Source organism: Arachis ipaensis, chromosome B2, assembly GCF_059453495.1.
Source record: "Arachis ipaensis isolate K30076 ecotype BB chromosome B2, ASM5945349v1, whole genome shotgun sequence".
NCBI lineage: Eukaryota > Viridiplantae > Streptophyta > Magnoliopsida > Fabales > Fabaceae > Arachis > Arachis ipaensis.
In genome coordinates, this window is record NC_142437.1 from 94,320,850 (window position 1) to 94,392,938 (window position 72,089).

Below are 72,089 nucleotides of genomic sequence, written 5' to 3' on the forward strand. Positions count from 1 at the left end.
TTGCACTCCGAACTTTCAATGAGCATAACTTTTTCGTTTTAAAATATTTTTCACTCGTTCTTCAAACAGCATAAACTTCACGGATCTAATTTTCATATGAAAGAAGTTTAAAATAATTTGGGGATCCAGAAGCCAAGTTTTAGCTCGCCAAATTTCAGCTAAAAATTAATTTTTCACAAAATCTTCCAAACCTCTATTTTCACAAAAGCATAACTCATTAACCACTTTTACACAGCCATATCCTGCACCAAAACCTACTATATCACAACCAATACAACTCCCCACTCTACCCCCCACCAATCGTACCTCATTTTAAATAGTCTCAAATCCAAAATTCTCAAATCATAACAACACAAACATCAACAACACAGTCCCACAGACAATGTTCTTGTCCATTATCATTAATATCATTATTCATCAAACTTTCTTACCAAACCGAAAATCCACCCAAAACATGATATTATTCATCAATGGAACATCAACAATAATTTATATTCCTAATATTCACTACATCATCAACTAACAATCATAAGAAACAATCATCAACCCGTTATCATACTAATTCAACATCCTTCATAAAATTCACTAAGCATTTAACACAATCATACAATTCCAACCTATCCTATGGTCACCTAGCCTAAGTTTTCACAAGACATTATATATTAAATATGAGAAACCAAAACCATACCTTGGGCGATCCCTCATAAAACCCGGAACATCACCATTTGTCACTGTTCCACAAAACTCAAGCTTCTAAGGTCACACCAAACGGGTCTTTGGTTCCCCAAAATCCAATATCAAGTCTCCAACTCCACCAATTTGTTTCTAAAATACACAATCCAAAATAATTTTACAAAATAACACTAAAATTACCTTAGGGTTCATGATGAGCGGATAATTTATACGCTTTTTGGCATTGTTTTTAGTATGTTTTTAGTAGGATCTAGTTACTTTTAGGGATGTTTTCATTAGTTTTTATGTTAAATTCACATTTCTGGACTTTACTATGAGTTTGTGTGTTTTTCTGTGATTTCAGGTATTTTCTGGCTGAAATTGAGGGACTTGAGCAGAAATCAGATTCAGAGGTTGAAAAAGGACTGCTGATGCTGTTGGATTCTGACCTCCCTGCACTCAAAGTGGATTTTCTAGAGCTACAGAACTCGAAATGGCGCGCTTCCAATTGCGTTGGAAAGTAGACATCCAGGGCTTTCCAGCAATATATAATAGTCCATACTTTTGCCAAGAATTGACGACGTAAACTGGCGTTCAACGCCAGCCTTCTGCCCAAATCTGGCGTCCAGCGCCAGAAAAGGATCCAAAACCAGAGTTGAACGCCCAAACTGGCACAGAAACTGGCGTTCAACTCCACAAATGGCCTCTGCACGTGCAACACTCAGGCTCAGCCCAAACACACACCAAGTGGGCCCCGGAAGTGGATTTATGCATCAATTACTTACTCATGTAAACCCTAGTAGCTAGTTTATTATAAATAGGACCTTTTACTATTGTATTAGGCATCTTTTGATCAGCTTTTGATCTTTTGATCATCTTTGGATCTTTGGATTACCTTAGGGTCCTTTGATCATGTTTTAGGGGGCTGGCCATCTCGGCCATGCCTGGACCTTCACTTATGTATTTTCAACGGTAGAGTTTCTACACTCCATAGATTAAGGTGTGGAGCTCTGCTGTTCCTCAAAGATTAATGCAAAGTACTACTGTTTTCGATTCAATTCTTCTTATTTCTCTTCTAAGATATCCATTCGTACCCAAGAACGTGATGAAGGTGATGATTATGTGTGACGCTCATCATCCTTCTCCCCTATGAACGCGTGCCTGACAAACACTTCTGTTCTACATGAATTAAGCTAGAATGAATATCTCTTAGATCTCCTAACCAGAATCTTCGTGGCGTAAGCTAGAATGATGGTGGCATTCAAGAGAATCCGGAAGGTCTAAACCTTGTCTGTGGTATTCCGAGTAGGATTCAATGATTGAATGACTGTGACGAGCTCCTAACTCGCGATTGCAGGGCGTTAGTGACAGACGCAAAAGGATAGTAAATCCTATTCCGGCATGACCGAGAACTGACAGATGAATAGCCGTGCCGTGACAGGGTGCGTGAGCATATTATTCACTGAGAGGATAAGATGAAGCCATTGACAAGGGTGATGCCTTCAGACGATTAGCTGTGCCGTGACAAGGCATTGGATCATTTTCCCGTGAGATGACCGAAAGTAGCCATTGACAGTGGTGATGTATCACATAAAGCCAGCCATGGAAAGGAGTAAGACTGATTGGATGAAGATAGCAGGAAAGCAGAGGTTCAGAGGAACGAAAAGCATCTCCATTCGCTTATCTGAAATTCCTGCCAATGAATCTACATAAGTATCTCTATCCCTTTTTTTGTTTATTTTAATCTAATAAAGTATCATGTTTAAATCCGCCTGACTGAGATTTGCAAGGTGACCATAGCTTGCTCCATACCAACAATCTCCGTGGGATTCGACCCTTACTCACGTAAGGTATTACTTGGGCGACCCAGTGCACTTGCTGGTTAGTTGTATCGAAGTTGTGACAATTATGTATTGAGATCAGAGCACCAAGTTGCTCACGTTGCCGGGGATTGTTTGAGCCTGGACATCACAATTTCGTGCACCAAGTTTTTGGCGCCGTTGCCGGGGACTTAATTGTTCCTGTTTGGCGCCAAGAATCGTCTGAGATCCCAATCCCGGCAACAACACCAAGTTTTTGGCGCCGTTGCCGGGGATTGTTCGAGTTTGGACAACTGACGGTTCATCTTGTTGCTCAGATTAGGTAATTTTCTTTTTATTTTATTTTCAAAAATTTTTCAAAAAAATTTCTAAAATTTTCTCATCTGTTTTCGAAAAAAATAAAAATGTTTTCAAAAATAAATTATTCTATGGCTTCAAAATTTTTAAGAATGAATTCTAGTATTTCATGAAATATGTTGAATCATATCTGGCTGTAAAGCCATACCCAAACTACTTTGGGATTGGTATTCAACTAATCACTCCAGCCCATGTAATTATATGTTGCAGCCTGGCTGGCTGTAAAGCCATGTCTAAATTCATTTGGACTGAGGCAGCAATTTGTTATCAAGAGCAAGCTAGTTGGAGTTAATCCACCTGCTACTGTTTCTGATCACCTGCTGAAGCTTGGCTGGCCATTGGCCATGTCTAGTGTTTTGGACTGGAGCTTTCTTTGAAAGCTTGGCTGGCTAGTGAGCCATGTCTAATTCCTGGACTGAAGCTTTAGACTAACATGGCGAGATTCCTGGAATTCATATTAAAAATTTTGGAATCCTTATTTTTTCTTTTTTTCATATAATTTTCGAAAAAAAAATTTAGAAAATCATAAAAATCAAAAATATTTTTTGTTTCTTGTTTGAGTCTTGAGTCACATTATAAGTTTGGTGTCACTTGCATAAGCATCTTGCATTTTTTTCGAAAATATCATGCATTCATAGTGTTCTTCATGATCTTCAAGTTGTTCTTGGTAAGTCTTCTTGTTTGATCTTGATGATTTTTTGTTGTGTCTTTTCATGTTTATCATATGCATTTTTGAATTCTTAGTGCCTAAGCATTAAAGAATTCTAAGTTTGGTGTCTTACATGTTTTCTTTGCATTAAACATTTTTCAAAAATATGTTCTTGATGTTCATCATGTTCTTCATAGTGTTCTTGGTGTTCATCTTGACATTCATATCATTCACGCATGCATTCATTGTTTTGATCTAAAAATTTCATGCATTGCATAATTTTCATGTTTTTCATAAAAATTTCAAAAATAAAAAAAAATATCTTTCCTTTTTTCTCTCATCAAATTCGAAAATTTGGATTGACTTTTTCAAAAATTTTTAAAATCAAATTGTTTTTCATGAGTCAAATCAAATTTTCAATTTGAAAATCTTATCTTTTTCAAAATCTTTTTCAAAAATCAAATCTTTTTCAAAATTCTTAATTATTTTCGAAAATTCCAAAAATATTTTTCAAAAATATTTTTCTTATTTTTATAACAAATTTTCGAAAATAAAATAATCAATTAATGTTTTGAGTAAAAAATTTGAAGTTTGTTACTTGCTTGTTAAGAAAGATTCAAACTTTAAGTTCTAGAATCATCTCTTGTGATTTCTTATGAATCAAGTCATTAATTGAGATTTTAAAAATCAAATCTTTTTCAAAACTAATTTCTATCATATCTTTTCAAAATATCTTCTTATCTTATCTTTTTCAAAAATATCTTTTCAAAATATCTTTCCTAACCTCCTAACTACTTATCTTTTCAAAATTGGTTTTCAAAATTTGTTTCAACTAACTAACAAACTTTTTGTTTGTTTCTTAACTTTTTCAAAACCACCTAACTAACTCTCTCTCTCTCATTTTCGAAAATATCTCTCCCCTTTTTCAAAATTTCTTTTTAATTTATTAATTATTTTAATTTTTAAAACTTAATTTTCGAAAATTACTAACAAATTTTCAAAAAAAAAAAAACCATTTTCAAAAATCACTAACTCTTTTTCAAAATAATTTTCGAAAATTATCCCTCTCTCATCCTATTCTATTTATTCATTCATTAACTAACACCTCTTCCTCACATCATCACCAAATTCGAACCCCCCTCTTCTATCTGTGTTCGAATTTCTTCCTCTTTTCTTCTACTAACAATAAGGATCCTCTTTACTGTGACATAGAGGATTCCTCTTCTTTTCTTTTTCTCTCCTCTTTCTTATGAGCAGGGACAGAGAAAAAGGCATTCTTGTTGAAACTGATCCAGAACCTGAAAGGACTCTGAAGAGAAAATTAAGAGAAGCTAAATTACAACAATCCAGAGACAATTTAATTGAAAATTTTGAACAAGTAAAGGAGATGGCAGCCGAACCCAACAACAATGCAAGGAGAATGCTTGGTGACTTTACTGCACCTAATTCCAATTTACATGGAAAAAGCATCTCCATTCCTGCCATTGGAGCAAACAATTTTGAGCTGAAACCTCAATTAGTTTCTCTGATGCAGCAGAACTGCAAGTTTCATGGACTTCCATCTGAAGATCCTTTTCAGTTCTTAACTGAATTCTTGCAGATATGTGATACTGTTAAGACTAATGGAGTAGATCCTGAAGTCTACAGGCTCATGCTTTTCCCTTTTGCTGTAAGAGACAGAGCTAGATTATGGTTGGATTCTCAACCTAAAGACAGCCTGAACTCTTGGGATAAGCTGGTCACGGCTTTCTTAGCTAAGTACTTTCCTCCTCAAAAGCTGAGCAAGCTTAGAGCTGATGTTCAAACCTTCAGACAGAAAGAAGGTGAATCCCTCTATGAAGCTTGGGAAAGATACAAACAGTTGACCAAAAAGTGTCCTTCTGACATGCTTTCAGAATGGACCATCCTGGATATATTCTATGATGGTTTATCTGAGCTATCAAAGATGTCACTGGACACTTCTGCAGGTGGATCCATTCACCTAAAGAAAACGCCTGCAGAAGCTCAAGAACTCATTGACATGGTTGCTAATAACCAGTTCATGTACACTTCTGAAAGGAATCCTGTGAGTAATGGGACGCCTATGAAGAAGGGAGTTCTTGAAGTTGATACTCTGAATGCCATATTGGCTCAGAATAAAATATTGACTCAGCAAGTCAATATGATCTCTCAGAGTCTGCATGGAATGCAAGCTGCATCCAACAGTACTCAAGAGGCATCTTCTGAAGAAGAAGCCTATGATCCTGAGAACCCTGCAATAGCAGAGGTGAATTACTTAGGTGAACCTTATGGAAACACCTATAACTCAACATGGAGAAATCATCCAAATTTCTCATGGAAGGATCAAAAGCCCCAACAAGGCTTTAATAATGGTGGAAGAAACAGGTTTAGCAATAGCAAACCTTTTCCATCATCAACTCAGCAACAGACAGAGAACTCTGAACAAAATGCTTCTAATTTAGCAAATCTAGTCTCTGATCTATCTAAGGCCACTGTAAGTTTCATGAATGAAACAAGGTCTTCCATTAGAAATCTGGAAGCACAAGTGGGCCAGCTGAGTAAAAGGATCACTGAAATCCCTCCTAGTACTCTCCCAAGCAATACAGAAGAGAACCCAAAAGGAGAGTGCAAGGCCATTGACATAAGTGCCATGGCCGAACCTGTGAGGAAAGGAGAGGACGTGAATCCCAAGGAGGAAGACCTCCTGGGACGTCCAGTGATCAATAAGGAGCTTCCCTCTGGGGAATCAAAGGACTTTGAGGCTCATCTAGAGACTATAGAGATCCCATTGAACCTCCTTATGCCCTTCATGAGCTCTGATGAGTATTCCTCTTCTGAAGAGAATGAGGATGTCACTGAAGAGCAAACTGCCAAGTTTCTTAGTGCAATCATGAAGCTGAATGCCAAATTATTTGGCATTGATGCTTGGGAAGTTGAACCTCCCTTGTTCATCAATGAACTAAGTGATCTGGATCAACTGACATTGCCTCAGAAGAGACAGGATCCTGGAAAGTTCATAATATCCTGTACCATAGGCACCATGATCTTTAAGGCTCTGTGTGACCTTGGTTCAGGAATAAACCTCATGCCCCTCTCTGTAATAGAGAAACTGGGAATCTATGGGGTGCAAGCTGCTAAAATCTCACTAGAGATGGCAGACAGCTCAAGAAAACAGGCTTATGGACAAGTAGAAGATGTATTAGTAAAGGTTGAGGGCCTTTACATACCTACTGATTTCATAGTCCTGGATACTGGAAAGGAAGAGGATGAATCCATCATCCTAGGAAGACCTTTCCTGGCCACAGCAAGAGCTGTGATTGATGTTGACAGAGGTGAAATAGTCCTTCAATGGAATGAGAACTCCCTTGTATTCAAAACTCAAGGATCTCCCTCTGCAACCATGGGGAGGAAGCAGGAAAAGCTTCTCTCCAAGCAGAGTCAACCAGAGCCCCCACAGTCAAACTCTAAGTTTGGTGTTGGGCGGCCACAACCAAACTCTAAGTTTGGTGTTGGAGAGTCTCAACAAAGCTCTGTACATCTGTGAGGCTCCATGAGAGCCCACTGTCAAGCTATTGACATTAAAGAAGCGCTTGTTGGGAGGCAACCCAATGTTTATCTAATTCTTATTTTTCATGTTTTCTTAGGTTCATGATCATGTGGAGTCACAAAATAAATAGAAAAATTGAAAACGGAATCAAAAACAGCAGAAGAAAAATCACACCCTAGAGGAGCATCTGTCTGGCGTTCAGCGCCAGAACAGAGCATGGTTCTGGCGCTGAACGCCCAAAATGGGCAGATTCTGGGCGCTGAACGCCAGAACAGGCATGGTTCTGGCGTTCAACGCCAGAAATGGCACACAGATGGGCGTTGAACGCCCAAAAAGGCCACCAACCTGGCGCTGAACGCCCAGAGTTGGATACAAAGGCATTTTTACATGCCTAATGGGTGCAGGGATGTAAATCCTTGAACACCTCAGGATCTGTGGACCCCACAGGATCCCCACCTACCTCCACTCACTTCTTCTCACCACTCTCTTTCACACAACCCCACAAACATTCTTCCCTAAAAACCCCTCACCAATCACCTCAATCTCTCTTCCCCCACTAAACCTTCACCACTCACATCCACCCACTCTTCCCCATAAACCTACCTCATAAACTCCACCTACCTTCAAAATTCAAAACCAATTTCCCACCCAAACCCACCCATATGGCCGAACCAATACCCCCTTCCCTTCCCTATATAAAGCCCCCCATTCTTCTTAAAATTCACACAACACAACCCCTCTATACCCTTCTTGGCCGAACCACATCACCCTCTCCCTCTCCTCCATTTCTTCTTCTTCTTCATCTATCCTTTTGTTTATTGCTCGAGGGCGAGCAATATTCTAAGTTTGGTGTGGTAAAAGCATAGCTTTTTTGTTTTTCCATTACCATTGATGGCATCTAAGACCGGAGAATCCTCTAGAAGAGGGAAAGGGAAGACAAAAGCTTCCACATCCGAGTCATGGGAGATGGAAAGGTTCATCTCCAAAGCCCATCAAGACCACTTCTATGATGTTGTGGCCAAGAAAAAGGTAATCCCTGAGGTCCCTTTTGAACTCAAAAGAAATGAGTATCCGGAGATCCGACATGAAATTCAAAGAAGAGGTTGGGAAGTTCTAACAAATCCCATCCAACAAGTCGGCATCTTAATAGTTCAAGAGTTCTATGCCAATGCATGGATCACCAAGAACCATGATCAAAGTAAGAACCCGGATCCAAAGAACTATGTTACAATGGTTCGGGGGAAATACTTAGATTTTAGTCCGGAAAATGTGAGGTTGCCGTTCAACTTGCCATACATGGAAGAGAACGCACGCCCCTACACAAGGAGAGTCAACTTTGATCAAAGGTTGGACCAAGTCCTTATGGACATATGTGTAGAAGGAGCTCAATGGAAGATTGACTCCAAAGGCAAGCCGGTTCAACTAAGAAGATTGGACCTCAAGCCTATAGCTAGAGGATGGTTGGAGTTTATTCAATGCTCAATCATTCCCACTAGCAACCGGTCTGAAGTTACTATAGACCAGGCCATCATGATCCATAGCATCATGATTGGAGAAGAGGTGGAAGTTCATGAGATCATACCTCAAGAACTCTACAAGGTGGCTGACAAGTCCTCCACCATGGCAAGGTTAGCCTTTCCTCACCTCATTTGCCACCTATGCAATTCAGCTGGGATTGACATAGAGGGAGATATCCTCATTAAAGAGGACAAGCCCATCACTAAGAAAAAGATGGAGCAAGCAAGAGAGCCCAGTCATGGAGCTCAAGAGGCACAAGAAGCTCATCACCATGAGATTCCGGAAATGCCTCAAATGCACTTTCCTCCACAAAACTATTGGGAGCACATCAACACCTCCCTAGAAGAATTGAGTTCCAATATGGGACAACTAAGGGTGGAACATCAAGAGCACTCCATCATGCTTCATGAAATAAGAGAAGATCAAAAAGCAATGAGGGAGGAGCAACAAAGACAAGGAAGAGACATAGAAGAGCTCAAGGACATCATTGGTTCCTCAAGAAGGAAACGCCACCATCACTAAGGTGGATTCATTCCTTGTTCTTCTTTCTTCTGTTTTTCGTTTTCTATGTTATGTGCTTATCTATGTTTGTGCCTTCATTACATGATCATTAGTAGTTGGTAACTTTGTCTTAAAGATATGAATGTCCTATGAATCCATCACCTCTCTTAAATGAAAAATGTTTTAATTCAAAAGAACAAGAAGTACATGAGTTTCGAATTTATCCTTGAACTTAGTTTAATTATATTGATGTGGTGATAATGCTTCTTGTTTTCTGAATGTATGCTTGAACAGTGCATATGTCTTTTGAAGTTGTTGTTTAAGAATGTTAAATATGTTGGCTCTTGAAAGAATGATGACTAGGAGACATGTTATTTGATAATCTGAAAAATCATAAAAATGATTCTTGAAGCAAGAAAAAGCAGCAAAGAACAAAGCTTGCAGAAGAAAAAAAGAGAAGAAAAAAGAAAAAAATAGGCGAAAAAAAAAAAGAGAAATAGAAAGAAAAAGAAAAAGCAAGCAGAAAAAGCCAATAACCCTTAAAACCAAAAGGCAAGGGCAAATAAAAAGGATCCCAAGGCTTTGAGCATCAGTGGATAGGAGGGCCTAAAGGAATAAAATCCTGGTCTAAGCGGCTAAACCAAGCTGTCCCTAACCATGTGCTTGTGGCGTGTAGGTGTCAAGTGAAAACTTGAGACTGAGCGGTTAAAGTCAAGGTCCAAAGCAAAAACAAAGAGTGTGCTTAAGAACCCTGGACACCTCTAATTGGGGACTTTAGCAAAGCTGAGTCACAATCTGAAAAGGTTCACCCAGTTTATGTGTCTGTGGCATTTATGTATCCGGTGGTAATACTGGAAAACAAAGTGCTTAGGGCCACGGCCAAGACTCATAAAGAAGCTGTGTTCAAGAATCATCATACTGAACTAGGAGAGTCAATAACACTATTCGAAATCTGGAAGTTCCTATAGATGCCAATCATTCTAAACCTCAATGGATAAAGTGAGATGCCAAAACTATTCAAGAGGCAAAAAGCTATAAGTCCCGCTCATATGATTGAAGCTCTGCTTCATTGATAGTTTGGAATTTATAGTATATTCTCTTCTTTTTATCCTATTTGATTTTCAGCTGCTTGGGGACAAGCAACAATTTAAGTTTGGTGTTGTGATGAGCGGATAATTTATACGCTTTTTGGCATTGTTTTTAGTATGTTTTTAGTAGGATCTAGTTACTTTTAGGGATGTTTTCATTAGTTTTTATGTTAAATTCACATTTCTGGACTTTACTATGAGTTTGTGTGTTTTTCTGTGATTTCAGGTATTTTCTGGCTAAAATTGAGGGACTTGAGCAGAAATCAGATTCAGAGGTTGAAAAAGGACTGCTGATGCTGTTGGATTCTGACCTCCCTGCACTCAAAGTGGATTTTCTAGAGCTACAGAACTCGAAATGGCGCGCTTCCAATTGCGTTGGAAAGTAGACATCCAGGGCTTTCCAGAAATATATAATAGTCCATACTTTTGCCAAGAATTGACGACGTAAACTGGCGTTCAACGCCAGCCTTCTGCCCAAATATGGCGTCCAGCGCCAGAAAAGGATCCAAAACCAGAGTTGAACGCCCAAACTGGCACAGAAACTGGCGTTCAACTCCACAAATGGCCTCTGCACGTGCAACACTCAGGCTCAGCCCAAACACACACCAAGTGGGCCCCGGAAGTGGATTTATGCATCAATTACTTACTCATGTAAACCCTAGTAGCTAGTTTATTATAAATAGGACCTTTTACTATTGTATTAGGCATCTTTTGATCAGCTTTTGATCTTTTGATCATCTTTGGATCTTTGGATTACCTTAGGGTCCTTTGATCACGTTTTAGGGGGCTGGCCATCTCGGCCATGCCTGGACCTTCACTTGTGTATTTTCAACGGTAGAGTTTCTACACTCCATAGATTAAGGTGTGGAGCTCTGCTGTTCCTCAAAGATTAATGCAAAGTACTACTGTTTTCGATTCAATTCTTCTTATTTCTCTTCTAAGATATCCATTCGTACCCAAGAACGTGATGAAGGTGATGATTATGTGTGACGCTCATCATCCTTCTCCCCTATGAACGCGTGCCTGACAAACACTTCTGTTCTACATGAATTAAGCTAGAATGAATATCTCTTAGATCTCCTAACCAGAATCTTCGTGGCGTAAGCTAGAATGATGGCGGCATTCAAGAGAATCCGGAAAGTCTAAACCTTGTCTGTGGTATTCCGAGTAGGATTCAATGATTGAATGACTGTGACGAGCTCCTAACTCGCGATTGCAGGGCGTTAGTGACAGACGCAAAAGGATAGTAAATCCTATTCCGGCATGATCGAGAACCGACAGATGAATAGCCGTGCCGTGACAGGGTGCGTGAGCATATTATTCACTGAGAGGATAAGATGAAGCCATTGACAAGGGTGATGCCTCCAGACGATTAGCCGTGCCGTGACAGGGCATTGGATCATTTTCCCGTGAGATGACCGAAAGTAGCCATTGACAGTGGTGATGTATCACATAAAGCCAGCCATGGAAAGGAGTAAGACTGATTGGATGAAGATAGCAGGAAAGCAGAGGTTCAGAGGAACGAAAAGCATCTCCATTCGCTTATCTGAAATTCCTGCCAATGAATCTACATAAGTATCTCTATCCCTTTTATTGTTTATTTTAATCTAATAAAGTATCATGTTTAAATCCGCCTGACTGAGATTTGCAAGGTGACCATAGCTTGCTCCATACCAACAATCTCCGTGGGATTCGACCCTTACTCACGTAAGGTATTACTTGGACGACCCAGTGCACTTGCTGGTTAGTTGTATCGAAGTTGTGACAATTATGTATTGAGATCAGAGCACCAAGTTGCTCACGTTGCCAGGGATTGTTTGAGCCTGGACATCACAATTTCGTGCACCAGTTCACTAATTAGATAAATCGAAGCAAGACTTAGCACATTCACAAGGTCAATATGATCCTAAACATCAAGATTTAACCAAATCTCAACACATGCACTCATTAATTTTTAAAATTGAGGGATGAGAAGCTAGGAATGAGAATAAAGCTTACCTATGAAATTAGTGGAATGGTCTTGTAGAGCTTGTCACGGTGAACGCGTGGCCACAAACGTGCGGTGATCGGAGCTCCGGATTAAAAGTTATTGAGAATTGAAATTTGAGTGAGGGTTTTAGGTTTCCTCCTTGTTCTTCCCCCTTCCCCAGCGTGATTTCTTGTGTTTGGAAAGCAAATGAGCTGAAGCTCATGAGTATTAATGAAATGGGTTGGGCCTTGGGCTCAATACGGGTCCAGTTTGTTCGGTTTGGTCCGTTTGGCCCAATCTTAGGCCAAACTCTTTAAAATTAGTGTCAAAATTCTTATTTTAATTAGCTCTACCCCAATAAACTATAAAATTTCATTTTATAATTACTTAGATTAATAATTAATTTATTAGCTAATTATTTACTAATTTTTCGGGTTTTGCACTGCATCGCAGAGCTCCATGCCGCCGTGCTGGCCGCCAGAAACCGCAGCTAAAACCTCTGTCTTCTTGGTAAGCTCTAGCTTTGTTTCAGATTTCCCTCTTTGTCCATTGAGATCCTTGTTATTGTGAGAGTATGTTGTTTGTGCCAGGATTTTGATTATTGCGAGTTACTTGGTCATACGCCGTTATTGGGGCCACCACTAGAGCTACTACTGTTCAGTTTAGCTGTTCTTCCTTGTTACAATAGGTATCTCTGTTCTGAAACCCTCGATGTTAATATTCTGTTATGTGTTATTAAGAATTTCATGATGTTGATATTTTAGGATTGAGTTATCGAGGCTGCATGTTGAAATAGAAGTTGTTTCTGTTATTGCGGAAGTAAGCGGAGCTGTGGATGCAGCTGCCGCCATTGCGGGCTGAGAGAAAAGGGTTTCTTTAATGCGTTTGGTTTATGGGTTTCGATTATTCGAGGAAGGGACTTTTCTTAAAACTTATTTTATATCGTAGAATTGTTGTAAATAGATATTGATGTGAAAAATATATTCTATTTTATAATTTTGTGAGTCTTATGGATTGAATTGAGTTGCTATGGATGATGGTAAATGTTTTTCTGGTGGAATTATTGACTGTTGAGAAGGTTGAATATTTTGAGTTATTGATTTTGTTAAATTGGAGGTTGCCGAATTGGTTTTCTTGAGATTTGGAAATGTTTTGTTATTGAAAATGAGTTGACCTTTGGAAAGATTTAATATTAGAATTTTGTTTGATTTTGGAAATGAGTTAATTTTTGAAAAGATTTAACATTGGAATTGGTTTAGTTTGGAAGAGATTTAATATCGTAATTTGGTTTAAAACAAATTTGGAAAGGATTTAATATTTAAAAACAGTTTGATTATTGGAAATGATTTGCTATTTGAAAATGGTTGAGAAAGGTTTGAGGAATGTTTAGATGGAACTCGAGAAAGGAGGCAGAGTTCGAGTTTTAGAGGAGATGCTGCTGAAATTTTTATAAAAATTTGGGGGCTTCGTTTGAAATGGTTATTTAGAAAGATTTGGATTTTAAGGATTTTATGATTTGATTTTGAGTTATTAAGAAAATGACTTCGTTTTGAGTTTGACTTATTTAGAAAAGAATGAATTATGTTTGAGTATGAATTATTGATGAATGAAATGAGAAGTGTGGTGAGGTTGAGTGTGATAATAAGGAATGATGATGATTGAATTTGAATGAAGTGATGATAGTGATGATGAGGATAATAATGAATTTGAGATTCAATGAGATATGAATTGATAAATGATGAATTAAAATTCTATTTGGCTTGTACAATTGAGACATTGTTGATCCTCTGTCGCAAGATGTGACCAGACACTTTAACTTTTCGGGTTCCTATATATATATATATATATATATATATATATATATATGAATTTGAGCTTGGGTTATCTCACCCATGGATAAATTGAGCTTGGAATTTTTTCTATGGATATTTGAGCTTGGGATGCGCACACAGAGGGATTGTTCAATGGTTAGCTACTAGGACATGTTGGGTTGGCTATATAACTGATAGATGAGCTCATCAGCCATAGAATAGATATTCATAATATACATTCATATGCTTTGTTTGAGTTGGAATTTATTTTGGTTTGCCTAATTAATTAACTGTTATTAACTGCTATCTGAGCTATTTGCTGTAACTGCTATCTATACCTGTGCGTTTCTTATCTGTTTTACCAGTATTTACTTTTGAGAGATCCCTCTGATGGGTAGAGAAGGCGCTGAGGATTGTTTCTGATGTGGTGCTTTTGAGATTGAGTGTTGGTGATGAGTTAATGATAATGTTGATTGATTATATAATGGGATGGAGACCATGATTGGTTTTTTATTAAGGTTTAGTTAAGTATGAAAAATTAAGCTAGTTTAGCATAGACATAATGAACCTATGCTTGGAACAGGTTAGTCATTCATACCGTTTAGGAAGCATTTAAGATTTTCTTATAAGAAAAGAAAGGTTTTGAATTTTGGATAATTAACTGATTTTTTTAAAAAAGGTTTTGGATTTTTAGATGTTATACCGTTGTTTTCAAAAGATTCATAAGACAACGATGATCACTGTACTTGAAAACAGTTTATTTTTTAAATATCTTCTTATGACAGTCTTGGAAATCCGTAGTGAGACCATGTGGTTAGGTTCTCACCCTTTACAACTTTATCTTTTTCAAGAATCACATGAAGAAGCTTACGAAGAGTTTAATTGTGTTTCGCTTATACGATATTGTATTATATTAGTTTAGTTATTATTTACTTTTTTCCCACCCTTGATTTTCTATCTTGTAAAGAGGGTTAGGAGTTGTGATGGTTATGTTTGTAAGTTATTGTATAAAGAACTTAGTTATTGTGTGTATATATATAAATACTTAAATGGTTGTGATTGATTTATATGTATGAATGTGCATTTTCAATTAAAAAGTATTTTTGATTTTTAAAAAAGTTTTTTATACGGTTTCGAGTTTTACAAAGGCTCCTATTTTAATATTAAGTAATAAAAGTTAATAAACCACAATTATATGGTTTATCCTGTGTCGAATTTAGTAGATTTTATCAACTTATCATACGTTTATTCATTAAAATGGCATAATTTTGTGAATTCTTCCTAAATTGTACTTAAGAGTAAAAACATGCTTTTTAGACCCTTAATTTGATAATTTTAATTCACTTTAATCTCATTCGATGCTTTGATGTGTTTGTTGAGTGATTTCAGGTTTATAAGGCAAGTATGGATTGAAGAAGTGAGGAAAAAGCATGCAAAAGTGAATAATCCATGAAGAAATAAAGTTTGGAGTGTTTCAGCAACCATGCGTACGCATGATCATGCACGCGTATGCGCGACTGCAATCACGTGACTTCAATTAATGCAATACGTGGGGGTGATTTCTGAAGCATTTTAGGCCCAATCGAACTTATTTCTGAAGTATTTGAAGCCAAATTCAAGAGGGATCAAGGGGAGAGTAATTAGGATAGCTTAGGAACCATGTTTTAGGTCATTTTCTAGAGAGAAAAGCTCCCTCTTCTCTCTAGAATTAGGGTATTGTTAGTTTAATTTCCTCTTAGATTTAGGTTTTGATACTTGTTTTGATTGAGTTTCCTTTACTTTTCCTTGTTCAATTGCCTTAATTCTCTTAGTTCTTCTTGTTAATTTTCCATTTGTGCTAGTTTTTAGTTTTATGAATTCTTGTTAATTTTGATTTCTTTTAATGCAATTTGATGTTTTATGTTTATTGATATTTATTTGAGTTGTTGTTATTGGTTTCCTGCATTTGATAGTAGTAGATTTTATTAATTCATTCAATTTACTATGCCTTTCCTTTTTATGCATACCAATTGTTTGATAAAATGCTTGACTTAGTTTTAGAGTAGATTTTGAGCATTTTTTACTTGGAAAGGAAAATTAGGTAATCTTGAGTCATTAATATCCAATTTAGATTGGTAATCTAGAGTTAATAGTTAATATTGCTTCCGTTGATGCTACTTATGGATTGGAATTAACTAGACCTATTTGATTTTCTCCCGATGTTGGAGATAGCGAAATAGAATTAACTCTTGGTAATTGTTATGTTATAAGTAATGACTAAGATAGATGAAGATTTGGTTGTTAGAATTTATTTTTAGATTAGATTTGAATTATAGTTTTGATTTAAATTTGAAGTAGGAAGTTAGCTATCTTATCTTTTCAAAAGATAAGATTAAGGATAGTTTTGAATTTAAAATTCTAGAACTTAGGATATAAATAAGTGAACCTTGTTCACAGAGTGGGCATCAATCAATCATCCATTGGATCACAAATCTTTCTCATTATTAGGGTTAGTTTCTTTTCATGAGTCACTAAACCTTCTCCGTTAAAGGTTAGGAGCTCTGTTTGGTTTTAGAATTAATATAAGTGTTTTCTTTATTTTAATTCATGCTTCTTTACTTTTTTAAGATTGAGTTTTGTTTTTCATCAATAAGGGTTAGAACTATTGAAAAATATACTATATCTGTTTTGGATTTTGATTTTATATTTGGAAAAATTAATTTCAAAATTAGCTTAAAACTGATCTCATAATCTTCATTTATCTAGATTTATTTCGAATACGTGACATATAATTTGGCCAGTAATAGTTCTTGAAGGTTGTGCAGCTTAAAATCAAAATCGTTCTTCACCTCTTCTCTTAATTAATTGACCAAGGAATTGGTAATTAGTTGGGTTTAGAGAAATTAAATCACCAAAAAATTGTGGTTTAATTATAAATAATTTGCTGTGAAAAGATTTTTTTAGATGAATTAAATAAGAAAGCATAAGCATTGTTCTTCCAAGAATCAAACATCTCCAAAACCTTCAACATTCATATCTATTGATTTTCTCTCAACTTCAAGCATTATCCCGATTCTATTCTTCTGTTTCTTCTTTTCTGCAATATCCACAATTCAAAATCTAAGGTTTGATCGATCTAATTAGATATTTAATTAGACGTTGCTTGCCTCAATCCATTAATCCTCGTGGGAATAATATCCACTTACCGTGGTATTACTTGAACGATCCAGTGCACTTGCCAATATCCGTGAGCTTTAATTTTCGCTCATCAATTAGATTCTTATGTATGTATTTATAATGGAAAAAGAGTTTTTGCTTAAAAAATATAATAATAATAATAATAATAATAATAATAATAATAATAATAATAATAATAATGATGATGATGATGATGGTGATGATGATGATGATGTTGTTCAATAAAGTTATTAGAGATTATTCTACAAGAAATTCAAGATTGAAACCATTTGATATTTTTATATTTAATATAACTTAACTTAGTGTGATAACTAGAAATTAGGTATAATCAAAGTTATTCTTCTACTTTCACTTGAATCTCAACTTAATCACCAAATTATCAATTAACTCAAAAAGCTAACTGAATTCCTACTTCATAATGAATACTATATTAGAAATCAAATAGTTTTAACTTAACCTTAAAAGTTAATTTGATTATAATATCTATTGATATCCTTTTTTAATAAATATTTGAAAAATTTAGTGAGTCATGCCAGAAAATAGATGAGGAACTGTTATATTTGACGAAAAAAATGTTGGGGATTAATCTATGTACGTTGGTTGAATATTTCGACCAATTACATTGATAAAGAGGTCAAGTCGAGAAGAAGGAAATCGACACCAAGGGTTTTGATTCATTCAAAATTGTTGAAGGCTGAAGTCAATAGATCGGCATACCGAGATCGAAGATAAGCTGTGTGAAGGTAGCAGTTCCTTGGGTCTGTCTTTGGCAAGAACAGTTACTTTGCAATTGTTTAGAAATGATATTTGGCAGCACAAGATTAGTCGAATTGGTCTATAAATAGGCAAGGCTTAGCTTAGAAGGAGCAAGGGTTGGAATTCGATTTCAGAAAACACTCTCGCACACTCATATCCCTAGCAATTTTCTGAGTCTGTCAAGAGATTTTTCTTCTGTAGAATTTCTTCCATTGTCTTTACATTTCTTTTAAAATTCCTTGTAACTTTCCTTTTCCGCAATTTACTTCTTCTATGCAAATTTTTTCTTTCTTCTTTTTAGCATTTCACATTGTTTTTGAAGTCAAAGTCCTTCAACTTCGTTGGAAGCATTTTAGTGCTTTATTTTAATTCAAAGTCCTTTACTTTGTTTCCTTTACTTTGGGTCATCTTCAAATAATAATGTCCCTATAATAATTGTACAAACTTCTTCAAAATTAATATATCACATAAAAGGAGTATTCAAAATTCAGGCAACAGTTTTAGAGACAATGCTATAGTTAATAATCCTTCTACAGGAATATTAGGTGAAATTCACGTCCATGAATTAATCCAACACAAACGCAACCACCAATAACTGTAGGGTGGCCTCCTTTCAGCCTACCTCCAGGTTATATTCTACCTATGAGTATTTACGTGCTTCTAATTAGATTTGGTAGTGCACTAGGAGTAGTTAATAATCAACCACATCCATATGATCTTGAGTTTGCTCGAGATTATCAGGTGGGATCAATATCAAATAATTCTAGTTCGATGGCTGCATTTCGACAACATGTCAATGAGAGTCGTCATGACTTATTCAATCTATTGACTCAACAGATGACTACTATTTTAAATCTCATAATGGCTTATTATGAGACGAAATTTGAGCATTTGGCTAGGCAAGTTAAACAAATTATTCGAATTGTTGATTATGATGAGGATGATCGTCAAAATTTAAGAATGAATCTTGAGGACTTAGAGAATAATCCTAGAGATATGAATGACAATGCGAATTTAGCTGGGAATGTTTCTCATGTAGTTCGACATGATCAAAATGCTAATAATGTATTGGATAGGATTTGTGTTAATCAGCGAGAAGAACATTATCAAGTAACTAAGATTGTCGAGAATATTCTTAATCGGGTTGGTATTTATGTGGATTTTATGAATCGACCATCTTTTATTTCTGCATTTTCTACTGCTGTGCAAATGGCAGAAGTACCAAGGAGTGTGAAGAATCCTAAAATAGTAACAAAATTTACAGGAGAGTTGGAGAGTCTACCATTGAACATATTGCTCGATATATAGCTAAGTTGAAAATTTTGGCAAATCATGAAAATATAAAAATGAAAATTTTTCTTTTTAAATTAATAAAGAATATTTTTACTTAATTTTCAAATTTAAGACCTAACTCGATTGTTAATTGGAAAGCGATTTTCATGCTCACTTTTTATAAGGGAGTTAAATGTCACAATTACTGATTTGGTTGCTTTGAACCGTGATGATAATGAATGAATTGATGATTTTGTAATTCGATTTAAAAATGCTCGAAGTCGGTGCTATGTTTTTCTTCCCGAAAGTGAGGTAGTAAAGATAACAATTATGGATTTAGGTTTTTATATGCGTCAAAAATTGTTTAATGTCCATATATCTGATTTGCTCACTTGGCTAAAAGAGTTGGATAGATAAAAATTCTTCGAAAAGAAAAAGAAGCGTTTAAAAGTGAGAAAAAATTTAAGAAAAAGCCTTTTTCTTCTTAAAAAGAAAAAGTTTCATATATCGAAATGGATTCGAGCGAAAAATCTGATTTTAAATTTTCTGAAGTCGATTTGGTTGAATTAAAGAAAGAACCACCTTATATTTTCTTTTCACTTAAGAAAAATGCAAATGTTGATAAGTTCAATGATGTAAAATATAAGAGTGGTAAAAAAAGTATAATTTCAATATCTCAAAATCGGAACAAATATTCGACGTGTTGCTTAAAAATAAGCAATTGGTCTTAAAGATAAATTCCACTCCCACTCACTCGCTTCCAAAATTTAGATATAGAACTAATCAGAATTTGCTAAAAATTTATATAACAGTGTATTAATTTTTTTGGGACTAAATGTCTGTTTTTAAAATTTTTTAAAGACTAATTTAAATAATTACTTCATTAAAAAATAAATTAAAAATTGATTTACCTGCCAAAATAAAATTTTGAGAATATTTTTGTGTATTAGTTATTTTTAGAGATTAAAATATCTACTTTTAAAATCTTTAAAAACTGCGTTTAGATAATTACTTACAGTAAAATTTTTTCCAACAATTATCGACCCAAGATCCATCTAAAATTTTTCCCACGTTCATTACCACGTACACGTTTTTCTTGGCTTTTATATACAGGGCTCGCAATTGTCGTTGTTAGATGGCAAAGGCATGAATCCAAGAGAGATTGATTATGCAGTGAAAAAGAAAAAAAAAACGAAGAGGCAGACTAACACACCAGACGAAAACTGATGAAATTACAGAAAAACTGTTTAATTTGTACTTGTATTATTATTCCCCTCAAAGCAAGGGTATGTATATATATAGATTCTATCTATATTTTTATGCACTCCACTCAACAACGAAGATTATTATTACGATGCACTTCACATGCGTCATGTCATAAACCCAAACACCAATTAATCCACGCAACGCATGCACCTTCTTATCCTCTTTTTACTGAGCTATTCCTTCCAACAATTGTTGTAGTTCTGAACTTATTCTTGGTATGCTTGATAAAATCTGAAAAGTTGTCTTTCTGATCATCCTTATTGTTAGCACGGTTCTTGACAACTGGAACACCATTATTAGCCACGTCAACCGAAGTGTTGCTAGTTTCCTCCCTACGGTGCCCAAACGTTGCCATGGTCCTCAATTTATTCTTACCACGTTTAATGAAACTGTTGAAAGCGTCATCGTTCGAGAGTGGTTTCTTACCACGTTGCTCTGAGTGCAACACCCTATGTTGATCTGCCCTTGTTGGGGCTCTCCATAGCTTCTTCCTTTGAACATTTTGTGATTCATCATCACTTGCGCTTGACGCTGTTGAGTTTTCATTCCCCATGGATTCTGTGGTTTTTTCTTTTTTAAACAAAAACTTTGGTTCAAACAAGTTTACTTCAACCTGTTTAGGTGTAGAGAAGAGAGAAGATTATGGTATTAAGTGCAATTTGCAAGAGGTAAAGATAGAAGCTTGGTTTTTATAGTGTTTTAAATGGGTGTGAAAGGAAAGATATCAAGAGCCGGAACTATGAGAAAAGAAATTATAATAGAAGAATGATTAGATAGAGGACAATTAGAATTTGTTATTTTTTGTCATTAGTTAGTTATTAAATGTTTAAATGTATAAGATAAAATATAGATAAAAATTCATGTATAATCGATTTTTTGTAAAGTTGATAGTTGAGAGCTATTAGATGAAAATTTAGTCAAATCAGTCAAATCATCTAATAGCTCTCAGTAATCAACTTCATGTGAAGTCGACTGCATCTGAGCTTTCACTTAAAATATATTATTAACTTATTAAATTAAAAGAATTAGACTAAAAAAACTGAGTTAATAACTAAATAATGGATAAAAACAATAAATTCTGATATTCATATAGCATTTTCCATTATAAAAATCTAAGTTTTGAATTGTGATCAAGCTGTCCGACTAATTAAGATGCTTAAGCAAGAATTTGAAGAGCATTTTCTTAAACTTTTTTCTTTGGGAGATAAGAGAATTGATTCCCACTTACCAGTTGTCCATCTACATATTAGGACTGAAATTCCTCTCAAAAGGAATAACAGTTGTTTGTCTTTCCTCTACAACTTGTTATACATGTATCAATTTTGGACAAATCATATCTCACTACTTATTTGACTTCTTGAAATTAATTGGTTACTTCCTATCTCATATGATTTTATCCAATTTTAAAATGAAAATTTAAATCTTATGGAATAATTATTATTCTTATTGATATTTTTATCAATTTTCGTATAATTAATCAATGTTAACAAATATGAATTTTTTGTTTTTGTTTTCTATAATATTCTTTAACCCAACAAGTTAAATATTGATTCGTTATGAATCTGACGTTTATTTAAGAATTTGTTGTTAATTAATGAATTAGTGCATATACAATATAAGATTTGAACCGCCGTTAGTACTTACTTAAATGAAATAATGCTAACTACCGGACTAATAATCCAAGTTGGTTTATGTTAGCAAATATTGTAACAGTATTTCACATGCAATTCTATTAAAAATTAATTATTTGATTAAATTAATTAAATTCTATAATTCAATTATCAAAGAATAATTATATAATCCTTTAATAAACATTAAACCACTCGTTAACATATGATGACTCTATCTGGTTTCAATAATATTATGTGGTAGTAAATTAGATAGGTTATACTAAATTTACTAATTAATATTATTGGATGCTAACAACGTTCTTTGATCTTTGGAAAAAAAAAACGTTATTCTTTGATACTTAATAGTATAAACTAATATATGCTTAAAAATAAATTATCGATAAACATGAGAAATCATTCGCTACATATTTATGTATTTTTTTATGTTAGTACATATTTTACATATTTTTTCAACGAAGCGATTAACCACCCAAATAATCAAATTTTAACTAACGATACAATAATTAACGTTTTCATAACAACATAATCAAAATTTTCATAAATAATATATTTTTTTTACATTTATTTGAATTTGATTAAATTATTATTTATGAAATTTTATTATATTATTTATAAAGTTTTGGTATAAATCGTATATGGCCATTCTATATTTCTATATATGTATCCATATTGAGTGATTTATGTTTTGTGTTTTACTAATTAGAATCTTGGAAGAATAATTTTATTATGTTTCTAATTCTTGGTTAATCTTAGAGTATGGTATAATATAATGGCCAAACTCTATTTTTTTGTTGTTGTTGAATAAATAAAAAAAATTATTTCTTTATTCATTCAATTTTTTTGGATAAAATTTTAATTTTATTTAAGATTCTAAAAAGCAAACTAGTTTTCAAATGGAAAAAGTTAAAAATTCAATAATTTAAAGATCTAATTGAGATTTAACTAGAGTTAAATTGATTATAATAAAATAATATATTTATATATAAAATATATGTATTTATTGAAAAAAATATTTTTTTTGTGTGTTATTATTTTAAACTAATCAATCATAAAAAATATCGGATTGACTGATTTATCAATTTCGACTGAATTTTTTTTGTTTATTGACGATTCACTCACAATCAATTTTTAGCCTAAATTGAATCGATTTGGTAGAAAAGTCTCAAATAACCGGGTCAAACCAACTAGTTCATTCCAATTCTTAGTACCATGATTTTATTTGTTCAGTTTTTTTGCCAAAATTTTAATTTAATTATTTTTTGTCTTTCCAGCATTACTGTTATAATAATGTAAATATTATTGAAAGTTGATGAATTTTATTTAGAGTCATCATTAATATTTAGTTCAGTCAACTAATATTGTAAGGAATTAAATACATATATCCAAAGTATTACGTAAAAATTAACATCTAGTTATTTTTACGTAAGGTTGATATAGTTGACAATTGTTAAACTATAGTGAGGTAACTTAATACGGGTTGTTACATATACGAAATAAGATTTGAATTCAAAATATGTTTAAGTAAACGAGTGAGCTGATCACTCGACCAACCTAAATTAGCTAAAATAAATTAAAAACTAAACTACCAAAATTGTTCTCAAATTGTTAAATTGCTCATAAAAATATTCTTAAAATTTATTAAAAAAATTCTTTAAAATATCTTAAAATATGATCAAATAATAAAAAATATTATCTTTTTAGAGTAAACTATAATTTTTAACTATGAATAATTTAAATACTGATAAATTTAACTATTAAAAAATAAAATTAAAATTATACTCATACAAATTGATTTTTATCAACAAAACTACCCAAATACTATAAAGTTATAAAAAAAACATTCCAAACTATCCTTTTTCAAATTCTAATTTTATTCCCAAATACCCCATCCCCTTTATCCCTCTCTCAAACTCTATTTCATTATCATTCTCCCTATTATAGCTAGTTATCAGTGGCAAATTGCTAAAGTCAAATGGTTTTTTGTTGGTCTAAGGGAAGGAAACAACCAAAGAAGCCATCACATCAAAAGAAGAAAGACTCATATTTATCAAGAAATAGAGGAGAAATAACTAAATTTGTGTATGTGCCTATTGTTCATACTCTGATCTAAAAAAAAGTCAAACTCAAAAAGAACAAGAGTTTATCCAGCGAAAGTGGCCTCTTTTACCCTTGTCCGACCTCATAAAGGTTAGGTACGATGAAGATAGGTCAACCTCACTTATCTGAATAAGTAATTACGCCTAAGATATCTCCCACTTATCTAGAAGAATGGAGAATCTCAATAACTTTCTTAAAAAAAGGGAATAGTTATCCACCACTAAAAGTGGAACTACTCTAGAAGGTGGTTCAATACTATAAATACATTGATACTCCCAGTTATATTTCAAATCCAATCTATTAAAAATCTGCTTAAAACATTTGCTAACTTAAGCATTAGAGTCTCTTGTAGGTACCACCCCTACCTCCTCACGAGAAACTTGGACGGTGGCATCTCGACACTAGCACAAGTCAAACATTATCTCAGAAAGAGTCTATGCCTCACATTTAGGCCCAAATCACCGCTTTAGGTAATCCTCAGAACATTGACGCCGTTACCGAAGACCTAAAAGTCCATACCAACAGATGATGGATAATCAATTTGAAGACGGTCATATTGCGTTCGAATTGGAACCAAAGCCTCACAACGATGACCGAGCTCTTACACTTCCTCCACCCCGGGAAAGAACCAGTGGCCTACACGGGGAAGGGATGTCAGAAAATTCCCATCGACGACCAATTCACTCAGAAGTCCATTCACCCAAAGCAAAAGAACCCCCTCATCTGACAGAAATATTAGGAGTGATACATAGACATCATGGCCAATTGGAACAGTTCGAACAAGAGGCTGAACGACAGCGAGAAACAAAAAGAGAATTATGAAAAGAAGTACGACAACGAAGAGAGATAGAGGAAAAGCTCTAGAAGTTAGAGGCCAACTTCCGAAGTCGGAGCCATCGAACGGATCGAGAGGAAAGTCCTCATAGAGGGGAGGATCCGTTTGTTGAAGAAATCATGCGAGCTAGGTGATTTCTAGAATTTTAAATCCCAAAACGGATCTCTATGACGGCACGACCGACCCGAGACACCACCTTAGCAATTTTAAAAGTTGGATGTACTTAGATGATGTGTCCAATGTGACTCGCTACAAGGCCTTCTTGACAACATTGACCAAAGCAGTAATGAAGTGGTTTGACAACTTATACCACCCAGGTTGGTAACTTACTTCGATGACTTGGCAAGGAAGTTTCTCACCTAATTTTCAATTCAAAAAGATATTCAAACATGCTCCAAGCTTGCTGGAGCTCAAACAAGAAGTCGGAGAGACACTCCAAGATTATATGGAGAGATTCAACAAAACTTGCTTGGAAATACAAAATTTACCTCCTGAAGCAATAATAATTGGTTTGGTTAATGGCCTTAGAGAATGGCCGTTCTCCCAATCAATATCTAAGTGACACCCGACTTCCTTGTACGAAGTACAAGAGCGGACAGAAAAGTACATCAACATGGAGGAGAATTTCTGACTTAGAGAACCAGTCCTAAGGTCAAATCCTTCTTATCAAGCTCAGGACAAGGAGAAGGAGACTAAGAAAAAGGAAGAGTATAACTTGGAGAAATCGCGAAGATATCACAACTACACCCCATTCTGAGTATCTCTTGTTGATGTTTACAAAGAGATATGTCACACTAAAAAGCATCCACCTCCTCACCCCATCAAGCACAAGACAGTTGAAAGTCAGACAGAATATTGAGAGTACCACAAGTTATATGGGCATTCTACCAATGACTGTTATGACTTAAAGAATGTCATAGAAAAGCTAGCCAGGGAAGATCGGCTAGAAAGCTACCTGGCTAAAAGATCAGACGACCAACAAAGGAAAAGAAAAAGAGATGAGGATGACGGAGGACGACAAGATTGACCCCTACAAACTCTTGAAAGGTACATACATATGATAAATGGAGGATTTACAGGAGGAGAAATCACTAAATCCTTACATAAAAGGCATCTTAAAGAGGTATATCAAGTCTGGGATGATAGTAGAGCTCCCGACTTACCAACCATCTCATTCAACAAAAAAGATGCGCAAGGGATAACATTGGGCCATAACGATCTTGTGGTAATTACAATGATCTTTGCTAACGCCAATCTCCAAAGAACTTTGGTGGATCAAGGAAGTTCGGCCGACATACTGTTTAAGCCCACTTTTGACAAACTTGGGCTCGAAGAAAAGAATCTGAAGGCATATCCAGACAACGAACCTTTCTAGGCTAGGGGATACACTGATCCAACCTCTTGGTTTCATCTCACTATACACTACCTTTGGTAAAGGCACGAGATTAAGAACTTTAAGCGTTGACTACATTGTGGTCGACGTTATATCTGCTTACAATGCCTTGATAGATCGGACCACCTTAAACCGACTAGCTACTGTTGTCTCTACACCCCACCTATGTATGAAGTTTCCAACCATAGAAGGAATTGCTGCAATAAAAGGAGACCAAAAGCTGGCAAAAAAGTGTTACAATAAAAGTATCAATTTAGGAGACAGTACAAGTGGTAAAGAAGTCAATACTATTGAGTTCGGCAGGTTCGAGTTTGGAAAGAGCTACGTCTCTAACCTGAAAAAAAGATAAAAAAGGCACAAATCGAAGATCAGGCAGAAAAGACAATCAGTATATGGGCCAACTTGGGGGAAGGTCTAAAGGCACAACTTGTTGATCTCTTATAAAGAAATTCCAACCTCTTTGCTTAGAAAGCCTCCGATATGCTTGGTATTGACCTCGACCTCATGTCTCACAAACTCGTTGTTTATCCAGGTTCTCGACTTGTTCAGTAAAAACGACGGAAGCTCGATCCTGAAAGGACACAGGTCATGGAAGAACAAGTGCAAGCCTTATTAGAGTCTGGTTTATAAGAGAGATAATGTGGTCCTTGTAAAAAAGTAGAATGGAAAATGGAGGATGTATGTTGATTACACCGACCTTAACAAAGCTTGCCCCAATGATCCATACCCTTTCCTCAACATTGATGCCCTGGTTGACTCGACTTCAGGGTATAGGTATCTGTCCTTTATGGATGCATACCCAGCGAAGGTGGCCTCTTTTACCCCTGCCCGACCTTATAAAGGTCAGACACGACGAAGGTAGGTCAACCACATTTATCTGAAAAAGTAACTACCTCCTAAGATATCTTTCACTTATCTAGAAGGGAGAATCTCAACAACTTACCTATGAAAAGGGAACAGTTATCTACCACTAAAAGATGGTTCAACATTCTACTATAAATACACTGACATTCTGAAGTATATTTCAGACCCAATCTACTAAAAACCTGCCTAAAGCCTTTGCTAACTTAAGTATCGGAGTCTCTTGCAGGTACCACCCTCACTTCCTCACGAGAAACTCAGATGGCGGCACTTCGACACCAGCACAAGTCGGACGCTACCTCAGAAAGAGTCTGGATCTCACATTCAGGCCTAAATCACCGTTTTAGGTAACCTTCGGAACACCTATTATTAAGGTTTTAAAAAATCAGTTCGATCGTTGAACTGCTAATTACTGATTTATTGGTCTAATAGGTTCAACTGTAATTCAACCAAAATAATCATTTTATAATAAAATAATAAATAAAATATAAATAAACACATAGAAACCATTACAATATTTTAGGTTTTAGGCCATGACTTTTTTGTCACATTTAAAAACCATAACCTAAAACCTTCTATGGTCACATTTTTTGTCATGGCTAAAATTTTTTTTTTGGTTATTGTTTATTTATAAACCATGACCATTGATGTCTTTGGTCACGGTTTTGAAGAGTAACATTTTATTAACAAAATTATTTTTAGAGGTGTTCATAGATCAAATTCAATCTGTATATCCACGGTGTTTATCCGAATTCGATTCAAAAATTGCGGATATTAATCCGATCCACACACTAATATGATCAGATTGCAGATTTTAGGTAGGTAACTACATATTCACGGATCCGCAAAATTAAATAAATAAGTAAATATTTTTTTATGTTTTATTTCAACTAATAATTATCATATATGTTATATTATTTATTTTTATTATTTGAGAAAAGTATGTTTAATAATATTTTAAGAGTAAAAATGTTTAAAAGAGTGAAAAAAATATTTTATTAATATTTTTTTAAAATAAGCTTTTTAAAATATTTTATGGTTTGCGGATATATCCGATCCGCAAATATGCGGATCGGATCCAAACTTAAAATTGTAGATATTTGATCCGATCTGATCCGATAATTTTAGTGTGGATCGGATCAAGATTTTGGCCATATCCATTCTGATCCGATCAGCATTCACGCTTAATTATTTGAAGTTTTAAGTCACACTTTTTTATGTCACGTATAAAAATTGTGACTTAAAAGTGCCTATAGTTATATATGGTTTTATAGAAACCGTGACCTAAAGGAGTCTATGGTCACAGTTTTAAACTGTTACCTTAAAGTTTTCATGGTCACAGTTTAAAATTATGACCTAAAAAGATCTGTTGTCACGGTTTTAAAGTGTGACCTAAAAAGATCTATAGTCACAATTTTAAAGAGTGACCTAAAAAGGTCTATAGTCACATTTTTATAAATCTGTGAGCTTAAAGGATCTGTGATCATAGTTTTGAAGCGTGATCTAAAAAGATTTATGGTCATAATTTTAAAGAGTGACCTAAAAGAGTCTATAATCACAATTTTAAAGCATGACCTAAAAGATTTTATGGTCACGGTTTTAAAGAGCGACTTAAAAAGGTCTATAGTCACATGTTTATTAAAATCATGACCTTGAATAGTCTGTAGTCACAGTTTTAAAACGTGACCTAAAAGAGTCTATGATCATGGTTTTAAATTGTGACCTAAAAAGATCTGTGGTCACGATTTTAAAGTGTGACCTAAAAAGATCTATATATAGTCACAGTTTTAAAGAATGACATAAAAAGATCTATAATCAGACTTTTATAAGACCGTGACCTTAAAGAGTTTGTGGTCATAGTTTTGAAATGTGACTTAAGAAGATATATCGTCACAGTTTTAAAGAGTGACCTAAAATGGTTACAATTTTAAAGGGTAACCTAAAAGAGTATATGGTCAAAGTTTTGAAATGTGACCTAAAATGACCTATTTACACGGTTTTAATAAGTGACCCAAAAGAATTTGTGGTCATAATATAAAAAATCTATGGTCACCATTTTATAAAATGATATAAAAATTGAAAAAATTAATTAATTAAATTTTTTTATAATTTTATAATAATGAGACATTTGCATAATTAAGATTTTGAACTATTTAAAAACTAATGAAAATTAAATAATTTAATTTGAATAATTATAATTTGAGGATTATAATCCATTGTGCTGACTACTTTTTGGGCCTATTACTTGAAGAGGGAGAAAGGAAAATAGATGACTTATATAATTAGCTGCATTCTAGTTATATTAAAGTTTAAACTGATTTTCCATATCTTAATAACCCAATTACCATCAATGCGTGGAGGTTTTCTTTTCCTTACTTTTTTGCTTTATTATTACACAATAACCCAACTTTATATTAACTTGACCCTTTATTTATAGTGGATTTACAATTGATTTGGAAGGCTATCATTATCTGATTGTCACTGCTTGCTTGATGATGGAATCTTACTTCCTCATGTGAAACTTAGTTGTCTTTTAAAAGGCTTGTTTGGTGTAATTTTTAGAAGATTTGAGAATAATTAATTGTGATCTTTTGTATTAGAATAATATTTATATGATTTATAATTTTATGATTTATGATTTATATATAATTCGATATTTTTTTAGCTTGTCTTAACTTTATTCTTTTATGTAAGATTATTAAAAAGAAATGTCTAGCTTTTCTTTTAAATGTAGCTATGAAAAAATATATTTAGACTACAGTCATATATATTTTTTTTTTAAATTGTGACTATAGTTTCAAAAAATAGTGGCCAGCATAGTTCATTCTATATATGATCACGGTTTAAAACCATAATTATAAAATAAGCTATGCACATATTTTAAACCGTCGTGACCTAAACTGTTAGATAAAAAAAATTATAATTATGACCATAGATAAAAAAACTGTGACCAAAGATCTATGATAATATTAGAACATATTACAGTTGAAAAACTATGACCTAAAATAAAAAACGATAATCATAGATCTATGTTCACGTTTTTTACTGGCTGCACTATGACCATAGACTAAAAATATTGTAATGAACATAATTATAATATAATATAAACTTTAAAATGTCATTCACACTTAAAACACTACATCAACTAAAGTATTATGATGTTATCAAAGTACAAATTTAAAAATTAAATAACAAAAAAAAATATTAAAAGCCTATATTGAGTTAACCAGCATTTAACAATCCAAACACAATTAAGCCCAAAATACAATTTGAGAAAAAATAAGCACAAAATTTTTAACAAAATTAATAACAAGATTTTCAGCAAAAGTTTCAAGTTAGTTAACAAGATTAACAAGAGTTTTAATTTAATCAGGTGAGCAATGAGCAGTAACAGAATCATCAATCATTAATTTAATTAATACGACTAACAAGAAATTCAATTTAAGCAAAAAGTAGTGAGTAATGAGCAGTGACAAAGTCATTAATTATCATCAAACAGTGACAGAATAAAGCTAATCAACCAAGAATGAGGATGAGTACTGAGCAGAGCAACCATTACCATTGGTGAGGACAATGAGTAGAGTATGAGGAAGAGCAATTGAACACAACGAACGATGGTGACCTGGCAACGACTACGATGACGGAATAGGACCCCTGCACATAAATGCTGGCGACTGAATCACAGAGGTTTTTGGTTTCCAGTCTGATTGGCGGTCTGGTCTAATTTTTAGACCCATGCCTATTATATATTGTTGATTGTTTCTTCAAGATGCAAGAATTCTGGAGCATTTTTTTTTATTTATCTTGTTTTATTACGAATAAGAATTTTGTTAATATATGTAGGTATTTTAGGAACAATATTTAAGAATTGGATAAAGTATATTTTTGTCATTAATATTTGTAATTTTCTTTAAAAATATCCTCAATGTTTAATGTAACACCCTAACTATCAAAGCTCACACTTCCGGCTGCGCGACTTTGATAGTTCGGACATTACGACGACTTTTATATTATTTAATACTAAAATATGAGCCTGTTTAAAACTTTTAAATCGTAATACCGATCCAAAAATACTTTCATCCGATATCATACATCCATAAATACCATACAACTCACAAAACTCATAAAGAGTACATCCATATATATACATACATATATATAAATAATATTACAACCATAATCCAATACAATTCCTATCCCTCTTACAGATTATATCAAGATAAAGGCGAGGGTACAAATAATAGTCTAAAGCAATATAGAGCATTTCAACAACAACTAAATAAACTCTTCGTGACTTCTGCGCCATATCCTGAAAGGGGGAAAAATGTAGGGGGGTGAGAACATCATCCTCGAAAGGGTTCTCAGTAGAGGGTTTTTGGGAATTACTGTAATAGGATACGTGAGTATAAACCGTACCAGTGATTAATAACCGTCTTATACCTCCTTTTCAAAAACAACGGTTTACAATAAAAGTAAAGTCAGAAATCCTTTCTGAAAGAGGAACCATTCAATTCTAATCAATTTCCAACGGATTCAACTCGATCTCAAAGCTTTAAAAGAATCAATTTCAAAAGTATTTTGTTTCACAAAGCCACACAACAGTCGAGTTAAACCAACACCCATAATCATACAAAACAACCAAACAATACATAGGACTGATACAATCACCAAATACACATCCTCACATCAGTACCCATATGTAATAATTCCAATATACAAAATATAGTGTTCGGAAAGCACCCCTACCTCAAAACGCAATTCCATAATCCAAACGTCTCATAGAGTCCTTTACGCCTCAACCCGAACTGACGGCAACCAAGACCTCAGCTCCCAGCCACTTTCGCAATAGCCATCACAACATTATTCGCAACATATAATAATCAGGACTCAACCCCACGTTATCAAAACTCATATTCCTTAACTGAACACAACAGAATACTAACGCGTGGCTTTCCGAAACATCAATACTTACCGAAACTAAGAAAGGACGGCTGAACCGAAATAGCGGCGTTCTCCGGGCCGGCTCGGCAACAGCCCGGCAGCCACCTCAAGCGGCAGCGGCGACAAATTCCAATCACGACATCTGAAACCAACACGCAGCAACTATAGTATTTCCGGAATTCAAAAAGGACAGAAACCACAATGAAAACCCTTACCGGCAACCTTTTTCGGCGACAGCAGCAGGGTCTCAAGCGGCAGAGGCTCAGCCCGGAGCTCCGCCAGAGATCCCGGAAGTCACAGGACCATCCCCAGCGGTCAGAATCACAGAGTTGCAGCTCCCTTATCCGGCAGCGACACTGACGGCGACCTGAGCCCTTTTCTGATGGCGGCAGCGACAACCGGCGTCCTCAGTGACGATGGAGGCACGGCGGCGGTGCTCCTCTTCCGACACGGCTTGACGGCGACCCTGTGAAAGCTGGCCGCGGCGGGTCTGGCAGCACAGGCGGAGATTGGACGGAGCGGTTCCCTCCATCGCAGCCTTCTCTTTCTCACCTCTGTTCGCAGTTCATGGTGGTGGCAGAAGCTTCATCCATGGCGACGCTGCAGGACCGGCGACAGATCGGCAGCAAGGTGCGGCTCTACGGGGCGGCGACGCATGCGACAACGACGGCGGTGAGGCAGCAGACGCGACCGGCTGGGTGACGGCGCGGTGAAGCTCCCTTCCTCCTCCTCTCTTCAATCGCGTTGCTCCATCTCTCTATGGTGATAACGCGTGTGGCAGATCCAAGACAGTCCGGCGGCAAGGCGCGGCTCATGGCGCCGTGGACGGGACGACCATGGCGGCGCGGATTGGTAGCAGCATCAACGTGGCCTCCTTCCTCTCTTCCTTCTCTGATTATTTTCTTCCTCAAGCTCCCTCCTCCATGATTTTCTGTTTCTTTTTTCTGAAGTTTTTCATTGAAGAGGGTGAAGGGGTGACGGCTGCTTCTGTTAGGGTTAGGGGTTGGGGAAAATTAGGGTTTCATTTTTGAAAATAAGGGTTAGGGTTACTTTTGTAATTTCAAATAAAAGTAGGGGTAATATAGTAATTAGGAACAAATTTTAACCCAACAAAATTAGTGTATAAAAATACTATTTGCTCATCAATTTCACAAATTATTTTCAATAAAATGCCCAAATCAAATAATTAGAAATAATATACTTAATTTTCTTCATTTTTCTAAAATAGCAATATTAATATTTAAAATATTACTTATCTAATCCAAATCATATAAAATCCTTATTATTTCATAACTATCAACTTTATAATTCAAATATAGAAAATAATCCAATAATTGTGAAATTGGATAATAATCATAACTTATCTCAAATCCAATAAATCAAAACTTGCCTTAATTATCTTTAATAAAATGATTTCTAAAATTAAGGCTGTAAATAACTATATGATTTGAAACTTGATCATAAAAAGATTTTTCAAAGGTTCTGGGTCTTACATTCTACCCACCTTATAAAAATTTTCGCCCTCGAAAATTGATACAGAATGAAAGTAATTCCATAATAGTTCACCCTTGAACACATTTAAAGAAGAAGCAAAAATATCTCAAAATATAATCATATATATGATTTTCAAATACTTTGATTATCATAAGCATAAGGATGCAAAGGTAGGAGTGTAACTGCCAGGCAAACGTTACAAGATAGGCTCAATGCAAAAGCTGACATGGGTCAATCATGTGATAGTAAGGCAAGGCATCAAGGCTATCAAACAGGATGGGGTTAAAACGACGTGCTCAACATCCGCACACTAATCTCACACCAACCTCAAAGCTTTAACTTTCCAACTCCATCAAGCACTTTACAAACCCCAAATTTGATCACAAGCCTGACAACCACAAACCCGTTCGCAAGGAACAAAATGCTCACAACTCATAACGTTGCACACCTACCGCTTCAACTTCCGCATACACATATAACGTCTTAAAGAACTAACGCATCGCGTTACTACGTCTACAAGTCGCACGTGATATCAAAATAATTCTCGAGTCTACTCAAAAGGATACAAGATTTAGAAAGGAGAGTCAAATGTCAAGGGTAGTACTCATAGATTTGAGAGAATGTATCCAATTCCAGATAAACAAGGATGTTCAAGCAATGAATTTTTTGCTAGACACACTTCAATTGACAACTTCAAAGATAACCCTTAGATCAAAGAAGTTCAATAGGATCAATAAGAAGAAAACCAGCGCATCAGTTTGAAACAAACTCAAGCTGAGTCGAGGAAACATGAGGTTTACAGAAGAGAATATTTCAAACCCAAGACAAAGCTCACAAAACTCGAGAGCACGATTAAAATACCTCCGAATACTTTGTTCATAAAAGAATCGAAAACTTGCGGAAAAATCATTTCGCAGTCTAGAAGAAAGTCAAGTAATAAACATTCTTCAAGAGAGTAACAAAAGCATAAACGTGACTTTGCTATAATACAACTTCATGTTGAAACAGATCATGTAGAATTTTAAAAACAAGGTGCACACAAGTTTGGCTAAAAGCTAAAATATTTCCTCAAATATTTTAGAAAGATAATTAGGTGCACAACCTAACCAAAAAGCAATTCATAAAACTCGGAAGAAATCAAATGCTTGTTCAAAAATTTCCAAAGTCCATATTCAAAAAAGCGTGTATAACATTCATAGTAAGGACGCAAGAGAAAATTAAGCTCTTTTTAGAAAAGAAATTCCGAGATAAAAATTTGCTTACAATTTGGTAAAGAAAATAAGTGGTGCGTTACAAACAAACCGGTTTCCACTAAACAAGGAAACTTTCCAAAACCTCATTTAAAATAGCACATGTCAACTTTAAAACAATTTTGTCAAAAATTGAACAATGGTTTCAATCTAAATCAAGCAACAGGAAATAGATTCAGTTTAGAATTTCTTCAAAGAGAATTCAAAATTCCTTTAAAAGGTTCAAAACAAGACTCCAAAAGCGTTCTTGAAATCACCATCTCGGAAGAACATTCAAGAAGTTTAAGATATACTAAAAAGGAGTCAAGCCTTGCAAGAAATGATCTTAATTTAAAGTAGTTCAAACAAGATCCACTAGACATGAAACATCAAACAAGTTTTAAATTGATCCAAAAGAATACAAAAGTCATAGAAAAAGACAACTCAATCATTTGTAATTTTTCAATGATAAATCTTTGACTAAAAACTCTTGTAGAGATAATGGGAGAATAAACAATGCATTAACTTGAAACGAATCAAACTGACCCACATAAGGATGAGATTCACAAGAGGGGACAAACCAAGATCAACGGTAATGTTCACAAGATGTAAAAGATTAGTTAGAAACAGAATCACATATGACATTCATAGAGGTGAAAAGCTTAAGAAGGAACCAGTCCGTTCATAAGAAGAAAGCTATGAGTCCAACATTTTCAAAAGAACAACAATGGCGTAAACCATGTAGTATGCTAAACCAAACTCAATTCAAAATAAGTTAAGTAAAGCTTATCAAACGAAACTCAACCGAGACAAAAGTGGTAAATCCCTTCTTTTCAAAATTTTGAAAAATATCCAAATACGTAATCAAATGAAGATGTGCATTGGAACCATAGTAAAATTACTAGAAAGTCAAATTGTATTTGAAGTAAATGCGGTTCCGCAAACCAGTAAAAGTACAGGTGAGGTATTAGAAATAAATAGTTGTTAAACTGTATAAGAAATCTTCAAGGTTTCATATGTAGATAAATATGTATCTATTCAACAGTAATTTTCATAAAAATCTCAAAATTAGCTGTAATCACTGTCAAATAAGAAGAAAACTGAATCAACAAGTTCTCTAAGAATGAACTCGGAACCCGGAGTTAAAAGTCACAGCACATTAAGACAAGTTCAAGGCTGTATCAAAGAATACTTGAATCAAGAACAGAGGAAGATAGTTACAACAGAGAGTTCAACCAAGCATATGCACTTAAGATCAAACAAGAATGCATATGAACAGAGGAATAGAGTTGAAAAGTCAAACTATTTTTCAAAGGATTAGCAAACAAGAACTTTAAATTAGGACATGAAAGAACAGGTTGACTCAAATAGAATTCAAGACACACAACTGAATATCCTCGAGAAATAGTTTTTAACGCTCCCAAAACCCGCGATTCGCTTCACTCAAAACTCATATTTCATCTATGATAACCCATCAGTGCTTTCATATACATAATTCACTAGTATTAAGCCGGCCAAACTTAATACCAAGAATTATGCAATGCAAAACTAACGGCGTTAATCAATAGATCGTCATGTGCATAAAGCTCTAATTCTCGTCATTCGACAAGACCTAATACATGACAAACGCTCAGAGCATGCAACTGAAGCATAGACAGTCCATTCCTCAGGCTCTACAGGAAGAACTGCTCTGATACCATAATGTAACACCCTAACTACCAAAGCTCACACTTCCGGCTGCGCGACTCTGATAGTTCGGACATTATGACGACTTTTATATTATTTAATACTAAAATATGAGCCTGTTTAAAACTTTTAAATCATAATACCGATCCAAAAATACTTTCATCCGATATCATACATCCATAAATACCATACAACTCACAAAACTCATAAAGAGTACATCCATATATATACATACATATATATAAATAATATTACAACCATAATCCAATACAATTCCTATCCCTCTTACAGATTATATCAAGATAAAGGCGAGGGTACAAATAATAGTCTAAAGCAATATAGAGCATTTCAACAACAACTAAATAAACTCTTCGTGACTTCTGCGCCATATCCTGAAAGGGGGAAAAATGTAGGGGGGTGAGAACATCATCCTCGAAAGGGTTCTCAGTAGAGGGTTTTTGGGAATTACTGTAATAGGATACGTGAGAATAAACCGTACCAGTGATTAATAACCGTCTTATACCTCCTTTTCAAAAACAACGGTTTACAATAAAAGTAAAGTCGGAAATCCTTTCTGAAAGAGGAACCATTCAATTCTAATCAATTTCCAACGGATTCAACTCGATCTCAAAGCTTTAAAAGAATCAATTTCAAAAGTATTTTGTTTCACAAAGCCACACAACAGTCGAGTTAAACCAACACCCATAATCATACAAAACAACCAAACAATACATAGGACTGATACAATCACCAAATACACATCCTCACATCAGTACCCATATGTAATAATTCCAATATACAAAATATAGTGTTCGGAAGGCACCCCTACCTCAAAACGCAATTCCATAATCCAAACGTCTCATAGAGTCCTTTACGCCTCAACCCGAACTGACGGCAACCAAGACCTCAGCTCCCAGCCACTTTCGCAATAGCCATCGCAACATTATTCGCAACATATAATAATCAGGACTCAACCCCACGTTATCAAAACTCATATTCCTTAACTGAACACAACAGAATACTAACGCGTGGCTTTCCGAAACATCAATACTTACCGAAACTAAGAAAGGACGGCTGAACCGAAATAGCGGCGTTCTCCGGGCCGGCTCGGCAACAGCCCGGCAGCCACCTCAAGCGGCAGCGGCGACAAATTCCAATCACGACATCTGAAACCAACACGCAGCGACTATAGTATTTCCGGAATTCAAAAAGGACAGAAACCACAATGAAAACCCTTACCGGCAACCTTTTCCGGCGACAGCAGCAGGGTCTCAAGCGGAAGAGGCTCAGCCCGGAGCTCCGCCAGAGATCCCGGAAGTCACAGGACCATCCCCAGCGGTCAGAATCACAGAGTTGCAGCTCCCTTATCCGGCAGCGACACTGACGGCGACCTGAGCCCTTTTCTGATGGCGGCAGCGACAACCGGCGTCCTCAGTGACGATGGAGGCACGGCGGCGGCGCTCCTCCTCCGACACGGCTTGACGGCGACCCTGTGAAAGCTGGCCGCGACGGGTCTGGCAGCACAGGCGGAGATTGGACGGAGCGGTTCCCTCCATCGCAGCCTTCTCTTTCTCACCTCTGTTCGCAGTTCATGGTGGTGGCAGAAGCTTCATCCATGGCGACGCTGCAGGACCGGCGACAGATCGGCAGCAAGGTGCGGCTCTACGGGGCGGCGACGCATGCGACAACGACGGCGGTGAGGCAGCAGACACGACCGGCTGGGTGACGGCGCGGTGAAGCTCCCTTCCTCCTCCTCTCTTAAATCGCGTTGCTCCCTCTCTCTATGGTGATAACGCGTGTGGCAGATCCAAGACAGTCCGGCGGCAAGGCGCGGCTCATGGCGCCGTGGACGGGACGACCATGGCGGCGCGGATTGGTAGCAGCATCTACGCGGCCTCCTTCCTCTCTTCCTTCTCTGATTATTTTCTCCTCAAGCTCCCTCCTCCATGATTTTCTGTTTCTTTTTTCTGAAGTTTTTCATTGAAGAGGGTGAAGGGGTGACGGCTGCTTCTGTTAGGGTTAGGGGTTGGGGAAAATTAGGGTTTCATTTTTGAAAATAAGGGTTAGGGTTACTTTTGTAATTTCAAATAAAAGTAGGGGTAATATAGTAATTAGGAACAAATTTTAACCCAACAAAATTAGTGTATAAAAATACTATTTGCTCATCAATTTCACAAATTATTTTCAATAAAATGCCTAAATCAAATAATTAGAAATAATGTACTTAATTTTCTTCATTTTTCTAAAATAGCAATATTAATATTTAAAATATTACTTATCTAATCCAAATCATATAAAATCCTTATTATTTCATAACTATCAACTTTATAATTCAAATATAGAAAATAATCCAATAATTGTGAAATTGGATAATAATCATAACTTATCTCAAATCCAATAAATCAAAACTTGCCTTAATTATCTTTAATAAAATGATTTCTGAAATTAAGGCTATAAATAACTATATGATTTGAAACTTGATCATAAAAAGATTTTTCAAAGGTTCTGGGTCTTACATTTAATTGTATTTAATTTTGTCTCTAACATTTTAAGTTTACATCAAAATTACCCATGAACGTTAACTCCATCTAAAATGTTAAGGACAAAATGTTCAATGATAGTTATGAAATAAATTGAAAATATTAAGGACAAAATTAAATTAATCAAAAACGTTATAGGAATAAAATTGAATAATAAAATTAAATGTTAGGGATATTTTTCAAAAAAAAAAAAATACAAACGTTAAGGATAAAAAGTATACTTTATCCTTAAGAATATAAAGTAAAAATGTTTTAAGTCTTTTATATATATTTAATATAATAAACAATTTTTTTAACTTTTTTATTTATCTCAAACAACATATAAAGATAAAATTAAGATTTAATTCAAATGTTGTGAGTAAAATTCAATCAAATTAATTATTTGGACAATTTAAAAAAATTAAACGTTAAGAGACTAAAATTTTATTATTTTTTAAATTTTATTCCATTCTCATTATTTTATTTTCTATAATGACAAAAGTTTTTTTTGTTATGAACATAATTTGAGAATAATATATAATAGGAGAATGACTAATAAAAGAGTGGCAATATCGCGCCGCGACAAACTAAAATCTATATATATGATTTTTTTTTTTCTTTCTATGGGTCGACACCTTTGCAAAGGGCTTAAATGATCCTCAGAATATCCAGTAGTTTTAACTTTTAAATTCTAATAATATATCTACCCAAAAAAAAAAAAAAATCTAATAATGTGATCCTACCTTACGAACTCGACAATGGCCATTGGGGTGCGCGGGTGGCCATGTCTATATGACTAGAGCTTCAATTTGCACCGTCCCCTCATAAAAGAGCAAGCATCTAAAATGCAATTCCCCTGCCTTATTCCCAAACCTACGATTATTCTGTTTACGTATTCCATGATGTGTTTCCCATCATCTTCTAGACACGAACATTGTTTTCCGCTGAGCACAATTCCACAACCAACTCATGTTGGTTCAAGTAGTTCAATTAATAACTAGAAGAGCAATGTTATGTTATCGTTTATCAACAAAATTTATTATTTTTAGTTAATATTTAATTAATACTGTAAATACTTAGTAGTAAATTTTAAATTTTAATAATATAAAAATAAAATAATTCTTTTTTAAAATAAAATATTAATTTAAAATATTAACTAATATTAATAAAAAATATTAGTCTAAAATTTATTATGAAACCACTCATCCCAAAAGTTTAAGTTAATAGAAGAAGGTAACACTAATAATTATATCTCTAACATTCCTCCTCAAACAAAAGCCTCTTTTTTTGGATTTGCTTGATTTGCTATTTTTTTCATTTTTGAGAGTTCATCGAAGATCGAACCTCTTGACCTTTCGTACATTGAATACCATATCATGAAATCATTCATCTAAAAAATTTATGTTAATAAAAAAAATAATACTAATAGTTATATCTCTAACAAAATTTATGACCCAAAAAAATCCTATGAAATGGTTTATGCTAGTTATACTGATATATGTGTGCATATAATGTCATAGCAAAATATAAGTTGCGTCCGATTCAGGAAGGAAAATAAACCACACTACTTTTTTTTAAAATTTTTTTGGTAAAGTCAATTCTCTTTAAGACCATATTCTATTTCTTTTTGGAAAAAAAATACCACATTAAGAATTTTTGTGTTTCATTTATAATACGTCAAGTTAATTTTTTTTTTCTTATCATTTGTAAGATACACACTAATTAGCTTGCCCTTTAAATTTAATTACTTTTGTTTTGGTGATAATTTTTTTGTTGTCTACAGTATTTTCTAATTCAAGAACGAATATCTGTCAAAAAAAAAAATTAATTACTTTTATTAGGTCACTATAATTTCAAAATATTTTTGATGAGCTCATATTATTGCAAATGTTTTTTAATCGTCTTAATTTCATCAAACAATATAAAATACATCACCATAGTTAAAATATTTCATAAATATTTATTCTTTACTGGTAATAATTAGAGATATAATTATTTATATCTTATCTTCTGACACCTTAAATTTTTAGGAGAATTAATACCATCTCATGGTATTATATTTTCTATAACGTAAAGATTTAGAGTTTAATTTTTGGTAATTTCCAAATTTTTTTTAGCAAGAGATAAGGAAAAAAAAAACAAAAACTTTATGAAAAAGTTTAGATAAACTCAAAAAAGCTCTTACATAAGAGGTGATTGCTTGTCCCTAACTATTTAAAATGTATAACTGATATCTACCTTGGTATAGTAGTATACATATTTTTACCGGAATAGCGACTGAGTTAGTGACCGATTCTGGTGGTCGCTAAAATCTTGGTCGCTAATTTAAAAATAATGACCAATTTCGGTCGCTAACTGTTAATGACCGATATTAACGATCGATTTTCAACCAATGCTACCAAACGATATTGGTTGCTAAATCGGTCACTAATAAAATCGGTCACTAAATGGCGACCACTTTTTTTGTCGCTAAATTGGTCGCTGAGAAAATCGGTGGCTAAATAGCGACCGATTTTTCTGTCGCTGATGTCTGATCTAAACATCGGTAGGTAAATCGGTCACTTTTACTGATTTTTTAATTATAGATTTTTACTAAAACTTAATTTTTATAAATAATTATATTTCAACAAAATATAAAAAGAATCAAATATAGATCAATTTTTTTTAAATAAATACAAAAAATATTCACAATATTTATATCAAAATATAGAAGTTAAAAGAGACAAAATTCATATTTACATTAAATTTATGATCTACAATCTAAATGTAAATTGATGACTTTATAGCCAATGGTTCCAAATGTATACAAAAAATAAGCAAAGAAAAAATTAATCAAACTCCAAAATGAGAGAGCCTAAAATAAATCCACTACCAGAACCAAGTAACCCTCTAACAGTTCCATCAATGATTCCACACAATGCACAAAATGTAAAATTTATAGGTGTCTATGCTATTGAGGTCTCACATATGTAATCTAAGCACCTTGTGATTCTTTTCTTGTGATTTTTGTACAACTTCTCTATTTCATATCCAAACACCTCAAATGCATTTGGAAATTGAAAACACAAAAAAAGAAAATATAGTTTCATGTCAATTATTAGTCAAACCACACACTACTAAGTGTAGTAATAAATAATAATTTGAGGTTATATTTGTTAATTGAACTTTATCCAACATGTAATCCAAAAAGTACCCAGTACAAACACTGCAAGTCTTTGTATTATTCTGCATCCACGGCCACCAAACATGTTAAAATAAATAATATTAAAAAAATAACATCAAAAAAATTTGGACAGAATAAGACAGAGACAAAGAGACTTGCTTTAATGATTTGAATCAGCAAGAAACCAAGCCACAACCATCAACACCAGCATCCTTTTTCATTTAAGGTCGAGACACATTATTTCTTGAAATATGATTTTTTTTTTTGAAAGTGTAATAAAGGTTAATTTGTTCCTCTCATAGACAATAATAACAATAATTATGATAATATTCGTTTTTCATGAAGAAGGGAAGAAAGGTTGAGTTCACTAAGTGTGGGTTGAAATGGGTTAAATCTTAGGTTTGGTTTGGATCTGGCTCGATTGGTTTGGTCCGTTTAGTTTAATTTTGAGTCAAAATTTTTAAAATTAATATCAAAATTTATATTTTTAATATTTCTAACTCGTTGGATTAATAAAATTTAATTTTCTAATTTTTTGATTAATAATTAATTTATTAACTAATTATTTATTAATTATGCAGATTTTACATGTTATATCAATGAACTATTTAAATAAATTTTTAAATGAAAAATAATATAAAAATTAATTATTTAAAATTAAATAAATAACAAATGTACAAGATAAATACAACGAGATGAACATGCATCATCAGCAGATTTTTTTTATATAAATAAAAAAATCATTATTTAAAAAAAAAAAAATTATTTATCAGGATATAATTTTTTTTAAAATAAAAAAAATAAAATTAATCATATAATAACAATAAGACGAGTGCGTATATATTAATCAAATTAAATTAAATCACTAATTTAAATTGTACTTATTTAAATTTTTTAAAAATTTAAACTATATAAATAAAATCAGATTAATTATAAAAATAAAAATATATTAATACAATTTAAATTGTATCAAATTATATGAAATTGGGCTGCAGTAAAACACACAATTCACCTAACTACTGGACGAACTGCATAGTTGAGGAACAGTTCGTCTAATCACAGGACGAATTGCATACCATGCAACAAAAAAAATATATGCTGATAAATAATATTTTTTTATTTTCTTTTAAAAATAATATTTTTTATTTATATAAAAAATCCTACCATTACCTTCTAATCACCCCTCATCTTGGCTCGACATCTGCTGCATAAAAGAGTACATGTTGGTAACAGTGCTCTTCCACTAGTTAAGATCAGAGGGCTAGGTATCAACGGTCTCATGGAGGTGAATGATCTCCTCCTGATATCTCTGCTTCTGCTGCCGCTTCCAGCTGGTAGCATCTCTCATAATAACATTAAAAAAGTTTAATATTAATGCACTGATTATGTAAACAATTTTACACTGTCATTGAATTACATCTATTTTGTTAGATGTTTATTCACACAATGTTTTGTAAAAAGGAAATTATTTTTAGATATAACGATATATAATTAAATGTATATGTAAAATTCTTTTATAACGTTAGTAAATCAAAATTAAATTTATATTAACAATAGTAAAAATAAATCATATTGGAAAAGGTCAGTGTGGTGTGTTCTAATTTGACAATACTTCTCACTCATGCTCGATCATGCTTATCAGTTATCAATGCTTCTATTTCATGAGAAGTTTTATCATTTTCTATGGAGAAAAGAAAATTATAAACAACATTTATTTGCAATGCAACCACAAAGTTGAGATATATTGAAAAGAAAATAGAAAATAGGAATGTGTATTACAATATCATTTACTGTTATATATTATGGACCTCTCCCTCAACTATACACGCATTTATGCAGCATGCTGCATGCATGTCTGGATGCCCTAAAAGGCACAGAAATGCACAGGTTGAAGGTTATAGAGAATTTTGAGTATTTATGTTCATTTTTCTTTTCTTTTTTTCTTTCAACAGGCAACTTTTGCATATAATTACCATGCATTATATTTTATTTATATCTGTGCTGATTTCTGTTATTTTTTGGCTATATTACCTCTAAGCGTGGATCTTCTTTTCTCAAGCAAAATGTTATCATTTGGCTATACTCTGCGTTGCCGTTACATATCTCTCATCGAATGTTGCAAAAACCGCATGCCATATGATTCTATAACATTAATTAGGATATGCCATGATAGTTCTAGCTTCTGATGTGCAATTTGGGAGGACAAATAAAATTCTTGTTTTTCATCAAATAATTAATTAAATCATTAAATCATGATGTATATACAATGTATTGTAACTTATTAATCAAGATTCATGTGTGGCTTAAGTTTTAGCTAATAGGGAGTATGGAGCATATTTCCATGATCTTTAATAATGGCGTACTACTTGATCTTTGTCCTGAGGATGAAATATCATACCAAAGTCAATATTATATATGAAATTAAAGGAAGTCAGATCAGGATGCTCATTAGTCACTGTTATGGATTTCAAGTTTTGCAGGAATAAAAGACATTGTTAATTACATGATAATCAAGCACAACCACGGTTTTTCAAATTGCATAATGCTTGTTTGAACCAATAATATTGTTCGAAGTCCAACGTGACAAATCAACCATAGTGATCATCATCTATTTTTTAAAACACTCACACTCACTCACATTCCCAGCGACTTTCTGAGTCAGTCAAGAGTCTTTTTTCTTCGAAGAATTCCTTTCATATCTTTACTTTTCATTTAAATTCCCTGCAACTTTCCTTTTCATGCAATTTATCTTCTTTGCAATGTCATTTCGATTCCTTTACATTCAACAACTTTTATCCTTTCCAGTCTTGACCTTTCAATTTGTCCTTTATTTTTCTAAACACTTTTTCTTTATTTAATTTGATTCCCCTTTTATTCAAGTCATTTAAATTTTATTGTTCATTTCGAATATCTGCAAAACTTGGTTCTTTCTTCTTCGTCATTGTCAAAGGCATATATTTTGATGCAAATAAAACTGGTACCCGCAAAAGAGGAGTTGGTTTCGCTCCCAGACCATTAGAATCGAACCACCATCGATTTGCTAAAAATCGACAAAACAAATTGACACGCCCGGTGGGACAATTTTAAAATTTAATTGTATCAAAATTTGTTGCTTTCAACTATTGCATTTTGCATGCAGTGTTGATATTTGATGCATGCGGTTAAAAAGTGGTAAAATTGTTACCATGTCTGACGAAGTTAATCGAGATTACCAAGTAGACTCCTCGTCGAATAATCCAGGATCGATGGCTGAGTTTCGACAATATATTGATGAAAGCCATCATGATTTAGTCACCCTGTTGACTCACCAGGTGACTACTATTTTGAATCCTATCCTGGCAGACAATGAGTCAAAACATGATCGACTGGTTAAACAAGTCGAGAGAATTACTCGAATTGTCGATTATGATGAGGGGAATGTATTTAACAATCCTGAAAGGGAAGAAAATATCCCTTATCTCGTTCGACGAGATCAAAATGCTGATGAAGTTTTGAATAGACTTCACACACAACGTGGATATCATTATCAGGTGACAAGGATTGTCGAGGATGTCCTCAATGGAATGGGTATCAACGTGGGTCTCATGCATCGACCATATTTTGTTTCTGCTTTTCCTTCTGCAGTGCAAATGACAGAAGTGCCAATGGGTGTAAAAAATCCCAAAATAATTACAAAATTTGCAGGAGAGGGTGGAGAGTCAACTGTCGAGCATATAGCTCACTATTTGGTCGAATTAGGAAATTTGGCAGATAACGAAAACCTGAGAATGAAGTTTTTTCCTGCTTCATTAACAAAAAATGCTTTCACTTGGTTTTCATATCTGAGACCCAGTTCGATTTTAACATGGGCACAATTGGAAATGCCTTTCATGCTCAATTTTATAGAGCAGAATTGAATGTCTCATTGACATATTTGCTTGCAATAGAACGAGATGATGGCGAATCGATAGATGACTATATAATTCGATTCAAAAATACTCGCAATCGATGTTATGTGTCGGTCCTTGAAAGCGAGATCGTCAAAATAGCCATCAAAAGTCTTGGCTTGTATATGCGTCGAAAGTTACTCAATATGCATATTCCAGATTTAACCTATTTGGCTGAGAGAGTTCGACAAGTCGAAAAAATAAAAGAAGAAAAGAAGAAAGAAAGAGAAATTGTTGAACGAAAACTCTCAGGGACCAGCAAATAAATCAAGATCTAACCATCATTTAGCCAGCATGCATTTTTATACTAGGACTGTCTCACGCGCTATCACAAACGGCTTTCTCTCACGCTCCTCTCCAAGGATCTAGCCGGAGAGTATTGCTAGCCAGATACGCTCTTCTACGATCGCAGTTTCGTTGACAAAGCTTGAAGCTTCACCTTTTACTCTTGGATAAAATTTTCTTCTCTGTCGCTCATTCCTTCTCAGCTGCAGAACAACTCAGAATTTCACTCTCTCTCTCTCCATGTCAATGATGGAATCAGTGTTAGAAGAACAGAATATTGAAGCAAGCAATTTCTCCCTCTTCTAATTTCATGATTTTTGTAATGATTTTCATAGTGCATCAATGAACACAATGATGATTATGATTATGAATTTCTGAGCTCGCAAAGCATGTTGTTTTTCTTTTTCATAATAGAGTTTAAATTGAATGTACGGAATCCAAATTATACCTTATTCGCTTTTGATTTTCATAATGCAACAATCCACAATTAACGCAAACCAACTGTTTGATGAAATGACTAAGACAGAAAATATAAAAAATGTTAGTGTTTCTTGTTTGTTGTTTCTGAGTAATGGATAATGGTTTTAGAAGAATGCCCTGCTACCATAAAACACTCTTGATCCATCTTTTTTCTTCTTACTATTATTACTAACATCATCAATTTCTGATATGATGTTGTTATTATTGCTGCTTTCATGATTCTGAATCACATCACCACAATCTTGATCTTTTCTTTCAGATTTGTCAATTTCCATAGGTAGCTTCATTCTTGCTAAGGATTCTGTGAATTGTTTGCATGCTTCTCATATACATATCCACTATTTGTTCTTAATAATTAGCAATAAGAAACGTATTTTTTGGACTTTCAACTCGACTTTCAATTTTCAGATATTTGGGTCTAGGAGTCATGGTTTTCTTATTTTGCTATTTCCATGTAAAACTTTCAGATATGTGCAAATTCTCCACCCAAAACCCTTTCCTTATTTTTTGGCTATGGCCCTTCATTTAAGGCTCTGCCCTCAATTCAAAGGTGTTCCTCTTCTTTACCCTAAGAATGCACGTAATTAAGCCCTAGTAGAGCACATAGTAGTAAAGCCCTAACCACTAATAGTTAATACCTTAAATAACATTACCTCACAATATTTAATAAGAAAGGAAAATAGATAATAAGACAAGATGCATGCTCAATGAAACTGTTCTAACCTTAGCTGCTAAGAACCTGAAGTAGAAGTAGAAGCATCAAATTTGTAATTGTTCTATAACAGTAAACATGTTCTATGATTTTCTTGGGGTTGGAGGTACATAATTTCCAAGGGTTAGGAAAGTGAGGCTAAGCTAGTTAATAGGTAGTGTTGTGTTTTATGTAGTTGTTTTGTTTTGGTTGTGTTTGTGATGCATTCAAATGCGGTCTGTTGTTATAGGATCCTGTTTTGCATTCTCTTTTGTACAGTTAGTTCCATAAAAGCCTAAAAGTAACTAAAGTAAAAAAGTGCAATCAATAGAGGGATGAACAAACAAATATTTGGAGAGATATATAGAGAGAGAGAAGGAAAGAGATTAATATTGTATGAACATTAAACAGGGGACTATCTTTGTAATTTTGCACACATGAATCAGACATTTTGCACCTACTTTAATCAGATTTTGTACATTTTACTCAGCACAGTTTGCATCCAATGTAATTATTTTTTTGCACACATGAATCAGATAGTTTGCACCCACTTTAATGAGATTTTGCACACCTTACTCATTACAGTTTGCACCCAGTTTAATGAGATTTTGCACACATGACTTAACATAGTTTGCACCTACTTTAATGAGATTTTGATTACTATCTGATGTATGCTAACTTTTTTATAGGATGTGCCCAAGGTTGGCATGTGTTTTGGAACCATTGAAGATGTAAATCAATTTTATCAGAATTATGCCAAGCACGTTGGTTTTGTTACTAAGATAAGGTTTACCCGAAGAGTTGGTAAAGATAAGGTTCCTAAGAATCAAATGATCACTTGCAATAGGGAGGGGAAACGCAATTCTAGAGTTTCACCAATAGAAAAGACCAACCCTAGAACCAACTACAATTGCCCCGCAAGGATTTCTATTAGGTTGAATAAGGAGGGTCTTTGGATTATATCGAAGGTGTGTTTGGACCATTCACATCCTTGTGATCCAGAGATGGCAAAACTGTTGACACGTAATAGAGAGATGACTATGCACATGTGTCGAGTCATTGATGAGAGGAATGATGAAGCAGGTGTGAGACCAAGCAAAACATATCAAGTATTGGTGGGTGAAGCGGGGGTTTTTCTAAGATAAACTTAATGGAAAAAGATGTTAGGAACTATCTCAGCAGAAAGGTACGCAATGTTATGGAAGAAATGGATGCTAGGGAGATGTTGAAGACTATAAATCAATAATACCTTGTGCCACTAATTCCTTAATAGAAAAGCAATTTCAAGGTGCCTATACTAATGCAAAGTTTAAGGAAGTACAAAAGCAATTTAGAAAGAAAGAAACTTGTATTTTGCACCTTATGAAAGCAGTTTCTACATCTAAAGTCTATTCTATTTTGGAGGATGTATCTACTTCTAAAGAGACGGTTTATAAAGTTAACTACAATGCGAAAATGAAGGATATTACATGCATGTGTCAAATGTTTGAATCAAGAGGCATATTATGCCGTCATAGCTTGGTTGTCCTAGGGCATGAACGCGTGAGAGAAATTCCAAGAAGATACATTTTGGACCGTTGGAGAAAACTTGTGAAGCAAAGACATAGTGATATTAAGAGCAGCCATGATCGAAGTTTGTTGAATCCAAAAACAGAGAGGTTTGATGATTTATGCTCCCATTCGAACAGTGTTGCTCAATTTGCATCCCAAACAAAGGAAACAAGTGATATCTTACATCAATATCTTGATATGGCTATGGCGGAGTGTCAAAAGCATGTTGCTAACTCATCATCTAATGCCAATGAGTTAGATAATTTGCTTACATTAGAAGATGGTGGTAAAGATGCACTGTCCATTTTTGTAGGAGGCTGTATAATAAGCATTCAAGATATTAAAAGCCCTCTTTATGTGTCCACTAAGGATCGTCCAACAAATAGGCTAGGATCTGAAAAAGATAAGATGATAAAAAAGAAGACCGAGGCAAAGAAGAGGAAAAGTGAGATAACCGAAAAAGAGGTAAAACATTATTTTATTTTTGTTACCCATGCTGTTTTTTAACAATAAATAGACTTTAGATGTAGAAACTACTTCCTTAAGGTATATATAAAGGATAATCAGTTGTACTTTATAGCCATGCTGATATTACTTAGTACTTACACTTGAGTGATAGCTTTTTCTATTGTATATAAAGGATAATCAACATATTGGAGATAGTCAAAGTCTCCCTTTCAACGAACATGTTCATCCAATAGTTTGTGATTTTTGTGATTTATAAATATATGAATTTTATACATGTGATCTAATATATTTATTTTTTCTTTTAAATTGTTTCAACTTCAAGATGCTAATTACAATGTTAATGAGGGATTTGAATCTGATTAAATGGGAGGATCAATGGGAAGATTCGTGTCCTTATTGAACTTAATCCATTCATACCAATTCTTAAATGTCGATTGATAGCAAAATAATGTCGAACCAAAAAGAATTTTATTTGGCAATACATTAAAGAGTTCAATTAGCTGATGATTCATGAGACAATTATTATTTTGGACAAGAAATAATAAAATTGATTAGTTTCATGTGTGCAAACTGCTCATTATCGTAGAATGGCAACTGATGATGATGATGATCCATCACTGCTTTCAAACTCCAATACAGCAGCTTGTTGTTCTTGTTATTCCATTTATTAGTAATAATAATTAATGTGTATATATAACTATATTAACTAGTACCAAATCTATAACTTGCTAACTTACCCAATTGGACAAACTGCAGTTTTCATCTTCCAAGATTCTCTCCTATATAAATTAAAACAAGTACCAGTTACAATAATAATAATAATAATAATAATAATAATAATAAGAACGAGATGATGGAGAAATTTGTAAGCAAAATAACTATGGATATATGCATATATGCTTCGTTAAAATGGGTGTAAATTAAATTTGTTTATAGGTACAAAATTAGTTTGTAACTAGTATTTTACCCGTAATACTATTACGGGAATATAAATCTTTTAAAATTATGTCGATCCTAATATTATAGATTATGACACGAAAAATTTATAGCATTAAACTATTTTTATAAAATGGTCGTAAGGGACAAAAGTTCCCGTTGGCTATGAAGACCAGAGTATTAAACAAAATTAAATAATAAATTTTTTGTTATTTTTTTTTTCAAATAAAAGAGTTTAATTTGTTATCTAAAATTTTAAAAAATTTAACGTGTATATTTTTAATAAATTTGTTATATTTGCTATTTAAAAATAATATTTTTTTCTACATGATAAATTAAACTATCATGTGTGCAAACTGTCTGATTCATGTGTGCAAAATCTCATTAAATCTATAATAAATTTATTTTTTTTTTTGGGGAATTATTTTAACACCCCGCCCCCCTCTTCTTGTTCTGAGCTTCCAATGTGAACTTCGTGGAGATAGTAGCCAATAGGATAAGAAGCTGAAAGGAAATATAATTGGTAGAGAACACTCATACTAAGTTCTATTTATTTATTTAATTTTAAGTAGAAGATTTAATAGCAATAATAATTTTTTTTTTAGAGGAACCAGAATTGTTTTTTCTGGGGTCATGTATGGCTTGTAAATCACTATGTTATGATGATGATATTGGAAGGAATAAAGTTGTCAAATTTGTGTAGCTGATAACACCTTATAGGAATTAGTTGTTGGTTGTTATTGTTTCAAATGCCTAAATTAAGACATTTATTTTTCTCACACTTTGGAGGGAGAGTTGGTTATGGAAATGAAGCTATACCAATTCTATTTTGTATTTACTAGAGTAGCCATAGACAAACTTGTCTTGGCAACCATAGATATTGCTAACAACGAAAGACTAGGTCTCAAAATCTTCACCTTGGGAATTCAGATTCTTAGCTACCATCAGGAAGTTTATTTTTTACATGATAAATTAAACTATCATGTGTACAAACTGTTTGATTCATGTGTGTAAAATCTCATTATATTGGGTGCAAAATGTGCTGAGTGAGGTGTGCAAAATTTCATTAAGGTGGGTGTAAAATATCAAATTCATGTGTGCAAAAATCTCATTAAATCGGGTGCAAAATATCAAATTCATGTGTGCAAAAATTAATTCCATTGGGTGCAAAATGTGCTGAGTGAGGTGTGCAAAATCTCATTAAGGTGGGTGCAAAACATCAAATTCATGTGTGCAAAAATTCATTACATTGGGTGCAAACTTGCTGATTCATGTGTGTAAAATCTTATTAAGATGGGTGCAAAATCATTACATTGGGTGCAAACTTGCTAATTCATGTGTGTAAAATCTCATTAAGATGGGTGCAAAACATCAAATTCATGTGTGCAAAAAATCATTACATTGGGTGCAAACTTGCTGATTCATGTGTGCAAAATCTCATTAAACTGGGTGCAAATTATCAAATTCATGTGTGCAAAAAATCATTACATTAGGTGCAAAATGTGCTGAGTGAGGTGTGCAAAATCTCATTAAATTGGGCGCAAATTATCAGATTTATGTGTGCAAAAAATCATTAAGATGAGTGCATAGTGTGCTAAGTAAGGTGTGCAAAATCTCATTAAAGTGAGTATATTCACATAATACATAATGCAAAACAACAAACACTAAGAATTATAATTTATACCCATATTGCTAGGCGATCGCATTGGCGATTTCATTGGCGATCTCATGTTGTTTTCATCTTTTTTGTCTTCCTTATTAAATCAATAAAAACAATAATTAAAGATGTGTAGAACAACAAATAAAAAAAAATCGTAACTATAAAAAAGCATATACACTATTTTTATCTTGTTTTGACCTCCTCCTCCTCGTCTTGCTTTGCATCACTATAAAGAAGCACACACTATATTTTACTTTACATTCTCTTTTATTACAAAAGATAAATCAAAACTAATTATTACCTTTCCTTATCTTTTTGCTCATCTGATACATTGTCATCTTCCTTTGACATTTTGTTATCATTATTTTGTTCATCAAATCTATAAATAAGAAATTTAATTAGTGATAAAGAGTGTTTGTAACATCCCAAAACTTTATTTTTTTTTTTACTTTTCTTTCTTTTCTTTCATTGTGTTATCTTTATTAAGCTCCTTCGCCCCCTTTTCTTAGCCAAATTAGTTGGTGCTCTTGTTGTGTTCTTTGCAAATTTAACATCAACAACACCTCGCTTAACTAAAAGGGTAACAATATTCTACAATAATAGTCACACAAATAAAGGTTTTGTAAGAAAATATAATAGTCACACAGATTATATTATACACTTATCATATTATGCAAAACAAAAAAAAAATCCAGAAAAGGCTCATGACATGCCTCATCCGCATGTAGACCTCACCAAAAAGGTTAAGTTCACTAGAAATTAATATTTAGCTTATAATGCTTTCCATCCGCCAACAGAGAAGAGTTCTAGCATAACTAGCATTCCATGAATTAAAAATTGAAAATAAAAAACAGAGATCACATATTAAATCCAATTTAGGGAAGTAAGTAGATATGTATGCAACGGAATAGTCAGTTTAATTTCAACTTTGTTATTTACCATTGTAATTGTATTCTCTGCAGTTTGCACAACACTGCATTCAATCTTTAGAGCAAATAACTACACACTAATTCACTAATAAGCACACCACAGAATGCACAATTATAGTCACAAGACACTTAAAAGAAAAAAAGGCTCTTGCATTACATTATAAGGCAATTACATAAAGTAATTAACATAAAAAAAGAAAATCAAAACCAAACTGATGTAATTCGCAGCACTGGAGCAGAGTCCACATCTGCACTCAACAACCTTGGAATGTCATTTTGCTAACTTCTAAAACACGACATGCAAATATAAGAACTTAGAATAAAATTGAGGCACTATCATAACTATAACTATGCCATTTGAGCATTCTATATAGATAGCAGGATTTCAACAAATAGGAATTCAGCACAGTTGTATGTATCTCAAACAACACACACATCACACATCACACAAGAACACATAAAGGATCAAACCTAATTAATATATTTTCTCTTGGATAAACAAAACATAGCTGATAACTAGAAGTGAAAAGAATTCTGGATATTATAAGAAATCATCAATTTAAAAAAAAGAAGCTATATTGAATTAACAAGATAAAATAAATAAAACAAACCGTTGGCCTTTGCTTTGATGACTCCTGTGTCAACTTCTTTGCAAGTTTTTCTTTATCTCAATAAGCAATCCATGGTGGTGGAGGCCCCATATAATTTTTCTTATCTCCGAATGTGTCTTTGTGGTAATAGATAATCTACAAGCAAAATAATAAATGTAATGATTATCATCAAAAAAGAAATCAAAAAAGGAAAAAAGGATAAGTACATTAGACTGATTACCATCAAAATATAAAGACAACCATCAATACTTAATGTATTTTTTTCTTGAATTTTTGAACCCCTTTCATAAGCTCATCATGCACAAATCTTGCCCCATTGTATCTTGTGATATTCTCTACATCAACAATGGTACATAAGTGCTTTGGGGATGTGACAACGCTACTTGTTGGTACCAAAAATGAGCTAATAATGAACATTGTAAATACTCTCCTAAAGTAATCTCTCCCTTTGAATGTTGAAACATTACATTCTCTTGAATGTAATACTTCTTGTAACCATGGGCTTGTCACAGACTTGAACGGGGCAACTAATCTTTTTTGCTCTGAAGTCCAATCTTCTTCTTCTGGAAAACTTTTACCAACTGAAGGTAATCCTAGAGCTAACCCAATTTTGTCTGTTGTCACATCGATATCCCCCACCACTAATTCCAGTTTGCTTGTTGTTGTGTTATATGCTTTAGCAAGTGCGAGGAATAATTACCTATCAATTTTCCAATCTTGAATAGCCTTTATGGATGAGAATCCCATTTTATCAACTTCAAGTTTTTGCTCTTTTGTAAGAGAATTTATTGTTGTGAAAACTGAAACGGGAGAACAATGACATTCTATCAATTTCTGCAAACATAAAGTAAAAAATCTTCACCCAATTTTAACCATGGTTAGTTTGGAAAATAATAAGAAATAACAATAATAATAAATCTTATTAAACTGGGTGCAAACTAATGCTAAGTGATATGTGCAAAATCTTATTAAACTGGGGTGCAAACTGTGCAAGTAAGGTGTGCAAAACTTGACTAAAGTGGGTGTAAATTGTCAAATTGATGTGTGCGAAATCCAATTAAAGTGGTGCAAACTGTTCGAAAGATGTGTGCAAAAAATAATTATATTGAGTGCAAACTATGCTGAATAAGGTGTGCAAATTCTCATTAAAGTGGGTGCAAACTATCTGATTCATGTGTGCAAAATTTCATTCAGATGGGTGCAAAGTGTCCTAAGTAAAGTGTGTAAAATCCTTTTTTAAATTGGTTCATACCCGAGATTCTAGTTCTTCAAGAGTTTTCTGCTGCATTTTCCTCCTAGTTCCCGTTTCAGATTTCTTTGTTTTTGTACTTCTTCACGGCATCTTAATATCTGGATCTTTTTCAATTTCAAATAATCACTGCATATTATTAAGAAACATACTATTAACACAAACACATATAAAAAACCTAGTAATTAATTGTGCAGTAGCCATTATCAAAGCTCTACCACAATAAAGCTGTACTAACAACTGAGATAATAACTTAATGAATTTTTTCAAAGATTTATAAATTAAAAGTTCCAGCAATATTACTATTATGATTCATCTGCATTCAATGTCATGTGTTTAACCTTTGACACTCCAGAACATTCTGGAAGCTTAAGTGTTCAAGCTAAAGAAAAAGTATCACCCCAGAAAAGTAATAATAAAGGTAGAAGAAGAGAAGAGTTAAGGGTTGTTGGAGGGACAGGTTCTTTTGCATTTGCTCGTGGCGTTGTGGTAATTTCTCAAACAGGTGGTGGGTAATCTACTCATGAAAATGGTATTGCTGCGTATTATCATGTTAAACTTCAGCTTCAATTTCCAAAGCTCTACCACAACAAACCTTTACTAACAACTGAGATAATAACTTAATGAATTTTTTCATAGATTTATACATTAAAAGTACCTAAGTTTCATAAACTAGATATGATGAATCAAAATTAAAATCAAAATCAAAATCAAAATCAAAAGAAATTTTATTATAGAGTACTTAAAGATTTTTCATGAATAGACAAGAAACATTGAGTAATATTTTTGGGTGTCATTATGAATTACTAATGAGTAATACATTAGTAATTTTATACCTCAAACAAAGATGGCGCGTAGAGTGTAGAGGAGAGACTGTAAAATTTTGGGGAAGAAGAAGAGAGCGTGGTAAAGGAGCGTGAGTACACGCTCTCTTTATGGGTTTGGGCTTTATTTTGTTTGAGGTATAAAATTACTAATGCTGGTTGTTTGCTGGCCCAAAAGTTAGAAAACTGCTGGCTCCCTAGCAGTGCTCATTTTTTAATATGAGTTTGTTGAAAATAATATTCAACGATGATAAGTATTTTTGCTTTTGTCCATCTAGCAAAAAAAAAATCATCAAAAATAATATTTTCGACAAATTATTGTTGGATTCTTCGATAAGTCAATGTTCGACAAATTCGAACTTTATCAAGTTACATGTGCATATTGGAAAACTTTGGAAGGAGTGGCTACTCTATAAAGGTATGTACAAATATGTCTGTAAAAAGAAGTTCTTGAGAAGTGGTTATTGGCAGTTGTTAGATATAACTGTGAAAAAAAAATCTTTATTCAACTTTGAAATTCTATAAATTTGATTAAATTTCAGATAAGAAAAAGCTTCTCTGTTCACTTTGGAAATTGTGAAGTTGGAAATTTGAAAAAAACATTTTTTTTATTATCATATTTTCGAATCATCAAATATGACAACTCTCTGACCATAATGATCCGAGAAGGAAAAGTAAAATTACCATGATTTGGGTAATATGTTGTCATAAAAAATTCGATGAAGTATCGAAAATGAATACGGCTGAAAATATTCAACAAAATGTCAAAGATCCAAGAGTTTGACAAACAGCCACCTTGCCTCAAGAGTTCGAAAACAAATACTTGGGGGCATTTCTTATATCGAAGATAATTTTTCTTCGATAAATTGAAAAAAAAAATTATTCTGGGCTCTTCAAGAATGGAATGATGCTTCACTAATATTTTGTCATGCACTACGTGAAAATATTTGTGAAAATTTGTGCAATATATAAAATTGATCAAACAATTATTTGGGGTTAGTTTCGAATTGGTCAAGCCATCGAAGATCAATTTCGACAAAGAAGAGTAAACTGACACTTAGACTCAATTTGTTCAGAGTCCACAGGATAATTATTCACCTTCGTTTCGTCGATCCCATGCTATTGGGGTTGGATAGATCAAGAATTGGCAAGAGTTTAGTGAATGAGAAAATGAGAGAATACCAACCGCAACAGGCTCGATGTAGTTATTTTTTATCGAGGCTGTGGAAGTAATACCATTTTTCAAGATCGAATTGGTGGTAACTAAAGTGTTCGAAAGTTGCGTCATGTTCCTTCTACTTCGACCGATCGAAGTAAAGCAGTTAAAACTCCATTCCTAAAAATGGATTAACTATGTTGAGGAAAATTTTGAGGAAGAAGATGAAGAAATGCTTGGTACCGCTCTCGAAAATATTGAATAATAGTAAGTATTTATATTTTCTTCCTTTTAATTGAAAAAAATAAATAGTTAGGGGGCATTTGTTATATCAAAAATAATATTTTCGATAAAGATGTTATTGAATTCTTTGACAAGCCAATATTCGACAAGAATAAGCTTCGATCATTCCCAAGTGCCAAAAAATATTTCGATCAACCTGCAAATACATGTTAGAATTAACTTTGCATTTGGAGCCAATTAGGTACTCTTTTCGTACTCTCTATTAATCGATTGATGCAAATGTGGAATCGAAGAGGCAGACTCGACGAGGTCAACTGTATCGAAGAAGAGGTTATTGGTGTCGAAGATGGTAGATAGAAAACCAAATCGAAGCAAAAGTAATTTGTTAGTCAAAAAAGATAAACAAGTTGTGAACTTTGAGGTGGAGAATAACTGTATTGGATTCCTTGAAGATGGTCAATCGATGAAAAAGAGGATTCTGATTGATTATTATGCGAGAGAGCGGAAGCAATCGAAGGGAGTTACTATGCGAAGATAGTTGGCAGAAGTTACAGATGGCACTCAAAGAGAGCGGGAACAGTTATTCAATGATTGACGCACGTGGAAGTTATATCTGAATTTGATTGGTCAAAGACTTCCATAAATACGTGAAAGATTGAAGGAACAAAGGTTGGAATATTTTTGGAGAAAACACTTACACTCACTCACATTCCCAGCGACTTTCTGAGTCAGTCAAGAGTCTTTTTTCTTCGAAGAGTTCCTTCCATATCTTTACTTTTCATTTAAATTCTCTGCAACGTTTCTTTTCATGCAATTTATCTTCTTTGCAATGTCATTTCGATTCCTTTATATTCAACAACTTTTATCCTTTCCAGTCTTGACCTTTCAATTTGTCCTTTATTTTTCCAAACACTTTTTCTTTATTTAATTTGATTCCCCTTTTATTCAAGTCATTTAAATTTTATTGTTCATTTCGAATATCTGCAAAACTTAATTCTTTCTTCTTCGTCATTGTCAAAGGCATATATTTTGATGTAAATAAAACTAGTACCCGCAAAAGAGGAGTTGGTTTCGCTCCCAGACCATTAGAATCGAACCACCATCGATTTGCTAAAAATCGAAAAAACAAATTGGCACGCCCGATGGGACAATTTTAAAATTTAATTGTATCAAAATGTGTTGCTTTCAATTGTTGCATTGTGCATGCAGTGTTGATATTTGGTGCATGCGGTTAAAAAGTGGTAAAATTGTTACCATGTCTGACGAAGTTAATCGAGATTACCAAGTGGGCTCCTCGTTGAATAATCCAGGATCGATGGCTGAGTTTCGCAATATATTGACGAAAGCCATCATGATTTAGTCAACCTGTTCACTCACCAGATGACTACTATTTTGAATCCTATCCTGGCAGACAATGAGTCAAAATATGATCGACTGGTAAAAGAAGTCGAGAGAATTGCTCGAATTGTCGATTATGATGAGGGAAATGTATTTAACAATCCTGAAAGGGAAAAAAATATTTCTTATCTCGTTCGACGAGATCAAAATGCTGATGAAGTTTTGAATAGACTTCACACACAACGTGAATATCATTACCAGGTGACAAGGATTGTCGAGGATATCCTCAATGGAATAGGTATCAACGTGGGTCTCATGCATTGACCATATTTTGTTTCTGCTTTTCCTTCTGCAGTGCAAATGACAGAAGTGCCAATGGGTGTAAAAAATTCCAAAATAATTACAAAATTTGCAGGAGAGGGTGGAGAGTCAACTATCGAACATATAGCTCACTATTTGGTCGAATTAGGAAATTTGACAGATAACAAAAACCTGAGAATGAAGTTTTTTCCTGCTTCATTAACAAAAAATGCTTTCACTTGGTTTTCAAATCTGAGACGCAGTTCGATTTTAACGTGGGCACAATTGAAAAATGCCTTTCATGCTCAATTTTTTAGAGCAGAATTGAATGTCTCATTGACAGATTTGCTTGCAATAGAACGAGATGATGGAGAATTGATAGATGACTATATAATTCGATTCAAAAATGCTCGCAATCGATGTTATGTGTCGGTCCCTGAAAGCGAGATTGTCAAAATAGCCATCAAAGGTCTTGGCTTGCATATGCGTCCAAAGTTACTCAATATGCATATTCCATATTTAACCTATTTGGCTGAGAGAGTTCGACAAGTCGAAAAAATAAAAGAAGAAAAGAAGAAAGAAAGAGAAATTGTTGAATATGAGTTTGTTGAAAACAATATTCAATGATGATAAGTATTTTTGCTTTTGTCCATCTAGCAAAAAAAATCATCAAAAATAATATTTTCGATAAATTATTGTTGAATTCTTCGATAAGTCAATGTTTGACAAATTCGAACTTTATCAAGTTACAGGTGCATATTGGAACACTTTGGAAGGAGTGCCTACTCTATAAAGGTATGTACAAATATGTCTGTAAAAAGAAGTTCTTGAGAAGTGGTTATTGGCAGTTGTTAGATATAACTGTGAAAAAAAAAATCTTTATTCAACTTTGAAACTCTATAAATTTGATTAAATTTCAAATAAGAAAAAGCTTCTCTGTTCACTTTGGAAATTGTGAAGTTGGAAATTTGAAAAAAAAAATTTTTTGATTATGATATTTTCGAATCATCAAATATGACAACTCTCTGACCATAATGATCCGAGAAGCAAAAGGAAAATTACCATGATTTGGGTAATAAGTTGTCATAAAAAATTCGATGAAGTATCGAAAATGAATACGGCTGAAAATATTCAACAAAATGTCGAAGATCCAAGAGTTCGACAAACAGCCACTTTGCCTCAAGAGTTCGAAATCAAATACTTGGAGGCATTTCTTATATCGAAGATAATTTTTCTTCGATAAATTGAAAAAAAAATTTATTCTGAGCTCTTCAAGAATGGCATGATGCTTCACTAATATTTTGTCATGCACTACGTGAAAATATTTGTGAAAATTTGTGCAATATATGAAATTGATCAAACAATTATTTGGGGTCAGTTTCGAATTGGTCAAGCCATCGAAGATCAATTTCAACAAAGAAGAGTAAACTGACACTTAGGCTCAATTTGTTCAGACTCCACAAGATAATTATTCACCTTCGTTTCGTCGATCCCATGCTATTGGGGTTGGATGGATCAAGAATTGGCAAGAGTTTGGTGAATGAGAAAACGAGAGAATACCGACCGCAACATGCTCGATATAGTTATTTTTTATCGAGGTTATGGAAGTAATACCATTTTTCAAGATCGAATTGGTGGTAACTAAAGTGTTCGAAAGTTGCGTCGTGTTCCTTCTACTTCGACCGATCGAAGTAAAGCAGTTGAAACTCCATTCCTAAAAATTGATTAACTATGTCGAGGAAAATTTTGTGGAAGAAGATGAAGAAATGACTGGTACCGCTCTCGAAAATATTGAATAATAGTAAGTATTTATATTTTCTTCCTTCTAATCGAAAAAATAAATACTGGGGCATTTTTTATATCGAAAATAATATTTTCGATAAAGAAATTATTGAATTCTTTGACAAGCTAATATTCGACAAGAATAAGCTTCGATCATTCCCAAGTGCCAAAAAATATTTCGATCAACCTCCAAATACATGTTAGAATTAACTTTGCATTTGGAGCCAATTAGGTACTCTTTACGTACTCTCTATTAATCAATTGACGCAAATATGAAAATCGAAGAGGCAGACTCGACGAGGTCAACTATATCGAAGAAGAGGTTACTGGTGTCGAAGATGGTAGATAGAAAACTGAATTGAAGCAAAAGTAATTTGTTAGTCGAAAAAGATAAACAAGTTGTGAACTTTGAGGTGGAGAATAACTGTATTAGATTCCTTGAAGATGATCAATCGATAAAAAAGAGAATTCTGATCGATTATTATGCGAGAGAGCGGAAGCAATCGAAGGGAGTTATTATGCGAAGATAGTTGGCGGAAGTTACAGATGGCGCTCAAAGAGAGCGGGAACGGTTATTCAATGATTGACACACTGGAAGTTATATCTGAATTTGATTGGTCAAAGACTTCCATAAATACGTGAAAGATTGAAGGAACAAAGGTTGGAATATTTTCGGAGAAAACACTTACACTCACTCACATTCCCAGCGACTTTCTGAGTCAGTCAAGAGTCTTTTTTTTCTTCGAAGAGTTCCGTCCATATCTTTACTTTTCATTTAAATTCCCTGTAACGTTTCTTTTCATGCAATTTATCTTCTTTGCAATGTCATTTCGATTCCTTTAAATTCAACAACTTTTATCCTTTCCAGTCTTGACCTTTCAATTTGTCCTTCATTTTTCCAAACACTTTTTCTTTATTTAATTTGATTCCCCTTTTATTCAAGTCATTTAAATTTTATTGTTCATTTCGAATTTTTGCAAAACTTGGTTCTTTCTTCTTCGTCATTGTCAAAGACATATATTTTGATGCAAATAAAACTGGTACCCGCAAAAGAGGAGTTGGTTTCACTCCCAGACCATTAGAATCGAACCACCATCGATTTGCTAAAAATCGACAAAACAAATTGGCATGCCCGGTGGAACAATTTTAAAATTTAATTGTATCAAAATTTGTTGCTTTCAAGTGTTGCATTGTGCATGCAGTGTTGAAATTTTGGTGCATGCGGTCAAAAAGTGGTAAAATTGTGACCATGTCTGACGAAGTTAATCGAGATTACCAAGTGAGCTCCTCGTCGAATAATCCAGGATCGATGGCTGAGTTTCGACAATATATTGACGAAAGCCATCATGATTTAGTCAAGCTGTTGACTCACCAGATGACTACTGTTTTGAATCCTATCCTGGCAGACAATGAGTCAAAATATGATCGACTGGTTAAACAAGTCGAGAGAATTGCTCGAATTGTTGATTATGATGAGGGGAATGTATTTAACAATCCTGAAAGGGAAAAAAATATCCCTTATCTCGTTCGACGAGATCAACATGCTGATGAAGTTTTGAATAGACTTCACACACAACGTGGATATCATTACCAGGTGACAAGGATTGTCGAAGATGTCCTCAATGGAATGGGTATCAACGTGGGTCTCATGCATTGACCATATTTTGTTTCTGCTTTTCCTTCTGCAGTGCAAATGACAGAAGTGCCAATGGGTGTAAAAAATCCCAAAATAATTATAAAATTTGCAGGAGAGGCTGGAGAGTCAACTGTCGAGCATATAGCTCACTATTTGGTCGAATTAGGAAATTTGACAGATAACGAAAACCTGAGAATGAAGTTTTTTCCTGCTTCATTAACAAAAAATGCTTTCACTTGGTTTTCAAATCTGAGACCCAGTTCGATTTTAACGTGGGCACAATTGGAAAATACCTTTCATGCTCAATTTTATAGAGCAGAATTGAATGTCTCATTGACAAATTTGCTTGCAATAGAACAAGATGATGGAGAATCGATAGATGACTATATAATTCAATTCAAAAATGCTCGCAATCGATGTTATGTGTCGGTCCCTGAAAGCGAGATCGTCAAAATAGCCATCAAAGGTCTTGGCTTGTATATGCATCGAAAGTTACTCAATATGCATATTCCAGATTTAATCTATTTGGCTGAGAGAGTTCGACAAGTCGAAAAAATAAAAGAAGAAAAGAAGAAAGAAAGAGAAATTATTGAATATGAGTTTGTTGAAAACTATATTCAACGATGATAAGTATTTTTGCTTTTGTCCATCTAGCAAAAAAAAAATCATCAAAATAATATTTTCGACAAATTATTGTTGAATTCTTCGATAAGTCAATTTTCGACAAATTCGAACTTTATCAAGTTACAGGTGCATATTAGAACACTTTGGAAGGAGTGCCTACTCTATAAAGGTATGTACAAATATGTCTGTAAAAAGAAGTTCTTGAGAAGTGGTTATTGGCAGTTGTTAGATATAACTGTGAAAAAAAAATATTTATTCAACTTTGAAACTCTATAAATTTGATTAAATTTCAGATAAAAAAAGCTTCTCTGTTCACTTTGGAAATTGTGAAGTTGGAAATTTGAAAAAAAATTTTGATTAAGATATTTTCGAATCATCAAATATGACAACTCTTTGACCATAATGATCCGAGAAGGAAAAGGAAAATTACCATGATTTGGGTAATATGTTGTCATAAAAAATTCGATGAAGTATCGAAAATGAATACGGCTGAAAATATTCAACAAAATGTCAAAGATCCAAGAGTTCGACAAACAACCACTTTGCCTCAAGAGTTTAAAAACAAATACTTGGAGGCATTTCTTATATCGAAGATAATTTTTCTTCGATAAATTGAAAAAAAAATTATTCTGAGCTCTTCAAGAATGACATGATGCTTCACTAATATTTTGCATGCACTACGTGAAAATATTTGTGAAAATTTGTGCAATATATGAAATTGATCAAACAATTATTTGGGGTCAGTTTCGAATTGGTCAAGCCATCGAAGATCAATTTCGACAAAGAAGAGTAAACTGCCACTTAGGCTCAATTTGTTCAGAGTCCACAAGATAATTATTCACCTTCGTTTCGTCGATCCCATGCTATTGGGGTTGGATGAATCAAGAATTGGAAAGAGTTTGGTGAATGAGAAAACGAGAGAATACCGACCGCAATAGGCTCGATATAGTTCTTTTTTATCGAGGCTGTGGAAGTAATACCATTTTTCAAGATCGAAATGGTGGTAACTAAAGTGTTCGAAAGTTGTGTCGTGTTCCTTCTACTTTGACCGATCGAAGTAAAGCAGTTGAAACTCCATTCCTAAAAATAGATTAACTATGTCGAGGAAAATTTTGAGGAAGAAGATGAAGAAATGACTGGTACCGCTCTCGAAAATATTGAATAATAGTAAGTATTTATATTTTATTCCTTCCAATAAAAAAAATAAATACTTAGGGGGCATTTGTTATATCGAAAATAATATTTTCGATAAAGATGTTATTGAATTCTTTGACAAGCCAATATTCGACAAGAATAAGCTTCGATCATTCCCAAGTGCCAAAAAATATTTCGATCAACCTCCAAATAAATGTTAGAATTAACTTTGCATTGGAGCCAATTAGGTACTCTTTACGTACTCTTTATTAATCGATTGACGCAAATGTGGAAATCGAAGAGGCAGACTCGACGAGGTCAGCTGTATCGAAGAAGAGGTTAATAGTGTGGAAGATGGTAGACAGAAAACCGAATCGAAGCAAAAGTAATTTGTTAGTCGAAAAAGATAAACTAGTTGTGAACTTTGAGGTGAAGAATAACTGTATTGGATTCCTTGAAAATGGTCAATCGATGAAAAAGAGGATTCTGATCGATTAGGACTTATCGAGAGAGCGAAGCAATCGAAGGGAGTTACTATGCGAAGATAGTTGGCAGAAGTTACAGATGGCACTCAAAGAGAGCAGGAACGGTTATTCAATGATTGACGCACGTGGAAGTTATATCTGAATTTGATTGGTCAAAGACTTCCATAAATACGTGAAAGATTGAAGGAACAAAGGTTGGAATATTTTTGGAGAAAACACTCACATTCACTCACATTTCCAGCGACTTTCTGAGTCAGTCAAGAGTCTTTTTTCTTCGAAGAGTTCCTTCCATATCTTTACTTTTCATTTAAATTCCCTGCAACTTTCCATGCAATTTATCTGTTTTGCAATGTCATTTCGATTCCTTTAAATTCAACAACTTTTATCCTTTTTAGTCTTGACCTTTCAATTTGTCCTTTATTTTTCCAAACACTTTTTCTTTATTTAATTTGATTTCCCTTTTATTCAAGTCATTTAAATTTTATTGTTCATTTTGAATTTCTGCAGAACTTGGTTTTTTCTTCTTCGTCATTGTCAAAGGCATGTATTTTGATGCAAATAAAACTAGTACCCGCAAAAGAGGAGTTGGTTTCGCTCCCAGACCATTAGAATCGAACCACCATCGATTTGCTAAAAATCGACAAAATAGTAAGCTAACTGGCTTATCTTCTTCAATCTTTTCAGCACCGTCAGTTTCCGCAGACTCATTTCTCTGCTCCGCTAGTACAACAATCTGCATCATTAGAAAACTGAATTTCCAGCCCACATTTCTCGCAGCATTGCGAGATGCTAAAAAAATATAAAAGAAATTCTTACTTTCTCACTCCGTGCGAGATACTTCAAAGAAAATTAAAAAACAAAAAACTCAATTGCTTCTCGCACTATGCGAGAAATCCATGGCCATATTCTGGTGTTTCACTTCCAAGCCCTAGTCTGGGGCATAACACCAAAAAGTTTTCATAACAAAATTTTTTATCCAAAGATGATAGTAGTTTATACTCTTTTTCTTTCTTATATCCTATTATTTTACCTTATGATTGATCAAAGTTAAGATATTTTCATAGGAGAATACTCTCAATAAACAGTCTAAGTTCATATATAATTTTAAAATATTAACCAGAATTTAATTTTGATACACTGTAAATATAAAATTATTTTATGCATATAATTACTTAATATCATGTTAGCAAAAATATTTATTTTATACATTGATCGTGTTAATGGTTATCCCAAAAATAACAAATGTGATTGAGTAACAGTCTAAAATACATCAAAATCAAAATCATATTAAGCATTATCATTAATCAAATTCTTACACCAAAAAGAATAAGGTACGAGCACTTATTTGTAAAATATATGCTTAGAAAAAATTTAATACAAAACTACTATGCTAAGAAAATTTACTCACAATTTTACATCAGTAAAATAATGGCCAAATGTTACAACCAAGTACTCTGTAACCTGCTGTTTCATTCGATTTTGATTTAAAAGCAAATGCTAAAGGGAATGAAGTATATGATGAGTATATGAGAGATACAAAGCCATTCATTTTTAAAGGGGGTGATCACTTGAAAGTCTAACTCTAACATGAAAATAAAAGCAACAAGTGAAGTTATAAAATCTTTTTTTTTTGAATAAGAGAGCTCAACACAATGAAGTGGAGCGACAAACAAGCCAACAATTCAACAAGAATACAAAATAAAGACAACAATCTCCTTAATGTCATCTCCGGCATTGCCATCAACAACAGAAAGGATCTAAACTACTCCATTCTCTATAACTGTTGAAAGATTTCTGAAATACCACCTCTGCAGTTGCCTCCTTGTTATTAAAAATTCGTCCGTTTCTCTCGAGCCAAACGTTCCAAATGACCGAGAAAAAGCAAATGAGCCACTTGTTGCGCTCCACCTTCCTGTTAGCAGCACCTGTCCAACTCTCAAATTGTTCTTTTAGTGAGCCCGGGACAGTCCACGATCTCCCAAATTCAGTTAGCCATTGACACCACACCTGCCAAGTAAACTCACACCCCAAGAATAAATGGTGAATAAGTTCAACATCTTTGTTACACAGGACGCACATGTTATCACCTTGGCTAATAATTCCCAATCTATGGAGTCTTTCTTTAGTATTTACTCTTCCTATAAGAGTGAACCAAATAAATAACTCCACTCGTGGCGGCACCAAACCTTTCCATAGCGTTCTTGTGAAACTGTAGCTGGTTATATCCTCCGGGAGGGATTCTGACTGTACTACCTGCACAAAAGAGTTAGTTGAAAATATACCTTCCTTGTCAAACTTCCAAAAGATTCTGTCCGGCTTATCATGTGATAGCTTTATAGGCCTTAAGGTCTCATGCAACAGATCCACTAATTCCAGCTCCCATTGGTATAAAGCTCGCCTCCACTGAAAATTCCAAATCCACTCTAACCCATCCCAGAACCCACAATCCCCTATGACAGATCTTTTTTGGTTTGAAATGGAGAAAAGCCTTGGAAAACTCAACTCTAACGGACCACTTTGTAGCCAGACATCTTCCCAGAAACGAGTCCTCCTTCCGTCACCTACCTCCATAGACAATCCCGCAATCATCTTATCTTTTATAGTATTATCTTTGAGTTGCAGATGGCAGATATCCTTCCATGGGCCCCCTCTAGTAGGTAATATTTGAGCTGATAACATCACACTGGGATTCAAATCATAACAAGAACATACCACCTTCTTCCATAATGGACATTCTTCTTTCGAAAAACACCACCACCACTTGAACATGAGCGCAGCGTTTCTAATCACAGCATCACCTACCCCCAATCCCCCCCCCAGCTTTTTAGGGGCTTGAACCACCTCCCACTTAACTAGCGCCATGCCATTCCTACCTTCCTCCTTACTCCACAGGAACTTTCTCTGCAATGATATCAATTTTTCTGCCACTGCCTTTGGCATCTTATACAGGCTCAAGTAGTACACCGGCAAGCTATTTAACATGGACTTAATAAAGACCAGCTTACCCGCTTTGTTGAGTACCTTTGCTTTCCATAGACTGAGCTTCTCCTCTACCTTGTCAATTATCGGTTTCCAAGTCCTGACCAGTCGTGGGTTCGCTCCTAAGGGGATGCCAAGGTATCTGACTGGAAGGTAGGCCTCCTTGTACCCCAGCAAGTTACACATGTTGGATGTCCACTGCTGTTCACAGTTGATTGGGATTAGACTTGATTTATCAAAGTTAATGGATAATCCCGACATCATCTCAAAGCACCTTAGCAGCCTGGCATAGTTTCTGATGGTCTCCTCTTCTGGCGGACAGAACAATATAGTGTCATCAACAAACTGGAGATGTGACAACTCTATATTGTCCTTACCAACTAACAGCGGCATAATACATATGTTTCTGACTGCCTCCCCTACCATCCGATGCAGAACATCAACAACTAGAATGAACAGAAACAGAGATAAAGGATCACCTTGTCTCAAACCCCTCTCCATCTTAAAAGGTTTAGATGGTGAGCCATTTATCAGGATTGACATAGATGTTGTGCCAACACACTCCTTAACCTATTCCCTCCATTTCCAGCCAAAGCCCATCTTCTGTAGCACAATGTCCACAAAGCTCCATTTGACCCGATCATAAGCCTTCTGAAAGTCTAGTTTAATGATTGCCGCTTTCTTTCTTTTCGTCTTCAGCCATTGCACTGTTTCGCAAGCAATAAGTGCCCCATCATGTATTTTCCGACCCTTGACAAAAGCGCTCTGTGTCTCTCCCACTAGACCTGGCATGACAGATCTCATTCTCCTGACCATCACTTTGGAAATCACTTTGTATACGCAACCTACCATGCTTATCGGCCGGAGGTCCTTAATCTCCTTGGCTCCTGTGTACTTAGGTGCGAGAGACACCCAAGTAATATTAGAGTCAGAAGGCAACCTTGAAGATCAGAAAAAATCCATAACAGCTTTGGTGAACTCAGCACCAATCTCATCCCAGCACTTCTTGATGAAATTCATGTTATACCCATCACTTCTTGGAGCCTTAGAAGATTCGCAATCCCAAACTGCCTCTCTAATCTCCTCTGATGTCAGTAATCTCTCCAAAGCTATGGACTCCTCTTCATCGATCCGATTTACCAGTCCATCCCTAAATCCCACCACCGGTGATCTCTCCTGGTGATACAAATATTTATAGAAGTCTCGGATAGCAATCTTGATCCGAGATTGATTCCTCACCAACCTACCGTTAATTATCAGGCCATCAATTCTATTGTTCCTCCTTCTTGCCGACGCCAAGTTATGGAAGTATCTAGTGTTTTTATCCATATCCTTCGCATGCTTGGAGCGTGACATCTGCTTCCAGTGTATTTTTTTTCTCACATACCACTGCTTGCAACAGCTTACTAGAGCCTTCCTTCTAGCCTCCGATGTACCATCATATACTCCATTTCTTGCCAGCTCATCTACCTTCTTGATCTCCTCCTCAAAGTGCTGAATTTTCTTATCCATGTCACCGAATTTATCCTTATGCCATCTTCTCAAAGGCATCGTAAGAGCTTTCAGCTTATCTGTGAATTGCACCTCACCAAGGTTCCTCCATTCCTCTCTGACCATTCTTAAGAAACCTTCATGGGTAAAACAGGAATCTAAACTTCGAAATGGACGCAGACCATCTCTGCATATGGTATTCTGAACTATAATTGGACAATGATCTGACAGGCCTCTCGGTCCCCCTTTTAACCGAATCTCTGGAAATTCCTCCGTCCATTCTAAGCTCACAAGTACCCTATCAATACGACTGCAAGAGCTGCCTCTAAACCATGTATAGTTGCGATCATTCAAAGGTAAATCCACTAACTGCATATCCTGAACCCAACTCTTAAAATCTTCTGCTGATGCTGTTAATCGGTCCTGATCTTTCCTCTCTTCAACCTGTGTAACCTCGTTAAAGTCACCCATGTAACATATCGAAACTTGACATAAGCCAGCTATAAAGCTCAGTTCCTCCCACACAGCAAGTTTTCCTGCTCTAGTATGAGCACCATATACCAAACAAAAAGCACAACGATAATCATTTTTCAAAAGGACTCCTTCCACACATAACCATATCTCCCCTTTGTAACAGTTATTCATTCTAAACAGCATGATATCCCACATCAATAGCAGACCCCCCCCCCCCGACGTGCCTTCCGCACCTACAAACTCCCACCCCACTGCATCACTTCCCCAAATTCGTACTACATCAAACTTAGTCACAACTTGCATTTTAGACTCAACCAATCCTAACATATTTAATTTCTGTTTCTTTTTTAGCTCTTTAACCATACTCAATTTTCCAACCCCTCTTAACCCCCTAACATTCCAAGAGCTAAAAATCATAATAAAACTTTTTTACACACCTTTTTAAACTTTTTTGGTCTACATCTCCGAGCCTTTTCTTTTTGCTTGGCCAATCTCCTCTTCTGATCTAGTGCTTCATTCTGTTCTTGCAAAATTGCCATTATATCATCATCTTCATTGTACTGCTCTGCTCCGGATTCAACTGTCAGTTTCCATGCCCTTTTATTTTCGAGCATTTGCTCTTCTCTGCTCAAAGCATTCCCACCACAGAGCTCATGGTATCCAGAGTCAATATCAATCTTCCTCCCATTCGCGCCATCGCCCTCAGCAACCTGTTTTTCAATTCTAAAATCACCGTCCATCCCATTCTCGCCACTTCCTTCCTCAAGCCTTACCAGTACCCCAGTCGCGTCGGCCTCTAGTGCATGTTCACCATTTTCAAGGAGCCCAACTCGGTATCCTATGGCAAACTTCCCCCTTGATGTACCCCTCTCCTTAGTACTACATTCGCACATTTCCTTCCTGGAGGGACCAAGCTCTGCCTTCACTTTCATTGGGATATCAGATTGCAAGGGAAGCTTCGAACAGCCGCCTGTCGTCCCTCTTTCAGACGCTTGGTTCCCCGCCATGGCTCGTGAACCGCAGCAAACAACAGAGTCGCTTCCTTGCTCGCCAGCTCAGTGGTACCCTCCCACATCAGCGAAACAATTCCCCGTCACCGGACCTGAATCGTCGCAGCCAATGCAGCAGTGTGCTTGCTCACCGATTCGGAGGTCCGCAGCACCGTCCGCATCAAGGTTCTCTTCTTCGCGCAGGTCTTCAGTCGAACGATTCCCCTTCACTGGACTTGAACCGTCGCAGCCAATGCAGCCGTGTGCTTGCCCGCCGATTCGGAGGTCAGCCGCACTGTCCGCGTCAAGGTTCTCTTCTTCGCGCAGGTCTTCAGCCGCGGCGGGTAGACCAGCAGCAACTGGGGCGTATCTAGCCGGCCCAACCCGTTCCGGATCCACCAACAGCCCTAGCCTTCCTGCTCCAACGTTAAGTGGGCCCGAACTTGAAGATAAGCAGCCCAAACTCCCTCCTTCAGCGCCTGTGCCTTGCAGTATGTAGTTGGGCCAGAAACTAGGCCTGTCTTGATTGGGCTTATTCCTCCTAAGACTTCCTATATTCAACCCATCAGTAGCATAATTCCTAGTATAATCCCAAGTAACCATTTTTTCTGATTCATCAGCGTTAACCAAAGCATAATCTCCCTTTAAATTAGCAATTCCATTAACTACAAAATCTTCACTTTCCGTTGAATTTTGAATGTGAATTAATTTGCAATAATTCCATTCATTCAAAATGGGTTCAGGAATTACCAATCTATCCTTATCATCTTCTACCTCCCGTGTTACTGTCATCGCCATCTCAACCACCGGATTAATTACCAATCTTCACTTTCCGTTGAATTTTGAATGTGAATTAATTTGCACCCAATATTTCACATGTTCTTAAGAGACAAGGTTTAATTCCGTCATCAAACTTGTACTGTGACCCATAACTCTCGTGACCGACCTCTTTAACTAGAACGTCAAACCCACTAGTACCAACTGTGATGTGAATCCATTCGTTAATTATGTTCATGATACAAGTGTCAATTTGTACCCGTCCCACACTAAACGAGATGCATGATTCTGTGGCTTCGTCACACCCAACAACCTCACCCCATTGACTTCGTATTAGCTTGAACGTCTCTGCTGACCACGTATGCAAAGGAACACCAAAGTACTCTAGCCATACTCTCCGAGTTTCACTCCGTTCCTCCTCATCCCATCTCCACACGCTATGGAAACACTTCAAGATATTGTCCAACTTGAAGGTGTAGGCTTCTTCAGCACTTAATATACTATCAAAGGTCAGGAGAGCTTTGTATGCTCCTAATTCTCGTACTTCTACAACTTGCGGCAAATTCTTCCTAATCATGGTGTTTAGCAACTTATAGTCAATCGCTTTCGTCGTATCACCTATTAGACTCCTTTGGAGCCAGTCCAGGTTCTCTTTTGCCACCTGTACTTCCATCTTCTTCGTCCATCCGTTACTGTGGGGGTCTTCCTTTTTTTCCTCTTTCCTCAACTCCTTCCCATTTCTGTCTGGAGCCCTCCGGCTAGCCTCCTGCTGAGGTTGAACCCTAACAATGTTCTGGATGTCGTATGTCTCATGATGTC

General features: G+C 34.7%; 2 protein-coding genes and 1 non-coding gene across 3 annotated transcripts; 1 reads left to right on the plus strand and 2 right to left on the minus strand.

Moving 5' to 3' along the window:
- Window positions 1-5,281: 5,281 nt before the first annotated feature.
- Window positions 5,282-5,389, minus strand: LOC148574886 (small nucleolar RNA R71). The gene has a single exon (XR_015905725.1). It is a non-coding gene; the product is annotated as a small nucleolar RNA R71 (small nucleolar RNA).
- Window positions 5,390-61,930: 56,541 nt separating this feature from the next.
- LOC107627433 (uncharacterized) lies at window positions 61,931-62,944 on the plus strand. Its single transcript, XM_016330267.1, has 2 exons — window positions 61,931-62,312; window positions 62,370-62,944. Exons 1-2 carry the CDS (start codon window positions 61,931-61,933, stop codon window positions 62,942-62,944), a joined length of 957 nt encoding a protein of 318 aa, XP_016185753.1.
- Window positions 62,945-68,487: 5,543 nt separating this feature from the next.
- LOC107627435 (uncharacterized) lies at window positions 68,488-69,807 on the minus strand. Its single transcript, XM_016330269.2, has one exon. The coding sequence runs from the start codon at window positions 69,805-69,807 to the stop codon at window positions 68,488-68,490; it is 1,320 nt and encodes a 439-aa protein (XP_016185755.2).
- Between the last annotated feature and the right edge of the window lie 2,282 nt (window positions 69,808-72,089).

Excerpts from the sequence above, each read along its gene's own strand:
- LOC107627433 (XM_016330267.1), top strand. The coding sequence starts at position 61,931 with ATGTCTGACGAAGTTAATCGAGATTACCAAGTGAGCTCCTCGTCGAAT. Across the intron at positions 62,313-62,369 it reads AGATGTCCTCAATGGAATGG|TGCAAATGACAGAAGTGCCA; the intron begins GTATCAACGTGG and ends TTCCTTCTGCAG.
- LOC107627435 (XM_016330269.2), bottom strand. The coding sequence starts at position 69,807 with ATGCAAGTTGTGACTAAGTTTGATGTAGTACGAATTTGGGGAAGTGAT.